Source organism: Nicotiana tabacum, chromosome 23 (genome assembly GCF_000715075.1).
Source record: "Nicotiana tabacum cultivar K326 chromosome 23, ASM71507v2, whole genome shotgun sequence".
Classification (NCBI taxonomy): Eukaryota; Viridiplantae; Streptophyta; class Magnoliopsida; order Solanales; family Solanaceae; genus Nicotiana; species Nicotiana tabacum.
The window spans coordinates 92375757-92447395 of NC_134102.1; the positions used below are offsets into that span (position 1 = coordinate 92375757).

The window sequence follows — 71639 nt, forward strand, 5'->3', positions numbered from 1 at the left end:
GGACAGAAAAAATATAAATACTCTGGAGGAGACTTTGCTGGTTGCGGATCGTAGAATAGAATACAGCTCACCTAAGTCCCCGCAATAATCGCACCTCCGTGCCCACAAGGCCACTAGACATATATGTACCTACACAAAAATGTGCAGCAAGTGTAGTATGAGTACGTAAATCAACGCGTACCCAGTAAGTATCCCGCCTAACCCCGAAGAAGTAGTGACGAGGGGTCGACTCCGACACTTACTAAGGGCTAACAATAAAATACTGATATTATAATTATGCGTGGATTGTATAGAATAGTTGTAAACTCAATAACATGAAGTAAGTAAACAATTCTTTTGTTAATAGGAACTTTCCAAATTTATTTTCGTCATTTAACAATTTATATCTCAAGCCAAAGAAGCAATATCAATTATAATTGATTCCAAATATTTATCATGCGCAAATTATGTTGAGGTCGTAAGGCCCAATCAAACATAATATTTAAATTGTGCATTGTCAAGGGTCGAACGGCATGAACCATAGATGTATCTATCTGTTATCGAGGCGTTCGGCCTGCTCCACAAAAGAGAAAACACATTAAACAACCAATTCAAGATTTATTAAGGGGCAAATATTCCAAGAATTTACAAAATTTCATTTAACGGTCAAGTAAATGAAATTTAACCTTTTTACAAGTCCTCTATCGAGTTTCTAAATATTTTAAATGATTAAATTAACAAGTAGGGCATAGACATCACAAGTACAACATGATATGGATTCTAGACTATCCGGACAGAAACATAATAGTAGCTACGCACGGACTCTCGTCACCTCGTGCGTACGTAGCCCCCACAAATAGAAGCACAATATATTTGATTCACCTATGGGGTTAATTCCCTCTTACAAGGTTAGAAAGGAGACTTACCTCGCTCCGAAAATCTATAACCGGCTCCAAAGCCCTTCCAACAACTCAAACTGATGCCCATCGCTACAAAACTAGCCAATAAAGGTGTAAGTCCATAAATATATACTGTAATACTCATTATAAATCAATTTACAATAATTTTCAACTCCGCTCGAAAAGTCGATAAAAATCACCCTCGGGCCCACGTGCTCGGATTTCAAATATTTTTGAAGACAAACACTAACCATAGCACTACGAACTCAATTATATAATTTATTCACAATTTCATGCCCAAATTCGTGATCAAAATCCAAGAATACCAATTTTTAGATTTTTCTTCAAAATCCCAAAATTCTACTAATTTTCATGTTTGAATCCTTATACAAACCATGTATTTAACTTTCAATGGATGGGAATAACTTACCTTGGCATAGATGATGAAACCCCCCACTTGAAGCTCTCCAAAATCACGAAGCTCTCCAAAAATCGCCCAACCAAGAAAGAATGGAAGAAAATGCGCCAAAACCCCGTTCTTAAAGAACCCTCACTGCCAGCCACGATTTCCGCTTCTGCTGTCCAATAGCCGCTCCTGCGGCTCTGCACCTGCAAAAATTCCATCGCAGGTGCGTTTGAAGCTCGGCTCAATAGTCCTCGCAACTGCGCCCCATGCAGCGCATCTGCGCTTCCGCTTCCATGATCCTCATGCGTATCTGCACTCGCGCACCTACGTGTTTGTGCCCGCTTCTGCGGCCCTAGGCCTTTTGGCCATCCTCCGCTTATGTGACCCCCATGGACGCTTCTGCGGCTCTGCACCTGTGGCCCTAACGTCGCAGGTGCGGTTACACCTGAAGAAAGCAGCCTCAACATTTCCCCCAAACACAACTCGATCCGTTAACCGTCCGGAATCCACCCGAGGCCCCCAGGGCCCTAACCAAATATACCAACAAGTCCTAAAACATCATACGAACTTAGTCGAGCCTTTAAATCACATCAAACAATGCTAAAACATGAATCACCCTCCAATTCAAACTTAATGAACTTTGAAACTTCAAACTTCTACAATCGATGCTGAAACCTATCAAATCACGTCCGATTGACCTCAAATTTCGCACGCAAGTCACATTCGACATTATGGACCTACTCCAACTTCCGGAATCAGAATCTGACCCCAGTATCCAAAAACATCCACTCCCGGTCAAACTTCTCAAAACCTTCAAATTTCTAACTTTCGCCAAATGACCCCAAAATGACCTACGAACCTCCAAATCCACATCCGGATGCGCTCCCTATAACAGAATCACCTTATAGAGCTATTCCCAAATTTAGAATCCCAAACGGACATCAATAACATTGAAATACACTCCAACCCAAATTTATGAAATTCTTCCAAAATGTCAACCTTCCACAATAGGCGCCGAAATGCTCCCGGGTTATCCAACCCCGATCCGGACAGTCGCCCAAGTCCAAAATCATCATACGAACATGTTGGAACCTTCCAATCCTGATTCTGAGGTCGTTTATGCAAAAATCAAAACTTAGTCAATTCTTCCAACTTAAAGCTTCCGAAATTAGAATATTTCTTTCCAAATCAACTCCGAACTTCCCGAAATTCAATTCTGACCACATGCATAAGTCATAACACCTAAAGTGAAGCTGCTCATGGCCTCAAACCACCAAACGACATGCTAGAGCTCAAAACGATCGGTCGGGTCGTTACAGTTTCATCAAAGATTTCTCTAAGGTGGTGAACACGTTGTGCAAGCTTCTTGAGAAGGATGCTAAGTTAAACTTTAATGATGATTGCATGAGGGCTTTTGAATTTATAAAGTTTATGTTGTCAACTACTCCCATCATCACTGCTCCAAATTGGAGTGTCCCTTTTGAACTCATGTGTGATGCAAGTGACGTAGCGGTTGGGGCAGGTTTGGGGAAATGTATCAACAAAAAATTTCACCCAGTCTACTATGCTAGTAAGACCATGAATAGTACCCAATTCAACTATACCGTTACGAAGAAAGAGCTCATTGCCATTGTGTTTGCAAATATGAAGTTATGCCCATACTTGATAGGTGCAAAAGTCATCGTCCACACAGATCATGCGGCGCTTCGGTATCTTTGAGCAAGAAGGACTCCGAAGCTCGGTTGTAAGAGTTTGATATTGACATCTAAGATAGAAAAGGGAGTGAAAACCAAGTGGTGGATCACTTGTCTCGTTTGGAGGATGAGGGAGGCCGCATGATGGCCTTGAAATTAATGACTCCTTCCCCATGAGCAACTCTTGGCTATTTTAATGAAAGAGGTTCCATGGTTCGCTGATCTAGCAAATTTTCTTGTGTGTGGATTCATTCTGGATGAGTTCTCTTCAAACCAAAGAAAGAATCTCAAACAGGATTGTCAAGATTATTATTGGATGAACTATACCTTTTCCGAATTTGTACGGATGGGGTGATTAGAAGATGTGTATCGGAAGAAGAGCAAGGTAAAATTCTTGGGGCTTGTCATTCTTCGCCATATGGTGATCATCATGGTGGAGCAAGAACGCGGCCAAAATGCTTAGTTGTGGCTTCTATTGGCCCACTCTTTACAAGGATGCGGGTGAGCTAGTGAAAAGATGTGATGAATGTCAACGGGCCGGTAGAATCTCAAAAAAGAATGAAATGCCTCTCACAACCATTTTGGAGATTCATACTTTCGATGTGTGGGATATTGGCTTCATGTCCCTTTTGTGAGTTCTTGTGGAAATACCTACATCTTGGTCGCAGTTGATTATGTGTCCAAATGGGTTGAAGCCATTGCTTTACCTAACAATGAGGCGAGAAGTGTGGTGGCTTTCTTGAAAAAGAATATTTTCACAATGTTTGGTACTCCACGTGCTATTATAAGCGATGGGGGGTCACATTTTTGCAACAACACTTTCGACACTTTGCTTAGCAAGTATGGTGTTACTCACAAAGTCACGACTCCTTATCACCCACAAGCTAGTGGGCAAGTGGAAGTCTCCAACCGGGTGATAAAGAGTATCTTGTCCAAAACAGTGAATGCTAATCGAACGGAATGGTCCAAGAAGCTTGATGATGCATTATGGGCTTATCGGACGGCTTACAAAACACCTATCGGAATATCGCCATACCGGTTGGTGTTCGGAAAAGCTTGTCATCTTCTGGTGGAACTAGAGCACAAGGCCATGTGGGCTCTAAAGAAGTTGAATCTTGATTGGGATGTAACCTCTAACTTGAGAGTTGCACATTTAAATGAATTGGATGAGTTCTGGTACTATGCTTATGCAAGTACATCATTGTGCAAAGAAAAGATGAAATATCTTCATGACAAATATATTTGGAACAAAGAGTTTGAGGTAGGCTATCTTTTATTGTTGTTTAATACAAGGTTGAGGATCTTTCCCGAGGAAACTAACGTCTAAATGAAGTGGTCCTTTTGAATTTGTGGGTGTGACACCTTTTGGTGCATTAGACTTGAAGAACAAAAACAATGAAGAATTCTGAGTCAATGGTCACCAGGTAAAGCACTATTTGGGGAAGGTTGGAGAAAGCCACGTCGCGGTGGTTATTTATTTCAATTGATGGTATTCTGAGTCGTGCTGCGACGTTAAATCATGCGCTTCTTGGGAGGCAGCCCATGTTTCTTTTCTTTTCTTTTTTCTCTTTTGTGGTTAGGTGTTATTTTCATTCTAACTTGATTTGAAGTGTGCTACAGGGCTGAGTGTGACTTACAGGAATTATGAACAAAAATCTGGCTAAGTGTTGCAAGAATTGTGGACCGCGGTTGATTTGTGCGGACCGCACATTTTGGGTATTGCAGCAAAAGAACATTGCGGCCGCACAATTAGCTTCGGGACCGCACAAATGAGAGGTTAAAAATGTCAACTCTCTGGAGTTTAGTCTGTCATAGAAAAGGCTGATGTGTGACTGCACATGAAATCTGCGTAAGCAACATGAAATCTGCGACCACACACAAAATTGTGCGGACCGCAGATGAAATGATGGGAGGATGTCTTCAGGTAACAGAGTGCGGACCGCACATGAAAATGTGCGGCCGCACTTGCCATTCTTTCCCTTAGCAAACCAAATCATATAAATAGAGGATTAGGGCCACCGTTACATTTTTTCACTCTCTGAACAAAAGAATAGTGCCCTTATGAAACTTCTTGGTGATTTCATCTGTCCACACACACAACATCTTTGATCAGTCACTCAGTATACTCATTCATCTGGTATGCTTTGATTTCTTGTTAATCTTTTTCTTTTAATTTATAGATTTTTAGTTCTTTTTAGTCCATTTGTCAGTATTCAATTGTGGATCCATGTGTCGGTAAATCTGTAATGTATTAACTAATAAATGCTCTATGGGGAATAGGTCAACATATTTTCATGCCTCTATGATGTTGCCATGTCAAATTGTGCATGAAATTGAAAAAAACTAGATAGAAAAAACTGAACTATTCGTAATTTTTGAATTCTGCGGCCGCACCTGAAATTGTGCGGTTCGTATAAATTGATTTTAGGGCAAAATTAGTGAAGAAGGGATCTGTGGCCGCAAGATAAAATGTGCGGGCCGCTGAATTCCTACCGCGGCCATAGAATATCATTTTTACTATCATCAGAGAGTCTATACTATTTGACTCCAATGTGTGGTCATATGTCTAATTGTGCGGACCGCAGAAATCATGTTGCGGCCGCACATCAGCCATTTCTCTACCATTAGAGAGTTGGCATCTTTTGGGTTTCAGAGGTGCGGCTGCAAGTGAAATTGTGCGGACCGCACTTCACTTTTGCGGCCGCACAACAAAATTGTGCGGTCCACAAGTCCTCATCTGCGGCCGCGAGAAATATTGTGTGGATCGCAGATCATTTCCCTGCAAGCATGTTCTAACTATGTACCCTCACTGTGTCTTCTAGTTTATAGCTTACTTGCATATCTCCCATGTATGTCTAAACATAGAATTGCAACTAACAATCACCTTTGCTTGATACAGATAATGATTCGATCTAGAGGATGTGGCGACATATCTAAAGGAAGAGGTGAACCTTCTCGGGGTCGAGGCAAGAGTGCCTTACCCCTTGGCCAACAAAAGACAATTACAAAGAAAGCTATAGCCGGCAGAGGGAGAGGTGCAGATCTCTCTGAGATGAACTCATATGTCCTATCTAGGGAAGCATCAGAGGGCAACTCAGCCTCTGTTCAGGAGCAGTCAACCGTAAAGTCAAGGATGCAAGGGAGATACCAACTCAGGGACGAGCTGTTCTCATATCATAACATTTATGAGGAATCAGAGAGTGCTAGTCAGGATTCAGAGCCATCGGCTATACCAGTCCCTGAGGCACAGGATACACCAGTTCAAAATATCCCCGATGATGGTAGATGGGGAGATGCTACAACTGACGGTCTTGAAAGATCGAAGAAGGAAGAGGTTTGGGAGAACCGATTTGTTAGCTTGGCTGCCTTCACCAGCTTTCGTACATGGTGTCTAGCGAGGTCGCTAATACTTGAGCGACAGTTTCTATTAAAAGATTTAGAGAGGTATAATCCAGCCATTTTGAGGCAGTTCAGGGAACGGAAGTGGTGGATGTGGTTCACTGAGAGTGTAGTAGATGCCAAAGAGAACCTTGTCCGAGAATTCTACGCCAATGTGGCAAATATCAAAAAAGGGACAAAGGTGACCAAAGTGCATAACCTCAAAGTGAGGTATGATAGGCATACACTTAACACGTACTTGGGCTTCGAAGATATTGAGCCGAAGGAGTATTTGGAGAAGTATGCACTGAGAGACGCAATCCGACCTTGGTTAGCGGAGATTCTAGCAGTACCAGGGCCACCACCACCATGGATTTTCGCTTGGGTTCCTATGCACCGGAGCACTCTGAGTTTCAAGGCGAAGGGGTGGCAAACCTTTGTCTGCAGCAGACTGGACCCGAGCCAAAATGATACTCACCTTCCGATTCCTCGGGCAGTTTTGGTTGCTTCTTTTATGGCATGGTACCCTATCAATGTGGGTGTCATGATGTCGGCTAACATCTCAGTGATTGCTCGGCAAGATGACTCGTCGTACCCGTATCCCAACACTATTACAGAATATCTCACGGATGCAAGGGTAGAGTCGAGAGATTATGACACAAAGGTGAAGTCGAAGAAGCCTTTTACTTGGTATTCCCTAATGGATGCGAACAATCCGAAGAAGAAAGTTCAGCCTCCTACCACCGCACGCCAGTATGATGAGTCAGTTATGGTAGCTCCTAAGGCAGTTGATGTTCCATCCACTTCAGTCGAGCCTTCCTCCAGTGCCGCAGCTATGCCTCCACCTTCCTCTGCAGGCCCTACTGTAGCTCCTACCACATCTCCCACCTCGGTTTTGAAGCCAGTGCTTGTGCCTCCTCATCCACTATCTGCATTACAAGTCTTCCGGACATTGGCGAGTCTCAATAATTGGATGCAGACAATCATTATAAAGTTGACTGACTTGTCCAATACTATTGCAGCACAGTCCACCTCACAAGCATCACAGATTCCCTCTGACATTGAGGAGACATTGAAGAAAATTTTGGAGAACCAGAAGGCTATTATGGACACCTTGGTGCAACATGGGTTAGTGATTGAAGAGCTGGAAAAGGAAGTAAAGAAGATGAGGAAGTCCCAGGCCAGCAAGAAGTCAGTGGACAAGCTCTGGAGATAGGTGACCAGGCTTGCTACAACCAGAGATCTCCCCTTTGACATGATACTTGACCCACACCACTTAGTCCCAGATCCTACAACACCATCTGCACCGGTGGCACCAGCTAGCCAGTCTGAAGAGCCAGACCTTATTGCCGACACTGCTGAGGAAGTGCGTCAGATGTTCGCCAACCCAGCCACACCTAGAGTTGAGGATGATGAGATTCAGTTGGCTGATCCTGAGGGCGATAACATTGTTAGGGACACAGAGATGTCCAAGGAGCCATAGGGAGTTTTCTTTACTCTTCCCTCTTTTACTCTTATTTTGCTAAGCATTGGGGACAATGCTTACTTTTATTCGGGGGGGGGAGGAGTTTATTTGATACATTTGGTACTTTGATACATTTGGCCAGTAATAATTTGATGATATTCTCTCTTTTCTTATTTGTATGTATATACCTTCTCTCTCTCTTACTATATAGATTCATTTTATCCTTAGTAGTTTTGTTCATTAGATTTTTTATCTTTGTTTTTGCTTATTAGCTTCTTTTTATATTTTAGTAGTGTATTAGCTTTTGTTTTTCTTAGTAGCTTCTTTTTATATATTAGTAGATAATACGCCTTTGGTTTTCTTAATGCCACGGTTCTTTTCAAAGGTTGTTTTAGTGTGAATCGGGTGACTCGTCCCAACGATGAAGGTGTGACAACCTTCTTAAGGGAATGAGTCCATTTTTGGTGTTTAGATAATAATAGTAGTAGTAATGAATAAAAAGACCTAATCAAGTCATGCTCAAATTGTCAACCATGCTTCAATTAGCACCAACACACTTAACTACGTGCTTATGGTTAGAGACATATTTTTTGAAAGAAATAACTATAGTTAGTGACTTTTTGTTAACTTTAGCAATCATCGAGTGGTTTAATTGGATCATAGTGATTTTTAAACTTGAATGTGGTCGTAGTGGGCCCTCAACCCTGTCCTCTTTTATAATCTGGTTGCGTGAGGGGTGAAATGAATTGTTGCTAGTCCAAGTATTCGTGCGAAGGGTCTAAAACTTGCCCCAAATATGTTTCAAGGCGAAATCCTAAGTGTTGTTGGGTTTGAGATGTGATTATAGGATCTCCTTGGCCTGTTTGAGTTTTTCTATTGCCAACTAATGTCATTATCCCTAGTCAACCCATTTCAGCCTCTAGCCTTTCTCATTTGATAATCATGTTACAAGTTTTTACCTGTTTTGTCGTGACCCTCTTGGCACACAGGCTTTCCTTAACACTCTTATGAAACAAATTGCTTAAAACGTAAGTTTTGGGGGTGAGATGAGGAACTTAAAAAAAGTATCAAGGCACAAAAAGAGAAAAGAAATGATCTCTATAAGAAGAGAAGGCAAGAAAAGAAAAGAACAAAAAGAAAAATGCAACAAGTGAATAAGTGGAAGGGTTGAATGGATTCAAAAAAAGGTAATGATCCCAAACATGGAGAAATCAAAAAAGGGAGAAAAAGAATGAAATGATCAAGAAAGAGTGATGCTAAGTCTCTCTAGTTCCCAATGAAAAGAAAGTGGCCTCTAAGAATTAGCAAAGTGTGAGCCGAGAAATGAAAGACGGAGTGCTTAAGGAAAGGTGTAACCACTTACCCATACGGTATTCTATCATAACCCAAAAGCTTTCATTACATCCCGAAAGAAGTCCTACTTGATTTCAAACCAAGTGAGCTTACATTAGTGGCGATCTATATGAGGGGCAAGCCTATGGTACTTGAAGCCGTACTTGTGACATTCTCTTAAGAGAGATGAGTGAAACTTTCATAAATCTTTGGATTGATTGCTAAATTTCTTAAGTGAGCTTGGAAAATAGAAAGTAGAGGAGGAAGAGTTTGGAGTCCACCATAGCCTACATGATAGAGCAAGGGTCCTTGATGAGTATAGTCAATTCTTGAAGCTCAATTGTCACATTAGAACTATATGTGCATGAATGTTTAACTTGTCGCCTTGTTAATAATGCATGAGTAGTGTGGGTAATTATTGGTCCCAATTGATGTGTGAATGGCTCACCTTTGACTCGCTGAAATGACCCTTAACTTTTGGAGGCGGGAACTAATTTGTTTGCTTGAGGACAAGTAAAAACTTAAGTTTGGGGGAGTTGATAAGTGAGGATTTTGACTGCTTATTAGCACCTTTTAGCTTTTGTTTTGTTCCGAAAGTATTAAATTGTGCTTCCGAAACTAATGAAATTGTGCAAATTGCAAGAATGCTAGAAGTTCGGTCTCCGGAGATGAAATCCGACTAAAAAGGAGTGTTCTGAAGCACAAGTAAATAAAAAGTGCAGAAGCATAAATGTGTAGTCCGCAGAAGAAATTGCGGACCGCAGAATTCCATATGTGGCCGCAAACCAAGAAGAAAAACCCAATAAGACTTTCAGCAATATGCGGACCGAACATGAATTGTGCGGCAGCAGAACTGGGCTTTTACTAACAAAGATGCAAAGTTCAGAGAATATACAAGAAGAGCAAGTCTTGGAGCCTTTGTGAGGTGCGGACCGTACAAGAATTGTGCAGCCGCAGAAGTTCTGCAAGCTGAATATATATGCGGACTGCACATGGAATTGTGCGGCCACAGAACCTCCCGAGGGATATTTTTGTCTATGATTTTTTGCCCCGTATAAATAGACGAGTTTCACAAAATTAGGTCAAGTTTGAACACTAAAAGTTGTTGTAGCCGTTTCTTTTTACTACTTTAGGAAGTTTTACATTATTTTGGTGTATTAACATTAGATTTCATCATTTTAATCTTTAATTATGGGTTTAATTAGCTTATCTTCTTTATTCTCTTCAATACCCATTATGAGTAGCTAGATTTTTACTAGGGTTGTAATCCAACCCTAGTGTGTAAACCTTATGGGTGATTAATTTTAATGCTTGTTTATGATTGGGTATTAATTATTTAGCTTAGTTCATGGTTCAATTTTAGAATTAATGGTTGCAAATATTGATTCATGCCTATTTGACTTAGTCTCTACTTGAGAAAGAGAGACCTAGTCTAGGATAACTTGGCTAATAAGTAATTGGGTTAATTGAGAGGCTGATTAGCCTAATTAAAGGGTTCAAACTAGAGATAGTAAGAACCCGACTTGAGCTCATATCAACTATTTTGTTTGATACCCATTTGGACTTAAGAAAGTCAAATTGGGTAAAATTACTCTCTGACTGAGAGGTATTGAGTGGGTAACGTGGAGTTGAGAGTTATAATACACCCAATCAACAAAACAAGTATTAACATCTTTATCCTATTAGGCAAACACCTAGGTCATGGTCACAACCCCAGGCCTTTAAACTATTTGGAAAAATATCAAAAATATTTATCTCTAGTTTACTTCCCTTAGCTTACAATCATTAGAGTTATAGTAGAAGTAGAAATCAAAACTCTATTGTGGAAGTGCAAATTTAGGTAGTCCATTCACTTGCTTCAAATATATACTCTTGACACCCCTTATAAATCCTAGTGGATTCGACCCCGACTCATAGTTGAGTAATTATTATTGCATACGACCGTATCATATCTCTTGTTGAGATGTGTTGTGGACGTCATCAATCTTATAGTTATTCGACTTGATATTAGCTATGCATTACAGAGTTTTAGCCAATTTATGCAACTACCTAGGAAGTCACATATAGATGCTGCAATTAGAGTAGTCAGATACTTGAAATCTGCACCAGGAATGGGTGTGTTGATGAAGCGAGGACCTGTTGATACGTCGACTGGCTTTGTGACTCTGACCGGGCAGCATGACAATAATAAGGAGGTCTGTTAATGGTTATACAGTCAAACTTGGTGAATCATTGATTTCATGGAAATCAAAGAAGCAACACGTTGTTTTAAGGAGCAGTGTTGAACTAGAATATCACAACATGGCTTCATCAGTTTTTGAGATAGTGTGGTTACTGGGACTGTTTTCAGAGTTGGGAGTTTTTATTGTTAAACCAGTGACATTATTCTGCGATAGTAAGGCAACAATGCAAATAGTCGCAAATCTCATTTTTCACGAGCTCACCAAACACATCGAGATATATTGCCATTTTATTCGAGAACGCATTAAAAAAGGTCTATTGACTACTCAGTATGTCTCAATTAAAGATCAACAAACAGATCTTCTCACCAAAGGTTTAACATCAGGACACCATCATTTTTTGCTTGGCAAGCTGGGTGTGTTGAACATTCCCCACCCTCTAGCTTGAGGGGGAGTATAGGAAGTTAGTGAGTTCATTATAATTTATTGGGGTCAAAATATAATTACTAGAAGTTTGAGGTCCTTATTATTATTTTAGTTTCTCTCTTAACCACTTTGTATATATGTGGGCGGTTATGGTTGTTAATAATAGAAAGAGAAAATTTCCAAAACACTTGTCTTCTTCACGCTTGCAGCTGACCTCCATGGATGAATTCTAACAACCTTGTATGCGGAGAAAAGTATATAAAGAGAAAGGCTTCTAAGCTTTATTATTTGGTCTTTAAGACATATAATTTCACCATCAAAGGTTATGGTGGGGTGAATAGGATACATTTACCTTTAACTAGAAGCTTTGAGTTCGAACCTCTGAAATAAAATATTTTTACTAAAGAGCGCTTTACACTTTAATAGGCCTTAGGCGGTGTTAATTCAAATTATTAGGGATGTAGGTTTTGGAGATATATATATGGAGAAGTGCACAAACAACTAATTTTAGGACCCGGTTTAAGCAAAATCGAAGTTCATAAAATTTTGTAAGTTTAACTGCGTCAAAAAACTTCAAACTCGTGAGTTTGAAGTTAAAATCTTTTAGGCATATGAAGTTGGGCTTACGAAAGCCTAACTTAAAATAAGTTGGCATATTAGAGCAAAATTCATTTGTAGCTACTCGACCAGAACTTATATTACCCGATAACCATAAAATGACCTCATACAAGTCATAACCTAAAAACAATAATAAGGGCTATTTTTCTTTCTGCTCCTCCGGTCCCTCACCGCACATTACTGGAAATCAAAGCTGAAATCTTCTGTAATTATTTTCAACTCGTTGTAAGTGATTCGAGTTAGCATAATTTCCGGTAAGATTGGCTCTAAATCCAGAAAAACCTCAGCCTTGCTGGACTCATATCTCCTCTTTTTGATAAGGACAAAGCAGGTACTGATACTTAAAATTATCCCAAAGAAAGCTGCAAGAGTAGATCCTATTATCACTCCGAGAGGTCTTGATTTTTCTCTTTCAGAAATGATTGGAGGCTGATTCTGTGCCTTTGCGGAATTCTGTGCCTTTGAGGAATTCTGCTCCTTAAGAAATACTCTTTTTTTCCCCTCAAGGCGTGATGTGAAATTGCAGAGAAAAAATCAGGTATTAACTTAAACCTTGCATAGCTAGTGAACTTAGTTTAATTCATAAATATTTTTTTTTAAAAAAATATATACTAAATAGACTGTCACTATATAAAATATATACAAAATAGACTGTTACTATACAAAAAATATACTAAATAGACTGTCACTATACAAAAAATATACAAAATAAACTAACTATATAAAAAATATACTAAATAGACTGTCACTATATAAAATATATACAAAATAGACTGTCACTATACAAAAAATATATAAAATAGATATTTCGGGCTATTAGATGTAATATGTTTGGGTCGAAGGGTCATTTCGTGTAAGTGAAAAAAAACATGGGCTATTAAAATTTAGAGGGGCTATAAATGATAGTTTTCTCTATTACTTTTGTAAGGTTGTTATTGAATTTGCCAAAGCCTAACTTCAAACAATTTGGCATATTTCTTGTGCAAATTTATCTGAAATTTGGTTTAGCAATCCCAAGTCTGAAGTTTGAATTTGAAATACAAACTAAACTTCAGACCCCCGTCTATGCACCTTTTAATAAGTTCCACTGCATTTTTTTTTCCTTCGATTAGGATAAAATTAGTAATAGAAAAATTCCATCGTTGAATTGAAATTAGTTAATCTCCATCCCTGAACATCTCTATATATTAATGAATATGTGAACTTGAACCGTGCTTTTCTTAAAACATGGAGAATTTGAGGACTTGCAGCAAATCATCCCAAGTACCAATATGGATGCAAAACATATTCTAATGGTCAATCTTCATACTTAATTATGCTATTAGAGATACTTGATGCTATTTAACGAAATATTTCTAGTACCAATACGGATTTGACATTGTAATGTCAAATTAAACCTACTTCTCTTAAGATGGGGCAAGGATCTATAACATCAAACTTTGGTTTTATATTTATAACAATAAAGGAGGAGAAGAATAGGTTTTTGTATGAAGTTTGTCAATTGTCAACACTTATAAATTAAATAATTTGAAAATTTTAGATAGATTTTTGTCAGAAATTTGCACTACAAGTTAAATAATAGCAGTGTAAAAATTAGCTATCAAGTACAATTCCGATTAAATTTTTTGTAGTGAAATGGAATATTTTGAGGAAAACTCGGCCAAGAGTTCTAAATTGTTATTTTTGAGCAGTCAACCAGACACACCACTTATTATCCCGTTTGTTCGAGATCAAAATTGCAGCAAAATAAAAGCTTAGAGGACTATTTATGCTGAGAGTTATATTTTAAAAGGATGAAATTAGACTAATTCTTAAATTTGAGGGACTATTTGGTCAAAAACTCACCAAACGACCATAATGGTTATGTGGACAAAAATCCCGTCCTAGGGAGGAAAAGTCTTGAACAATGTACCGGAAAGTAAAGAAATTTTTTTGTATTACTTCTTGGTTTTCAATTCACAAAATCTACTGTTGATTGAATCAAGAACAAACTAGGGGGAGGGGTAATAAATCTATATGGAGAGAATAATTGGGGAGAAGTACAAGTTAGGTAGGAAGATTGGAAGCGGCTCTTTTGGCGTTATATATCTGGGTCTGCCCCTTCTTCTCTTTTTCTTTCTTTTTTTTTTTTTTTGGAAATTAAGTCTGCTATTATATTTTATAGAATCTGATGGTCTTTTATGGTTTTCTGCTAAATTTTCAGCTACCCACATCGAAACCTTTGAGATTGTTGCTGTTAAAATTGTAAGCTTTCTTGCCTAGATTTTATCTCTCCCTCTCTTTATTTGGTTTAAGAAGTTGTTTGGCAGTTGCTGTTGTTATTCATCTAGCTATGTTAATCATGTACTACAACTTTAAAATTTCATTGTTGATTGTTAAGTGTACCTTGTATTTTGATCAATTAACATTTTCATTATAAAACACCAAAATGATGTGAAATTTATTATACAAAGTGAGCATGTGGCTTAACACCATTTTAGAAGATCCTCATGCTCTTTCTTAAGTTGTCCACTGTTAAAATGACATCCCATAATTTTCTCTAAAAAAATGATATCCATATTGTACACTGCTTTGTGATTTCCAAACTTTTCTCCTTCCCTTTTACGCCCCCTCCATGCCAACTCCAACCAATATGATTAAATTGTAAAGGATTTCGTCTCTGCCACTTAGATATAATCTTATCTCCTCCCTCCCCCCACTGAATAATCGTGCATTTTAGTGGAGAAATTCCTCAACCTCGTCGCATTCCCAACATTAGATGCCCTCCTAAAACTTATATCTCATGGTCCACCGACCATCAGAATTCAAGTAATTGGCTTCTGTAACTTCTATGACATTCACCTGACCATCACCAAATCATATACCTACGAATAACATTCTCCTATGCTATCCCTTGTACCATACATCTTTTGAGAGATGTACTCTAGTATCATTATCCTCATTACAGCCAATGCATCTCGAGTACTTTTCCATTCCCTCTATAATTCACTTCACTAGCTCACTCAATAAGAGTTTCACCCTCTGCTAGTCGTCCAGCATCTAATAATCATCTGAGGAGTTATGCATAACCATTTTCCTAGTAGTGCCATCTTGAAGGTGGGCAACCTTCAGATGGTGTATCCCTCACTGAATGGAAATAAAGAACTTCCTCCATTCCAAATAATATTTGTTCTTTTATCTATTTGCAACATTTGCTTCCATAAAGCATTCTCCTCTTGTGCAAATCTTTCATCGTCATCATCATTGTTAGTGTACTTAGTTGTTTGGACAGATGTGGTTTACTCCTCTGAGCTCTAGTTCCAATTTAGTCCCAAGTTCCAATATCATGGGGTTTCTTTCTGTAGTGGGATTTGGTATGCTCATTTGTCTATGGCTGCTTTGAGTTAATAGTTGAGTCACTTCTTTTGCATTATGTAATTAGCTACTCGTTCTGTCATCTGTATGTAAATTTTAAATAGAAGCCATCCTTGTGCTCACAAAAACACTTTCAAGACTAAAGTGATAGTCTTCCTAAGGATTATATTTGATTTGTGTTCCTCCATATGTAAACACGTAATACTGATTGACCAATGTAGTTTGTAGATTAATTTGAATCCCATAATTATCCTACCTCTTCCATTTCTATAGCATGATGTATTTCCTGGTTTAATCCCAACAAATAATCTTCTTTAGAATGGATTATTCAAAAAAATACTTACATAAGATGCCCAAACATCAATGACATGGATGGAGGATGTGAGGATATCTAGTTTTAAGCAACATTTGAGTTAGAAATCTTAGTTGTGGTTGCTAGAAAGGCTGAATCAGTCATTTGACTCTGCTCTCTGTGATTGCAGGAAAATAGGCAGACAAGACATCCTCAGTTGCTTTATGAGGCAAAGCTGTACACTATACTTCAGGGAGGAAGTATGTCTTCCTTTATCTTTATGTTTAATGTTTGTTATCTTTGTTATTCATTATTAGTTATTACTTGTTTGTTTTGATTTCAGGTGGTATTCCTAATATAAAATGGCGTGGGGTCGATGGGAATGATAGCGTCCTCATTATTGACCTGCTTGGTCCCAGTCTTGAAGACCTCGTTGTACACTGTGGGAGGAAATTCTCACTGAAAACTGTCCTAATGTTGGCTGATCAGATGGTAATCAAAATATTACATACCTCTGTTTCTCTTTGTTATTGCCTTTGTCCCATGACGTCTATCATGGAATTATGAATAATGGAGTTCATAACTACTGGGGATTCTTTTCTGTGACAACCCAGATCACGAGAATAGAGTATTTGCATTCAAAAGGATTTCTACACAGAGACATAAAACCAGATAACTTTCTCATGGGTCTTGGCAGGAAGGCAAATCAGGTGATGATCTTGTTAGATAAGCTTCACGGTCATGTCATTTAACCAATCATTGGTTTTCCTCTAATATTCTGTTTTACCTTTGGCTTTGTATTCTTGTTGTCCCTATTGATGGAGCAGGTGTACATTATTGATTTTGGACTTGCAAAAAGATATCGTGACCCCGCCACAAACCGTCATATTCCTTACAGGTGTGCCTATATTTGGTTTTATGCAACTTCCCTCTGGAAGCATATGACATTCGCTGTTCAGTATATTCCTTTTTGCCCTGCTCTTTCAGTAACAGAACTTCATTTTAAGTGAAAATTTGATCACTACACTTGCATTTTATTGATTGTTATTATTTTGTTTATGTGATACTTGGTTCTTTGCTATCATTAAGGAGTTGATGATTGAAAACTGTGTATTGCTTGAAATTTGTCAAAATTGAAAAGGCATATCCTATTTATTTATAGAAGAATCCCAGTAGGCTTCACGGCCTAAGAAAGAAACCACTTTTGCTGGTTTTCTGTTTCTTCCCCAGTTTAAATTATTTTTGTCTTTCCAATTACTTGAACAGTGGTTCTTGCCACTTCTTGGTGCTGAGTTACTCTTCTGCCTCCTGTACTGTTACAGAGAGAACAAAAACTTGACAGGGACAGCAAGGTATGCCAGTTGCAATACACATTTGGGGATAGGTAAAATTCTGTTGTATCTTGGTTTCTTATCTCTGAGATTGGACATTGTACTAAAATATCCCCTTTTCAAAATCTTTAGAGCAAAGCCGGAGGGATGATCTGGAATCTCTTGGCTACGTTCTTTTATACTTCTTGAGAGGCAGGTGTGGCCACTTTTCCTCAATGCTATTTCTCATTTACTATTGTTGATTTTTCTTTGGTTTGTTTTTTGTTCTTTTCTGTTATTGAGAAAATTAATGGCTTGACTTTCTCATGTAGCCTTCCATGGCAGGGTCTAAAAGCTGATACCAAGAAGCAAAAATATGACAAGATCCGCGAGAAAAAAGTATCAACACCAATTGAGGTATGTTTTAGGAAGTTGGATGGCTAGATTCTTTTTTTTTTTTTTAAACATATATACTCCCTCCGTTTCAGTTTAAATGACACATTTTTCTTATTAGTCCGTTCCAAAAAGAATGATACGTTTCTATATTTAGAAACAATTTAATTTTAAACTTTTCATTTTACCCACTTTATCCTTAATGCGAAGCTTTTACAGCCACACAAAATATCATGGCCCCACAAAGCTTTTACCCTTAAGTTTTTAGGACCACATGTTTCAAAAGTCTTCTGTTTTTTCTTAAACTTTGTGCCAAGTCAAACTACATCATCTAAATTGAAACGGAAGGAGTATAATATAAAGGTGACATCCCGGCCAACTTGCTTGCGCGTTGGCTGATTCACAGAGTGCCTACTACATCCCTCCAGTATAGGTACTGTGTAACTTGCCTATCAAGACTTAAGTAAGTGGAAAGAATTGACGTCGCCTCTGTTTGGACACCTTGGTTGCCAAGAATGTCACTTCAGCTCTTTGACCTGTAAACCATCCCTTTGGGGGCGGATGACTAGATTCTTCTTCTTTTTGCTTTGAGTTGGTGCATTTTTAATGGGTTAGACTAGAAGGGGCCTAAATAGATTGTTTTATAACTTTAGATTAACTCTCATCCAATCTTGAGCCGAGGGTCCGGAAACAGCTTCTCTACGGGTAAGCTCTGCGTACACACTACCCTCTCCAGACCCCACTTGTGGGATTACACTGGGTTTGAGGTTGTTGTTGTTGTATTAATTCTCATCCAAAATGAGAATTTGGAAATGACCTGTACTATGGCCATTTGAAATCTAAAGCTTCCTTGAGTATCAACTGGCATATTCCAAGCTTGGGCTTTGTCCGTGCTGAATCAAAACCAGAAAAATAAATGATAATCTATCTTACTTGGACTCTTCAAAAATGCCGCCGGATGCGTGTCAGGTCCTCCCTAAGTAGTGCATTTTTGGAGGATCCGACACGGGCGAGGCAAAATTTTTGGAGACTCCGAGCAACACATATGATGATGTATTTCAAACTATTATTGTGGTAATGGCTAATGGGTGCTACAATTAAAACATTATTAGGTTAAGACATACACAGTGACTTTCATTTCATTGCGTTTTATGGATAATCAACTGACGTTCAATTTTCTCGCTATAGGTTTTATGCAAATCTCTTCCAGTGGAGTTTGCTTCATACTTGCATTATTGTCACTCTTTAACATTTGACCAGCGCCCTGATTATGGATTCCTGAAGCGCTTGTTTCGTGACTTATTTACACGTGAAGGTACCGATTTTAAATTCAGATTCTAGCACAAGCAAAATGAACTTGTATTGTTGCTGCATTTCTTACTGTACTCTGACTTCTGGATATGATATTTTCGGGTCTCACATGAGAACCAAAAACAAAGATAGAAATCTGAAAAATGTGTGTGTAATTAGGACATATAAGATTAGGAACGTCAAAAACATCATTAATTCTGTGTCCATAATTATAGAGGGTTAACCTAAGGTGTCTAGCTTAATTGGATTATCTGCCCAGAAAGAGGTATTCAGTACTTTTATAAGTTTCTTGCAAATAGGCTTGATCTTTCTTAGGCAGAGTTCCCAACATACCTGCATTCTTGCAGGATTTAGAGTTATTTTATTGAAGTTTTTTTCTGAATATTGGATTGTGGTGACTACTGTTCTCTATCCCATCAGGGTATAAATTGGATTATGTGTTTGATTGGACCATCTTGAAATATCAGCAGACGCAGAGCTCAAGGTCGCAGCTAGAACTACCAGTTAGTACTTTCATCACTTTGTTTGTCGGCCAAAGTGCTGTTTTCATTGGCTTTAAATATTTTTTTCTCGTGTATGAAGACATCTGGTATTATATATCATCTTTATAAAAAATAAATTTGATTTTATGTTCTTTTCTCTGTCATTTGGAAATTGCAGAGCCTGCATCCACTTTCTGTAACGACGGGCACTGGAGCATTGCCAAAGGTTTTAAATAAGCAAGGTAACTTGTCTTCCGGCTGCAAATTAGCTCTTTGATCTGCTGATTTCGATCTCCAAATATGACAGCCGTTTCTGTAGAATAGCGAAAGCAATTTGTAGTATTGTGATTCTGTCAATTTTTGGAGCTGCTGTATAGACAGAACTTATTAGGGTGGGTGTGTGTGTGTGAAGTAATTCCTCTTTTTGCAATCTGCAGGAAGTTTGATTTTGAACTTTCCAGATGACTCCATTTTATCAGATTAAAACCTCGGATCTAGCTGTTTGAATTATCACAATTCATATGAACTTTCCTTAAGTATGACTACTTTTGCTCCATTTAGCTGACCTTAACCTTGTTATAGTTTTGGCAATCATCGATTCCCTTTAATATCTGCCATATAGAGAAGAGAGGAGTAAATCTCAAATTATATTTTTTGTTTGAGAGTTTACTGATATTTAACTGGTTTTAATCTTCATTTAGGATTTAATAATGCCACGCACTTAGCTGACGCTACAAAGCAGAAGGTATCCGGTAATTTTGCTCGTGGTGATGGATCAGCAACCTATCTGAAACCCGATAATCGTACTGGAAAAAATGTAAGTTCAATGTAAGCTGGAGATTCTTGTTGATTTTATCTATCCGATTTTAATTATATCAAACTTCAATATAGAGTGGCATTTTACCATCAAAAGATTCTTCTTGTTTCATTTAGTGGTCTTGTTTGCTGTATATGCATGCTGCATACTATTGCTCTATTTTTTTTTTTATTTGTTACAGATAACAACCGATGCTTCTGTTCCTTCTACATCGTTGGCTGATGCTTTCAAGAGATTCACAAAACACGAAGATTCAATTGAATCTGGAAATGTAGGTCATGCACACAGTGGAAAAACTGGTGCTTCAAGCAGCAAGCTGCATTTCTTAAGCAGGATTTCTTCAGCCAAGTGAACTGGTAGGGGAATCTCAAATTGTTTCTCTTTCTTTTAAGTTGCATCATACACAGCTGCATTTTTCCTTTTACAGGCCATGGATTAATAAGGCTATTCTTTCTCCTTTCTTTGGAAAAAAATAGGGATGATAGTTATTTGACGCGGCTAGAAGTGCAGAAGTCATCTAATGTCTACTTCGTGAAGTTGAATTCACTTGAGCCCTGTGTACCACTAATGTACCTATCTCGAGGTGACTATGAAGTATAAAGCATTGGATGTTGCTGAAAGATGGCCTATCAAAGCTTGGTTGTCTTTTTTATTTTTCTTTGTCTTGAATAATGGGACATTAAGCCAGCTACAGTTCACTATTAAATGATGTGTAAAGTGTTTCTTTCATTCATTTTCTAATTGCGTATAAAAGTGACATTCAAATGTTTGTTTGCTTTATGGCACTCTTATCTGAATTTTATTTCTTTAGTTTCTTTGCAAAAGCATGGATGTTTACGTGAATCAGTTTTAAACCTCGGTGCTCAAGTCCCTGAAAGTTCGAATCCAGTATAGAGTATTTCAGGTATATCAAACATATTTTGGTTGGTGTTCAGGTTCTCACTCTCTTTGTTAGTTGTGTATATGTAGCTTATTTGCTTAATTTTCATGAATTTCAGACATCTATATGTCATGAATTTTGATGATGAAGCCTGCCTTTGGTGTTGAAGTTCCAATGGGGCGTCATCGTGGCTCTTAATAAATCAACCTTGCCTTTGTTTATAATCCTATACTTGCTTCGGAGATGATGGAACTTCTATCAGCTGAAGTAGCAGGTAATCAATCCGGAATTAGAGCCTTAGCTTTTCTGCTCCTTTATGTTTATCTAATCTTATCTAAAAACAGTCTTCATACCACTTCATGGTGGCCATTTTCGCTTCAAATAAGGCTTTTCATGTATTTAGCTCAATAATATCTTATTTCTCTCTCTGTATTTCTGCTCTTTCAAGTAGTGCATGGGACAAAGAAGTTATCGTAGTTTTGGTAATGTTCTGTCAAGAGGCTAGTTTGTTGAACTTTTTGGCAGAACACTAATTAGATACACCAATAAGTTTGGACCGAGAAGTTTCAATCTTTTCCATTAGCTTCATGTTACATTATTTGACACGTATCATACCCCAGTCGTAATTTTTTGTTTGTTGGTTATTTTGGTTGGTTGGGGGGGTTTATTTGTATCTTCATTTTCATCTTCATCTTCAGCACCAGATGATATTCAACAATGGTGAAATTCAGAGAAAAAAGAACACGGAATATTATTATTAGCGTTGCAAGACAAGATCCTAAGTCGGACAGGTGGTATTCTGGATTGAAACTCACAAAGACCAATCACAAGTCTGAAAATTTTGTGCTGAATTTAAATGAATAGAACACAAGTTTGTTCGTCTAGTTCTTGATGTGGTACAAGGCTTGTGAACCTCAGGGAACTGGTTTATTCAATGTTCAAGTGCTCTTTTACCTGCAAATACAGTGTAGCGGTGTAGGTCTAGAGTTATGTTGCTGAACATACCAAAACTAATCGTCCGTCCACCACTAATTGGGAATCTTTACTGCATAGCTTCCCATCTGCTGTTTTCTCTCAAACGCGCCATCACTATAAAGGTTACAATTTAAGTATTCAAAATGAAGTTATTATGAAATGTAAAATGGGTAAAAATTTATCCTTATTTTGTTCTTACGCCAAGCTAACTGTACTCTGGCAAGTACCGCAAAAACCTGTTGTCTTTTCCACATTCAGACTGATAATTGAAATACTTAGCATTCACTGTTACAATTGGAAGAAATTAATTGGCGCTTCATATTTTTTGATACATATATATATGACTTATTCTTCTTTCAAGGAACTTAGACATCTAGAATTTCTATGTATTTAGATTTACCCCCGAGTAAAGAAGAATACAATGCATTTTAATCCTTTGTAGCGTGCTACTTGCATCTTCAAAACATCTTGCATTCCTCTCCTCCACCAAATGTTTGAAACTATATTTATCTCAATGAATTCTTAAACTGATACTTGTATAATAAAAGCTAATTTTACAAGAACCTATTCAAACTGTGACAAGGACAGTGGAATCACATATTGAATTCTTCTACTGCAAACGCCAAATACAAGGGAAACATGCAAAGGGTAAAAATGGTGAAGGCTGATCTGCCATCTACCGTCTGTTATTAGAAGAGAAAATATACAACGTAAAGGAGGATTGTAGTCAAGTTGGAAAATGAGAACGAAACCTCCTAAATCCTAATGTTATTTTTAGATATTTAGAGCGCAAGAAATTACATGCGAGTGTCAAAATGAGTAATATATACAGTTGCATGCAAGTACCCTCTAAGGTATAAAAGTATATTCGTTATAACAAGAGTTGAGGACCTTTGATGCAATAGCCAAAATTTTAAAAGGCAATACATTTTTAATAATCACCAAATTCTCCATCTTCCACACGTAAAATATTTCTACTAAACCAAAATTTCCAAATTTTGGTGATTTCGTAAGCAAATGGTCCTTCCTAAATTTATGTTAAAGTGATAATGAAGGAGTTGGGACCTTGAAAGGACTTAGTGCTCCATTTGCTATCTCTTAAGACATGATTAGACACATAGCAATGATTAAAGGGTCAATTAAAAAGAGATGCTTTCTCTTCTTTCTTTTTTTCCTACTTTGTTGATTGCGTTGGAGTCATAAAACCCCATTTTAAGGTAGATACTTATCTATTTTCTTTCTCTCCTCTTTCTTCCGTGCGGGAAAGCGGGTGTTTAATCATCATTGCTTTTGCTAATGCTTAGATAACTAACCATAAGAAGTGTTATATTTCCCGAGTTAGCAAGCTATGTCCAGGGTCTAATATTTAAATGGAGAAGGGTGCAAAAGCGAGCTAATTATCTACCGAGTTTCATAGCATGCACTATTAACCTCGGGGGTGCTTATGTTATAAAAGTAGTGTGCCCCAATTTTTAGTGAAAGTTACTTTACAAAGTATGAGAAAACATGAATAAAGGATGATAAAAACTTACCTGTATATGTGTTTATGCAAATCAATGCATGCAAAATAGGTCTTTCATCCACACATTTATCATTTAATCATGATTAAGCGCTACGTCTTCACTATAATTTTTAATTGCTAAGGTTAAATTTCTCGATTTGGTGTAAATAGTGTTTTAGGCTGCGGAAAAGCTTTTTGTACCTTAACACATTATTTTCTTTGTTTTTTTCTTTTGACTGCAAAAGACAATACCTTCCCCAATAGAAAGTGGTCAACAACTGAAATATAAGCAAAGGTCCTCATGTAGTTTTTCTTTTATTTCGTTTCCTCACCCCAACCAAGAAAACAAAGAAAATTGATTAATCAAATAAATAATAATGGACAATATTATTCAAATTAACTGGATATAAAAAGTAGTTAAAATCAGTTGGTTAACCATGCCGCTTAGCGCTTGTTTCATGTCAAAACAATTTCTTTAGACATAAAAAAGGATACATCACAGTTAAATTAATTAAAATAAAATCATTTTGGGTAAAGTATTATTTCGTTTTTTGTTCTTAAAATTCTTACATATCGCAACAGAGGCCGATGATTCATTCTAGTCGTTGTATCGTTCGTTTTCACAGTTGATGGAAAACCAAAAGTAAGGGGAAAAAAGCCACTTTGAACAAATGGATAAGGCATTCAATTCCATATATACTTCACCATTTGGCTTAAATGTTTAAGAAAAGTAAATGCCCTTTGATCATTTGTGCTGCTGCTGCACACCATAATTTCAGCAGTTTTTTGGACTTGAAAAATAGTATCGTAACTGTGAAACATCATATTTGTATAAGTTTATATCATCTTCTGCTGTAGTTTTTATTACAGCTCTGAAAATATATGCATGTAATGGAGGGTCCCTATTCTTTAATTTTCATGATGAAGCCCGCCGTTCAAGAACTAATCTTTATGTATAAAGAAGAAATAAGAGTAGAAAGACAGAGACAAAGACAAGTTGAAAATAAAGTTTAAGTGAACTTTTAAACTGGGACCTGTCAATATCCAATGTTAGAATACAGTCTTCCACTTCATTCCTTCTTTTTGAAGGGACTTTTGAATTTTTTACTCACAAGTTACTGAGTCCTACACTGTTATATATCACACTGTTTCCTTCCTCTTTTTTCCATTGTGCTTCACCTTGCATACTATGTTAACTTTCTTTGGTATCAACAGATAGATATAGGCAAAAGTAAGTGTTATTGAAGTTAAAAACATTCAAAAGTTTCACGTAGAACAAAGTTTTTACTTGTTAGTAACTCACTGATCTTCTCCTTTTCAATGGTTGTAATGGAGACAGTGAGATCTTGTGGTGTTAAATGCAAGTCAAATAAGTTGGAAGGGATAAATGAAGACAGTGCAGCAAATTGGCAACCATTGGCATTCCCTCCGCCAGAAACTCCTACTGAGTCTATGGAGTTCCTTGCAAGATCATGGAGTTTGTCAGCTATGGAACTCTCTAAAGCGCTTTCTCACACAAAACCAACAAGTTGTCTAGACGAGAAGATGTCATTCTCTTCGTTGCAAAGTCAACTTGGAAAAACATCGATTATGAAGGAACCTGTAAGCCTCTCTTAGTTAAAGCTTGTGCTTTTGTTCATTTACTTCCAGTTATGGAAATGCTTTACTTTCATTTATTGCTTACAAGTTTCTCTTGTTGTCTTTATATTGCAGCAAGAACAACCACCATCTAACTCAGATAGCCCTCCAGTTTCTCCAAAGGGAAGTGACAATACAAAGGTAAACCAAAGAGAGAAGCAAGAAGGGGAAGGGGGTTCCTATCTATTCTTGCACATGCATGCATGCAACTAAATCTTTTGGATATTTACATCCTTCTTTGAAATTATACAAGGATAACTACACCATTATACTTCATAAAAACAATTTATCATGTTCCGTTATTCGTATTTCTCAAGAGCACAAAAGGCATGTAAGGGTAGTAACTAGTAAAGTGTATGAAATGCACATGCACTAAAAGAAAGAGGAAATTGACTGTCCTATGAAAACCTGCACTTGAAGAGTTGAATTATAATTAGGCTAGAGGATTAACAGTAGTGGTGTACCATTTTAACTGAATTATATTGAACACAATTACACAAACTAGGCAGTACAACAATGAGTCATGCATTTGGTCGAAAGAATAACCATGAAGTCATCATTATTTTGTGAATCTAATTAAGTACATGGACTCTAGGTTGATGGAATTACACTTTCTTTCTTGGTCCTAAAATTACCCTTATCTCTCTCTGTCTTTCACTTTGAATAACCATAATCAGAACTAACTGTATTGATGTGTGCAGGAATTGTTTTTATTACATCAGGCACTCAATCCAGATTTCCTCTCTAGTCAACATTTGATGAAAGCTGGGGTATACATTTATTTTGGAAATATTTTACTAATGCATCTGAACCCACATGACCAAAACTGGCATAATGCAGCTCTACAGGACCGTGATGCGTGGTAAGACAATGGGTAGATGGCTAAAAGATCAAAAAGAAAAGAAAAAACAAGAGCTTAGAACTCACAGTGCCCAAGTGCACGCAGCAGTTTCAGTAGCAGGGGTTGCAGCTGCAGTGGCCGCTCTTGCAACCGCATCAGTAACTTCTCCAGAGAAGTCCACAACCCAACACAAAACATCTTCAAAGATGTCGACTGTAATTGCCTCTGCAGCAGCTTTAGTTGCATCTCACTGTATTGAAATTGCAGAGGACATGGGTGCTGAACAGGAACAAATCTTATTGGCTGTAAATTCAGCTATTAATGCAAGAACTAGTGGAGACATCATGACCTTAACTGCTGGAGCTGCTACAGGTATCAATCCAACTGGTCAACCGTTATAGAGATGCAAACAATTCTCGTCAACTGTTTCATACTATAAGGAAGCTTAAACAGGTAACACTAATCTATCTCATTGGCATTCACCGTTACAGCATTGAGAGGTGCTGCGATTCTAAGGGCGAGGCTACAGAAAGGAAATGGAGCTGCAGCTGTTGTTCTAGCTGACGAGCATGTCGAAGGTAACAAAGAATCAACTGTTACAGCAGCTCTGAGCTTTGTTGCCAAAGGGGGAGAACTACTCAAACGTACAAGAAAAGGTACTATGAATTGAGGAACTACACTTACCTTGCAAGAGATACTGCAGTTTTGCCAATAATATTTCTGTTCATGCAGGAGATCTCCATTGGAAACAAGTCTCTTTCAGCATAAATTCTGATTGGCAGGTAATATATGAGAGTACTATTAGACAAATGAACTGAGTTTCAGATCAATGGTAATGTTATATCTGCTCAACTTACATTCTAAAATCCTCAAATAAGTTGTTAGACGGAGAGCAACAAAGTTTACTTGTGCAGCTCACATGGTTGTTATCTCATTCTCCCCTATATCATCAAAACAATAAAAAGCGTATATGATTCATGGTAGCAGGTCATAGCTAAAATGAAAAGCAAGCACATGGCAGGAACATTCACAAAGAAAAAGAAATGTAAGCCCAAAGAAACACTCACTCTAGTATCAAATTGTCTATGTGTTCCTTTATACTTTCATCTAAATTGCTGCTTGATGCGTGCTCAGCTGAGGTCTCTGGAGTCTATTGTGACATAGCAGCATGGCTTGGACGAGACGAGGAAGGTGACGAGCAGAAGTGCTACTTCGGGATACAAACTGCAGACAGGATGATTGAATTCGAATGCAGAAACAAAGGGGAGAAACAAATGTGGGTGGATGGAATTCAACAAATGTTGTGCTGCCGCATGACCATGACATGACTTTGGATGAACATTTCAAAAGAGAATCGATGTAGTAGCTTTTAGTGTGACTTTCAAACTCTAAAATAAGGCATCAAACCAGAGAAGTAATGGATTTATTTCAGCTGTTACATCTATATACAGGGATAAATTACATATTGAAAAAGGCACTGCAATGATCTATCCTTGGTTAATGATGGAATAGATGATCTGAATGATATCACTGGACAAATTGTGACTATTTCTTCAGAAGCATAGTGCGGGATTGAGATGTTTGAGGTGATACTGTATATGTTCACTCTAATTCCTTCATAAAATCAGCATTATCAACAAAAACCTGCAAGATGAAAAAATTATAGAACTAAGATGGAAAGCAAATAAGGAAAAACCTTTTATCCTTCCTATTCTGATACCTACCACAAGTGGAAGAACTAGTGCTCTAACTGAAGCTGAACATATTATTCCAACTCAGACACATGGTTTGAATTAGTCTTCCCTAACTAGATTACACATGACATCATTTCACAAGCCAGAAACCTTACATCAATCGCCAACCTTATAGTGGTGTATTCTTTTGCCATTTACTGATACATCTTGTGTCTCAATTGAACAGACCTAGATATTATCCAATATACTTCAGCTTTACGATTGCAGAAATAACGTTTTGGTCATCAAATTAAATTTGGAATCCAATCCAGAAATAACATCAGTTTTTCCTAAATTCAACAGGTGCTGCATACAGCGATTCTACACCAAAAACTTAGTCGGTGAAATTAACATATCAATTTAGGAAATAGAGTGCCGTCTGCTCTTCACATATTGAAAGAAATAATGTATCTACTGCAGATTTGAAACACCACTTATCTCTCTCACTCAGTGTCTCCCTGTATGGTTAGAAGTGACTAGAGTTATTGCTTATTCTACGGTAGTCCTAGCCAATGGAGTGAGGGTCTGCGAAGAGAAGTTTTCAGTGATTGATCTTTGTATAACTTTGGTTTTGTCCTTTCTTCAAATAAAGCTAGAAGATATTCTAATGATTTCAAGGGATATAACTGTCTTCAAATTTAAACTAGATACTTTTAAACTAGTAGTCTGACAAAATAAAGCATGGGATGTCTAGAAACAAGTATAGGTGCATTCTCTAATGCTGGAAAGGAAACTACCAGTTCATACCAAAGATAATCATAACTGTTGAAGACTTACTGTCTTCCAACCATCAGGATCAAGGCATGCCATGATCTTGGTGTTGATGCCCGGCAACGGTCCAGGTTCAAGCACAATTTCCCCTCCATACAGTTTTATAGCTTCTGCAGTCTTGTAGACATCATTTGTTCCGACTGCAATCTGCAAAGATATATAACGTCACTTACAAGCTGAGACCTACAGAATTTTTGCAAGTCTTGGAAAGAACCGATGATCAATTAACTTCAAATTAGTTTGTTAAATTTTACTTGTCTTACACAATATACTGAACAGTAATAAGTTCACCTAATTTGTAACAATATATTACAAAGAATGGCGTTACCTGAGCATAACCATTTCCTTTATCATAGCTTTTGACACCATAGTTATATGTCAATTCCAGAACAGCATTTTTGTCTTCAGGTCCATAACCCATGACGGCTATTGTGTTCTGAGAACATGTGTTAATTAATAAACAGAAGAGAGACAAAATCATAGATAAGCATTAGGAAATGTCCAAGTAAAAAAAAACAATATATGATGTATAGGGAGCATTATTTTAATAAAATCTAAAGGAGAATATAAGAAGAGACACCATCCTAGTGTAAAGACCCAATCTAGCATGACAGGAATTGTGTACCACCTTGAACTTAAAGTATGTTTGAAAAACCAATGGACAGAGAATCAAGAGCAAAAGGAAACACAAACGACAAGTTGTTTTATTAAAGATGTTGCAGCCATAAACCAAATAAATAAACTTTTACATGAGGTGGTTCACACAATTTAACATATGAAAGAATTAGAGTACTCAACCAAAAACATAAAACAACAATTAGAGTGACCTTATGATCTTTACAAACCCCTTTGGAAGCCCTTTAATAGCCAATGTGAGACAATATATAACTCAGTGCACTTTCCAACAACAAGAGGATTGCATAAGCATACGAACAGGAAAACGTACAACTATAACCACAATAGGACAATATTTCGCAAAATAACCTATAAACTCACTTTGTTATACGGATTATCTCTTTTACGAAGAAGCTCCATGCCAAATGCCTTGAAAAATTAATCACAATGAGGATTTAGTATTTATTGCAATCTAAGAGGACAAGTATGTAAAGAGCAGTTTAAGTTTTGAAGACATAGAACTTTCATCTAGCAAATGTTGCAGTTTACCTTCTTATAGAAATTAATGGACTGGTCAAGATCTCCTACACGAAGCATTACTTGACGGAAAGGTTCAGGAGTAGGCTTTCTCTGTAAAAGCTCAAAATTGTAGCCATCAGGATCTTCCACGAGGGCAATTATAGTTCCTCCAACCTCTGATTGGACCAGGTTCCAGGTCCCTCCTTTAGCTTTTACTAGGTCTACCGTTTTAGCAACCTATATGGAAAATTCGAAAATTATGTCCCGGTAAATATATGTGAACTTCTATAAATAATTATAGGGAGAAAAAAAGAAGACAAAGAATTACTATTAGAAGAGCTTTTCTAAAGGTGTCTAACTGAAATGCTGGTACTTTTCATGGCAAGATGTATGAAAGTCACCAGCAAGTAATGAGCAGTAGAGTAACTTTTAAAACCAAGACCAATCCAACAAGGACAAAGGTAAAAACTAATCAATTCAAAGGCAACTGCACTAAAAACCTGTAAAGCTCGTGATCGCAGTTTACTTGATTGCATGATATCAAAGAAGTATAAATTGAACTGATTGAATTTTTCATCTTATGAACAACTTACATCCTCAACTGAAATTCCAAAATGACCAAAACCAGTTCCAATGTCATACTTGTCAACTCCATAGTCTGAAAGCAAAAGGGAAGTACAATGACTGCAACACCCTAAAATATAATAGCCGACTGTCGAACAAAGTATAGTGGCAACTGCAAACTATGAGGAGCCTTACTGTAAGTAAGTTCAACAGCGAAATTTGTTTCTTCAGGTCCATAACCAAGAAAAGCATTTGAATAACCCTCCTCTGGTATGTCTCGTTTTCTTAACAGCTTCATTCCCAAGCATTCAGTATAGAACCTGTATCACAAGAACGTCTCTGATAACTAGTTGGGAATATGAAACATAGTACTGAAGCTTCAAGTTTTTCTTTTCTGTTAAAAAGTAAACATACTTGATCGTCTTGTCCAAATTCCCAACACGATAAACAGCATGGAGCATTCTTCTTTTGTCCTTCTTGATCCACTCTGATGCATTTTCATCACTTAGGGCAATATTTGACTGCGCCAGTTCAGCGTTAGTTCCACTTTCAATCACTTTCCCTTCGGCGCTAACGGATTCAGGTGCTTTTCCATTGAATAACTGTGACTGAGTGATAGCTGAAAAAATAATGAACTTCAGTTAAGTCCTTTACTAATTCTTCAGTTTTTTATTTCTACTTAAACTAAAGTTATGGTTACATCTAGTAGCTCAACTGCTGTAATGTCCCTTGGTCAGAGTTTCTTAAGCAGCGAATGTGACAAAGAATTTTATGTTCATTAACCGATGCCTCCTACCTTGATTTGGGGTATGGTCTAAACTGTACAATAGGCTTTATGTGAGCTTGGTTTTTGCTCTACTAGTTCTATTCCCATATTCTTCCACTACCCCTCGCTCGACATCATATATCATGTGATTATTAGTTGATCAGTTACAGCTACTTAGAATAATTCATCAATTCAATGAAATGTGAATTATTAGTAGCTCAGTTGGCTACTTAAACTTTTCACCTTGTTGGTGAGGGTTCGATTCCCTACCTTGTAATCCCCTCTCCTATTTCCCCTTCCCCTACCTCCAATTTTTTTCTAAAAAAGAAATGCAATGATATATGCTACATCTTTGATGTTCTAAGAGTTGAAAGATCTTCAAGAAAACCCATTAGTCAAAATAATTTTTAATTCAGGTGATATTAACAAAGTGTAATCTTAGGTTTATGAGCTCGGCATTAAAAAACCTTTAAAGCTAAATCTAGCTTTGAGCAGTAAGACACTAAGACCCTTTCTTTCATTTCTTTTTTTCATTTGGGATTTAGATATTCAAGTAAATTTGTCTGTTTTCTTTTTCTCATATCATCTTTTTCTTATAGTCAGTTTGTTATTTGAATTGAAGTTGGATGAGATAAGAATAAAAGGCCATTCTTTTTTCAGTTAGTTATCCAATAATGTAGAAAAATCACGTAGCAATAATTTATTCATAAGAACTGCATAAGAAGAATGAAATGCAAGAACCTGTACTGAATTGAAATAAAGCAATACGACGAGATGAACTGTAAGCACAAGGCACAAAGACACTGCACCCATTACTTGAAGAAGTAGAAGAAGGAAAAATGGAGTTCAATGGCTGTTGAATTTTAGGAGAAAATATTTGTAAAGCCATTTGTTTGTCTGGAATCAACTGTAACACCTCTGTCCTCTCTATCTATCAACCTTTATCCTAACTTTATTTGGCTGATTTATACGTATGGGTGTGGATAAAAGAGGAGAAAACTTGAATGGTCCCTTAATTATGGCTGAAGGAATTATTTGTTGAGATTAGTGCAAATGGTATTACATCTGTTGGGTAGTAGTATTTTAGTTAGTATTAGTTCATTCTTTGTATTGGGCCTCGAAGCCCACTTTGTAATTTTTTCAGATGTATAGTAGTTTAGACTTTAGAGGTTAATTGAGTTTAATAGTTTGGGCCAGACGGGTCCATATATATAGAGAGGCGCATGTATGTTGTAGACCGGATGATTATTTTCATTCTTACAAGTAATAAGGAAGCCCCAATTTCTATCTAAGTTCTTTTAATCTTAACCATGGAATCTTCAATCTCTCTCTCAAATCTTAGTATTAACATGGTATCAGAGCTAAGATCCAGAGAGGGCTCGTGATTTTCTCTCGTTCGATGTTACCCTCGAGGTTTTTCGTTGAAGTTTTCGTTCCCGATTCTCTTCCTGTGGTTGACCATTTTTTGATGGAATTTTCTAGATTTTTCGTCAAATTTTGCATTTTATTGCTGATTCCTCTCACGTTCTGCATTATTTCATCGAACACACTGGGTTTCCTCAGCTGATTTTGGTTTTCGTCAAATTCAAGCCAAAGCTAGGGTTTGGTGGTCATCCTTTCATCTACGGCTTACCAAGTTTTCTTCAATAAACAAGGACGTTGTTCCTTCTAGTTCGTGAAGGAAATTGGTAACTTTCCTTATCTATAGATTGCATGCATAATATCTGTTGATATTCATTTCCTTATATTTTGAGAAATGCCAAAAGACAATTCCTCTTCCCCTATCCTGACTACTTGTAGACCTGCATCTTCTCGTTCTGCCTTCCATGAGGATGACTATACCTATCCTTGTCATCCTCTGTATGTCCATCCTTCTGATGTACTATGAACCTCTTTAGTCTCGGTGCCATTTGATGGTACTGGGTATGGGAGTTGGAGACGCACTATTTTAGTAGCCCTCTCTGTCAGAAACAAACTCGACTTTGTCAATGGAGTCTCTGTTAAACCTCCTGATACTTCTCCCCTGGCAAGACAGTGGCAGAGATGCAATGATTTGGTGGTTTCATGGTTAACCAATTCCTTGTCTAAGGACATAGCTCGTAGTGTTGAGTATTCTGAGCTTGCCCAGGACATTTGGGGAGGAGTTGGAAGAGAGATATGGTCAGGATGATGCTGCCAGAATTTTTGAACTCAAAAAGGAGTTAGCCCATATCTCACAAGGGTCTCTTGACATTGCATCCTATTTCAGTAAAATCAAGCAACTCTGGGATGAGCTTGCTGCTTTATTAGTCACTAGAGTTAGGACTTGTAACAATTATGGTGCTAAGTCTGATTATTAGAAGGAAGAGGATGTCCAAAAGGTCTACCAGTTTCTGATGGGTTTAAATGATACCTACATACAAACCAGGATCAACATTTTCATGATTAAACCATTTCCCTCTGTTAGCATTGTTTACATCATCTTACTCTCAGATGAGAAACAGAGACAACTTTCCATTTCTCCTCAGTTTCTTCCTAGCTCTGCTTCATTTAATGCTGGTGTATCCAAACAAGTCTGCCTTTGTCAAATTTGATTCCTCTAAACCCCCAACCTGTAAGTACTGCAAGAAACCAGGTCATACCATTGACAAATGCTATAAGTTACATAGGTATCTCCCAACTTTAAGTTTACTAAGGAGACTGCTCCAAGGAAAATTGTTGCACATGTTGAGTTGGAGCATGGTTCCTCTGCCAATGCTGTTGTTCCTGGTATGGGGTCTCAGTTTGATACTTCTTCTGAGGTTGTCTCTGACTTAGTGGTGCCTGGTCTCACTAAGGATCAATATTCACAAATGATGATGTTGCTTTAACAAACTCACATCTCTAATTCATTGTCCACTCCAAATCTCATGGCTTCTGCCAATTTTGCTTGTAAGCTGCTCTCTGAGAGTGGTTTGCTCAAATCTTGTATGCTTTCTCAAGTAGATAGTTTTATTTGGATCATAGATTCTGGAGCCTTTGATCACATGACCTCCCACAAAGACTTACTTTTCAACTTACAACCCTTACCAATCCTTTGTCTTGTATCCTTACCTAATGGTTATAAGGTCAAAGTTCACCTTGTAGTATCTTTGACTTTATTTCCTAGTTCTCCCTCCGCTTGCCTATCTCAGTAGGAAATTGGAACAGTCTCCGATTTCAAAGAAAAAGCTGAGGCGAGAGCTATACCTTCTGGATCTGGTGCCAAAGGCCTACCCTTCCACTTTACAGGAAGTTCTAAAGGAAGAAGTCGAAAAGGAAAAGAAAGTCACCTTTCCTGCCAACCTCCTGGCTTTATTCTTATACTGATCGAGCTGCACTATTTTCTATTCTAATAGATTCCACTTCGCTTGCTTGCACGACTTCCTCTTTCATCGAGTCAAGTAATTCGCTATCGGAAATTGATCCGCAAACTTCGACCCTTATTTCTTTCTTCATATTGTAAAGGGGAGCAAAGCCCGTTTTTTGGCAAGATACTTGACGGCGTCGACGAGTTTTTCCAGCATGAGTTCGTCCCGCACTCCTCCCTGCTCACGGGCAACTTCGCTAACTTCATAATTCATAATGTACTCTATGTCCCTTCTTTCCAATACAATTTAATTTCTGTACATAAGTTGTTAGATCAATTCAATGGGATTGTTCTGTTTACCAGAACTCTTTGTGCTATACATGCCCCTTCACTGAAGATGCCTCCGGTTCTTGGTAAACTGGATCACAATCTCTACAAGCTCCTTCTACCCCTTGTTTCTTCTTCAGTCATTCCCACTTCTTCTGCTTCTTCTCTTGTTATACATGATGTCTATGTTTTTGCTTATGAGATTAGTGCAAATGTAACTATTTGTTGGTTCTGATAAGAGACATGTACATACTGATGCAAATTTGAACAATTTTAATAAGATGGATGTGGTTTGGTGACGAGCGCAAAATACACACTTAAACTCTGCTCGCTAATCAAATATAGTATAGTATAATATCGTATTCACAGAGATTGGATTTAAACAGTATTCTCGTAGTTTCTAGCTTGATTGCTATCAAAGATGATCAACAGTTGAGATTTATAAGATGTCTAACTAAAATTAACTAAGAATCTAAAGCTATTGACTAATGACAATCGAAACAAGGAATAAGCAAATAAGGTTATCAATGGGAGAATATAGGGTTTTGATAGGATAGGTGCAAGATAATTATTTGGGATCTAACTCTAGATAATTCACTTCTAATGTTCAAGCGAGTCTCTCGAATTCACTCAATTAGTTCAAACGTTAGGCAAAACTCCTCTCTCGATTAAGTCTTAACCTCACAAGATGAACCAATTTAAGCACGTGAAGATATGCAAGAATGCGTCGTGGATTGGTCTTTAGGAAAACCTCTTTCGATTATTCTCCTAACTAGGTTTAATCAATGATTCAACTAGCCTCTTTCGATTACCTAGAAGAATCTATGAACTCAACCAACAATATAATGCAAAGATATCACAAGTTATGCCTCTCTCGATTACATGAACTAGTGAGTATAGAAGTAATAATTAATTCATCCAAAAATGATTTGATAAATAAAACTAGAGTTATAATCTACAAACAATCATCAATATACCAAATCCATCAAACCCTAAAGAGAACTACTCCATAGGTATGGAGCAATTCATCACAAATAAAATTGAAGTATAGGAAAACATAAATTTAATCCAAATTCGGGTCTTGAGTGAGGAAGGAATGATCATAATTTAAGTGGTATTTTTCCCTCGTTACTCCTTAGCCTCCTTAGATCGAATATCTGTCGAAAGTCCAGAAAATAATATTTTCCCATGTATTTATACCAAGTAGGGTCGGGCCCAGATGAAATCACCTTCTCCTAGCCGAAATAGGATTTTCACTCTGTAAAAATTACACAGGCGCGCCACATGGGGCGACGCGCCATGCGAGGCATTAGTGGGGATTTCCAGAGAGCTAACAATTTGACAGGCAGCAGGATTTGGGCAGCCGCGGTGTCCCACGCGCCGCGCCGCGCCATGCACCGCGGCAGTCAAATTTTGATTTTTGACGTCCAGACTTGGTCCTCGACCCCCGAACACGATCCCGGCTTAATCCTTTGGGCTTTTACTCAGACTTCAAAGCTCCAAATCGCTCCAATTCATTCCATAACATCTACATAGCTCTGAATCACTCCTACAAGGCATAAAACACACAATAAGTGCAAAACACTATCAATTAAAGCTCAAACACAAGTAAAGTACAATGAATTAGAGTGCAATAAGTGACTAAAATACGAGATTATAGCCTACCATCAACACCCCACACTTAAACCATTGCTCGTCCTCGAGCAATCGAACTACACTTCATATAGACACGACCTTTTTCAACAACTCTTATAACTTATCATACCAAGAATATTTAAAACAGATTAAGCACAATACCGTAACATCCTCGCCTCAAGATTTGAATCAAAAGCATCATCTATTTTTATAACCCGCTCACTTACTCTAACACAGAGGTCAACGACATTACCTTTCCTTCATGAATCAAGTGCCCTCACACAACAATAGAGAGTAGTTCCACACACAATAAAATTTAAGAACAATTAGGAACTCAAGATAGAAAGAATTCACTCACTCTCAGAAACAACATTCATATGCCGTAAAGACGTACCGTTGGCTTACCCGTAGTGTACTACTCTACTAATTGAGCTCATTCAGTCAAGGATCACGTAGGACTTTAATTGATTGTAATGTAGGCTGCAGGATGTGTAGGATACATTTGGATATAAGAGGGACTACACCTCCCTAATCACTTTAATACATACAATTAACCATTCGAAACCCCACACTTATGTCAAACCAAACTCCACCTTCACATCAATATATATTAACTCCTTACTTCTTTAAGCACAATTACATCAAGAGTTACCACTATCAAGGAATATTTTTCACAATCATACACTTAATTTTTTTTCTTCACTTAATTTTTTTTCTTTCTTTTTCAATTCAAGTGGCTCTTATTTTTTTTTCAAAACATTGCACCTTTCTCCTTATTTCAATAGCTCCACTCAAAAGCCAACTCAACCACCCCATACTTCAACTTTTACAAAGTTCATGACAAATTCAAGTGCTCACGAGAGGTAAAAGGTTCAAATAGATGGTCAATTCAAACAATTGTGTAAGGCTTGTAATGTGATTTCCAAAGAAACACGATTACAGGCTCAACGGGGTTAACTAAGATACATAACAATTAGGTGGGCAAAAGCATATAACTGGCTCAACAAAGAAATGCCTAAATCACCTCCAAGACTGAATACAACTATTATTTCGCTTTGGAAACACACGGGGCAAGTTCTAGACATCAAATGCAATGCACAGAATACACAAAACCTCACACACACATGGCACATAACTCACTCAGGATCGGAATCATCAAGACACTCTAGTTAAAGCAGTTAAGCAAAGTTAAGATCATACAATTTAAGGTACTTATACAAGAGTCAAAAACTGAGCCTAAGCATCAAAACTAAAGCACTCACTATTCTCAAGGTATAATAAAGTCATGAGATATTTCCTTCAATTCAAATTATATCACAACATTTCCTACTCCTAAAAAAAATAAAAACTAACTCACCTGGTTCAAACAAAACCCTTGGAAAAGAACCGCGACACAAAAAAAAACCAAGGGGGAATTATTACACTACCTACAAATAAAAATCTTTTTTTGCCTTTTTCTTTCGACTTTAATCCAGAAACCTGTCGATGATATCCATCATTGGGAAAAATCGAAAGTTTTAAAATTTTTTATGTTTTTTTCAATTTTTTTTCTATCTCTAACTACTACAACTAACAAAAAGACAATTAATATACATACATACATATAAATATCCCCCACCCCATACTTTAAGTTGTGGCATGTCCCCATGACACACAATTAAAAAGCATAAGGTAGAGAGACTTCCTTGAACATCTAGTTAGGGTTTGAGTCGAAGACAGGCTCCATTTCCCATGCCCGAACTAATGCACATATCCATGTAGACTACTTCTTCTCAGCCTTTTTGGGGTACACCCCACACTTATCTTTCTCACTCACCGCAACCTTCTCTTTCGGGCCCTTCACTTTCCATTCAACACTCGCAGCAGGTTTGTCCTTTTGTGCCCCCTTTGCTACATTCATCTCAAAAGTCACAGTTTCCTCACCCACTTTAAGCATGAGTTATCTCTCGTGTATATCTAATATCGCTCTACCCGATGCTAAGAATGGCCTTCCTAGGATAAGGGGGCCTCCTTGTTTTCCTCCATTTTAACCACTATAAAATCCACAGGAAACACAAACTTATCCACCCGAACTAACATATCTTCCACTATCCCCTCGGGTATTAGAGTCGTTTGGTCTGCCACCTGCAAAGATATTGGTGCAGACTTTCTGATCTCCTTATCTAGTTTCCTGTAAATAAATAGAGGCATTAAATTAATTAAGGCACCAGAATCACATAATGATTTATCAAAATGAATAGTTCCTATAGAGCAAGGTATAGTAAAACTCCCTGGATCTCCACACTTTTGTGGGATTTTATTTTGTAATATCGCACTGATATGCTCTATGAGCTTGACCACTGAGGTCTCTTCTATATTCCTCTTCTTTGTAAGGATCTCCTTCAAGAATTTGGCATAAGCATGCATTTGTGAGAGCACTTCTGTGAATGGTAAGTTCACATGAACATGTTTCAGCATATCTAGAAATCTCTCAAACTACTTATCCAGCTTTTTGATGGTAGGCTATAATCCTGTATTTTAGTCGCTTATTGCACTCTAATTCATTGTATTTTACTTATGTTGAGCTTTAATTAGTAGTGCTTTGCACTTATTATGTGTTTTATGCCGTGTAGGAGTGATTCCGAGTTATTTAGATATTGCGGAGAAAATTCGAGCTAAATGGAGCTTTGAAGTCTGAGTAGAAGCCCAAAGGATTAAATCGGGATCGCGCTCGGGGGTAGAGTACCAAGTCCGGATGTCAAAAACTGAAAAAATGAATTACTCTATAAAAACCTATGCCCAGAAATGGATTTGCAACTCGTTCTGGAATTCCTCACAAGCGCGTCGCATGGTGCGGCGCGGTAGTGCAAAATTCTTAGAGTATCTTCCCATTTCCGCTAAAAAGGGTATTTTCGTCCGGGGTTATTTGGGGGATAGCTAAATACACGGGAAAACACCATTACCAGGACTTTTGACATACCTTACACCTAAGGAAGCTAAGAGGGAGGAGGAGAAGCAAGAGCACAAGGATTTCATTCTTCCTTCCTCCTTCAAGATTCGGGTTTGGATTGTATTTATGTTTTCCTATACTTTTATTTCATTTGTGAAGAACTTCTCCATGTATATGGAGTAGATCTAATTGGGTTTTGATGGATTTGGTATATTGATGATTGTTTGTGGATTATAACTCTATTTTTATGTATTTGAATCGTTTTGAATGATTTAATTGTTGCATCTATGTTCACTTGTTCTTGTAATCGAGAGAGGCATAAGTTGTTATATATTTGCACTATATTATTGGTTGAGTTCATAGATTCTTCTAAGTAATCAAAAGAGGCTAGTTGAATCCTTGATTAAACCTAGTTAGGAGGATAATCGAGAGAGGTTCTCCTAAAGACCCATCCATTACGCATTCTTGCATATCTTCACAGAGCTTAAATTGGTTCATATTGTGAGGTTGAAACTTAATCGAGATAGGAGTTTCTACTAAACATTTGTACTGATAATTAAGTGAATTCGAGAGACTCACTCGAACATTAAAAGTGAATTATCTAGAGTTAAATCCCAAATAATTATCTTGCACTTATTCTGTCAAACCCTATTTTCTCCCATTGATAACTTTCTTACTTACCTTTGTTGTGATTGTCATTAGTCAATACCTGTAGATTTTAGATTATTAATTATATAAATCTCAACTATTGATCCTCCTAGATAGCAATCGAGCTATGAACTACGAGAATACTATTTAAATCTAATCTCTGTGGATACGATAATTATACTATACTATCTTTGACTAGCAAGCACAATTTAAGCATGTGTTTTGCGCTCGTCAAATGGCACCGTTGTCGGGGATTGGCAATCAATAGTGTTTGAAATAGTTTGTAATGCTAAATCAGGAATTTATTTTTATTTTTACTTTGATTTTGTTCTTCATGAGTTTTTCCTCCGTGTGCAGGGCAACATGTTAAGTCCGTAGTGTATGACACGATCTTGTTGTAAAGAAGTAATACCTTATAACCCAGAATTGGAAAAACACCTGCAGCAACTGAGAAAGGAGAAAGAGTTCACCGTAAGGTTCTTGGTCCAAGCTTTAACCCAAGAACACATGGCTAATAACGATGACGATGAGGTAGAGACAACTGCAAGGATAGTTGCTGAGGCATCCCATAGAGCTGCTGAGGTAACTGTCGAAGACAATAGGGGTCGAAGATTTAATCTAAATCGACCCTTGATTGAAGACCAGTTTGAGAATACGGTACCAAGGCTTGGTAGAGCATTGGGTGACTACGCCAAACCAGTCTACAATCAAGGATTATCAAGTGTTAGACCACCTCCTATTGTAGCCAAAACTTTCAAGTTGAAGCAAGGTTTGCTTAAAACCATCCAAAACAATTGCATTTTCAGAGGAAAGATGAACGAAGATCCAAACACGCATCTGATGGACTTCGAGGAGATTATGAACACCTTTTAATACAATGGGGTGTCACAAGATGTAGTGTATTTAAGGGCATTCCCCTTTTCACTTAAAGATGATGCAAAGCAGTGGCTTCGAAGCTTGCCAAATGGATCAATTAGAACATGGGAGGAAATGACCAGAAAATTTCTTGATAAATATTTCTCCTCACCTAAATTAGAAGAGAAATCCATAACTTCTGCCAGAAAGAGAGAAACTGTTTTTGAAGCATGAGAGAGGTTTAAGGAGATTGTTAGGAGGTGTCAACATAGCAGAATTAAACTCTGGATGCAACTCCAGGATTTTTGGGATGGATTAACACCGACCTCGCGTAGAACATTGAGCAATGCAGTTGGAGGCCCCTTTATGAAGAAGACTCCAGAGGAGATAGTTACAATTCTTGATGAATTATCCGAAGATGCTAATCAGTGGCTCTCTGATAGTGTGGAAAGAAGAAAATCAACTGGTGTTCACCAAGTTGATGCTACTACATCTGTGCAAGTACAACTTGATGTTATGTCTAAAGAAATACGAAAGCTAACTGTAGCTTCGATGAAAAATGTACACCACGCAACTTATGATCTATATGGAAGAGGACACCCTACTCATGAGTGTCAAGCCTCAACTGAGGAAGTAAATGCTGTAGGAAACTATAATTTTAATGCAATGGGTCAGAGGCATCCCGATTTTTCATGGAGTTACCTGGGGGTATTACAAATGCATGGAAACAAAACAACCCCAGATTCAAGGAACAATGAGCTCCAGGTTTTCAAAATCAGCATAGGCAGCAGTATCAACCTCCACAGTCGAATCAACCCAGCATAGAAGATCTTATGAAGACCTTCATTATCAAGACGGATAAAAGGCTTGATGCCTATGATGCAGCTATCAAAGAATTGGGTACATCTTTTCGAAGCCTGGAAAGACAGGTTGGGCACTTAGCTATTCTAATGTCTGAGAGAGCCCAGGAACACGTCCGACTGATACAGAAAGAAATCCCAAAGAAATAGTGAATGTTGTAACTTTGAGAAGTGGGCAAGTATTGAAAGATCTCACCCCAATCCATAAAGATATGAGACATGAAAAGGAAAGCGGGGAGCAGCTGAAAAGTGGTGTCAAAAAGAAGAAGGAAGAAAACTCGAAATGGAGGAACCTAAGGCGAGCAAGCATATACCTGCACTTCCTTTTCCCCAAAAGCTAAATAGAGAAAAGCTGGACAAGCAGTTCGAGAGATTTCTAGATGTTCTTAAACAAGTTCATGTAAACCTACCGTTCACAGAAGTGCTCTCACAAATGCCGACTTATGCCAAGTTCTTGAAGGGATCCTGACAAAGAAGAGGAAAATAGAAGAGACCTCAGTGGTCAAACTCACAGAGCATTGCAGTGCAATATTGCAAAACAAACTCCCACTAAAGTGTGTAGATCCATGGAGTTTTACCATACCTTGCTCTTTAGGCACTACTAATTTTGATAAGTCTCTATGTGATTCTGGTGCCTCAATTAATTTAATGCCTCTATATATTTACAGGAAACTGGAGAAGGAGATTGGAGAGATATGATCTGCACCAATATCCTTGCAGCTGTCAGACCAAACAACTCTAATACCCTAGGGAATAGTTGAAGATGTCTTAGTTCGGGTAGATAAGTTTGTATTTCCTGTAGATTTCATTGTGGTAAATATGGAAGAAAACAAAGATGTCCCCCTCATTCTAGGAAGATCATTCCTAGCAACGGATAGAGCAATATTAGATATACATGAGAGAAAACTCATGCTTAGAGTGGGCGAGGAGACTGTGACTTTTGAGATGGATGTAGAAACGGGGGTAAAAAGGGAGAAGCTAGCTGCTAGTGTTGTGTGGAAAGTGAAGGGTGAGAAAGAGAAGGCTGTAGTGAGTGAGAAAGAAAAGTGTGGGGTGTAGAAGCCCAAGGGATTAATCCGGGATCGCATTCGGGGGTAGAGTACCAAGTCCGGATGTCAAAAACTGAAAAAACGAATTACTCTATAAAAAACTATGCCTAGAAACGGATTTGCAACACGTTCTGGAATTCCTCATAACGCGTCGCATGGTGCGGCGCGGTAGTGCAAAATTCTTAGAGTATCTTTCCATTTCTGCTAAAAAGGGCATTTGCATCCAGGGTTATTTGGGGGATAGTTAAATACATGAGAAAATACCATTACTAAGACTTTTGACATACCTTAGACCTAAGGAAGCTAAGGAGGAGGAGGAGAAGCAAGAGAACAAGGATTTCATTCTTCCTTCCTCACTCAAGATCCGGGTTTGGATTGTATTTATGTTTTTCTATACTTTTATTTTATTTGTGAAGAACTTCTCCATGTCTATGGAGTAGATCCAACTGGGTTTTGATGGATTTGGTGTATTGATAATTGTTTGTGAATTATAACTCTAGTTTTATGTATTTGAATCGTATTGGATGATTTAATTATTGCATCTATGTTCACTTGTTCTTGTAATCGAGAGAGGCACAAGTTGTGATATATTTGCACTATATTATTGGTTGAGTTCATAGATTCTTCTAAGTAATCAAAAGAAACTAGTCGAATCCTTAATTAAACCTAGTTAGGAGGATAATCGAGAGAGGTTCTCCTAAAGACCAATCCATTACGCATTCTTGCATATCTTCACAGAGCTAAATTGGTTCATATTGTGAGGTTGAAGCTTAATCGAGAGAGGAGTTTCTACTAAACATTTGTACTGATAATTAAGTGAATTCGAGAGACTCACTTGAACATTAGAAGTGAATTATCTAGAGTAAAATCTCAAATAATTATCTTGCACTTATTCTGTCAAACCCTATTTTCTTCTATTGATAACTTCCTTACTTACCTTTGTTACGATTGTCATTAGTTAATAGCTGTGGATTTTAGATTATTAATTATATAAATCTCAATTGTTGATCCTTCTGGATAGCAAACGAGCTATGAACTATGAGAATACTGTTTAAATCTAATCCCTGAGGACACGATAATTATACTATACTATCTTTGACTAGCGAGCACAATTTAAGGGTGTGTTTTGCGCTCGTCACTTTTCTCTATATAGCTTTTGAGGGAAAGGTAGCACCGACATATGCTTTCTCTCATCATGTTCCTCCCTTCTCAATTTTTCTTCCTTTTTCTGTTTCTCAGTATTCATTGGGCCTTTCTTCTTCTTGTCATCATCACTTTTCAGCTGCTCCCCACATTCTTTTTCAAGTCTCACATCTTTTTGGATCGAGGTGGGATCTTTCAACACTTGCCCACTTCTCAAGGTTACAACATTCATTGTTTTCTTGGGATTTCTCTCAGTATCAGCAGGGAGAGTGCCTGGAACACTCTCAGATAATATTATTGCAATCTGTCCCACTTGCTTCTCTAAATTTTGAATTGCTGCCCCTTGTACTTCAAATCTTTCATCAATTTTCACAATGAAGGCCTTCATGAGATCTTTTAGACTAGGTTGATTGGGCTGTTGAGGCTAAAACTGCTGCCTCGGTTGATTCATAAAACTAGGAGCTCCTTTTCCTGAAATCTAGGGTTGTTTTGTTGCCATGCATATGTGGTACCCCCAGGTGAATTCCATGAAAAACCGGGGCGCTTCTGACCCATTGCATTAAAATTATAATTTCCCACATCATTCACTTCCTCAATTGAGTTTTGATATTAATAAGTAGGGTGTCCTCTTTCACATATATCACACGCTGCATGAGGCTCACTTTGTATTGTAGCCAAGGTCAGCTTCCTTATTTCTTTGGCCATAGCATCAAGTTGTACCTGCACAAATGTATTAGCATCAACTTGGTGAACACCAGTTGATCTTCTTCTTTCAGCACTCTTAGAGGGCCACCAATTTGCATCTTCAGATAACTCATCAAGAATTGTAACTATCTCCTCTGGAGTCTTCTTCATCAAAGGGCCTCCAACTGCATTGCTCAATGTTCTACGTGAGGCCGGTGTCAATCCATCCCAAAAGTCCTAGAGCTGCATCCAGAGTTCAATTCCACTATGTTGACACTTTCTAACAATCTCCTTAAACCTCTCCCATGCTTTAAAAACAGTTTCAGTCTCTTTCTGGAAAAAGTTATGGATTTCTCTCCTAAACTTGCCTGTCTTAGCTGAGGAGAAATATTTATCAAGGAATTTTCTAGTCATCTCCTCCCTTATTCTAATAGATCCCGTGGGTAAGCTTCGAAGACACTCATTTGCATCATCTTTGAGTGTAAAGGGGAATGCCCTTAAGTACACTGCATCTTGTGACACACTATTATCTTGAAAGGTGGTCATAATCTCCTCAAAATCCATTAGATGTGTATTTGGATCTTCGTTCATCTTCCCTCTGAAGACACAACAATTCTGAAGGGTTTGAAGCAACCCTTGCTTCAACCCGAAATTGTTAGCTGCAATTGGAGGTGGTCTCATACATGATAAGCATTGATTGTAGACCGGTCTAGCATCATCGCCCAATGATCTCCCAGGCATGAGAGCTATATTTCTGAACTGGTCTGCAGCCAATGGTTGATTTTGAGCAATTCTCCGACCCCTCTCTTCCTTATAGATAATTTGTGCATCTCTAATAGCTGCTTCCTCAGCATCCCATGCAGCTTTTTCTCATTGTTGGGCTGCCTCTCTTGCAGCCAAATCTATATTATCATAACTGTTTCCAGCCATAAGTTCTTTGGTAAGGATTGCCCAACCTTTTCTAACGTCTCAGTGAGATTTCTTTCCTTCCTCAGATGTCGTAGTTGTTTTGCTATCTCTGGCTTGTATGGTATCACTTCTTTCGCAGAAGCTCGAGTCATGCACCAATCTAAACCAATAATCTGTGCACAGTCAACACCACCAAACTTAAAAAGGAACAAATAAAATTAAAAAAAGAAAAAAAAATTCTTGAATTAGCACTACAAACTATTTCAAACATTATTGATTGCCAATCCCCGGAAACGACGCCAAAAATTGATGAGCGCAAAACACATACTTAAACTCTGCTCGCTAATCAAATATAGTATAGTATAATATCGTATCCACAGGGATTGGATTTAAACAGTATTCTCGTAGTTTCTAGCTTGATTGCTATCCAAGATGATCAACAGTTGAGATTTATAAGATGTCTAACTAAAATTAAATAAGAATCTAAAGCTATTGAATAATGATAATAGAAACAAGGAATAAGCAAAGAAGGTTATCAATGGGAGAATATAGGGTTTTGATAGGATAGGTACAAGATAATTATTTGGGATCTAACTCTAGATAATTCACTTCTAATGTTCAAGTGAGTCTCTCGAATTCACTCAATTATTAGTTCAAATGTTAGGCAAAACTCTCTTGATTAAGTCTTAACCTCACAAGATGAACAAATTTAAGCACGTGAAGATATGCAAAAATGCGTAGTGGATTGGTATCTCGGAAAACCTCTTTCGATTATTCTCCTACCTAGGTTTAATCAATGATTCAACTAGCCTCTTTTGATTACTTAGCAGAATCTATGAACTCAACCAACAATATAATGCAAAGATATCAAAAGTTATGCCTCTCTCGATTACATGAACTAGTGAGTATAGAAGCAACAATTAATTCATCCAAAAATGATTTGATACATAAAACTAGAATTATAATCCACAAACAATCATCAATACCAACAAACCCTAAAGAGAACTACTCCATAAGTATGGAGAAATTCATCACAAATAAAATTAAAGTATAGGAAAACATAAATTCAATGCAAACTTGGGTCTTGAGTGAGGAAGGAATGATGAAATCCTTGTGCTTGTGTTCTTCCAACTCCTCCTTGATGGTAGTCTATAATATCGTATTTTAGTCTCTTATTGCACTATAATTTACTGCACTTTATTCATGTTTGAGCCTTAATTGATAGTGTTTTACACTTATTGTGTGTTTATGCTTTGTAGGAGTGATTCCGAACTATGTAGATGTTATGGAGCTAATTCGAGTGATTTGGAGCTTTGAAGTCTGAGTAAAAGCCCAAGGGATTAAGCCAGGATTGTGTTCGGGGGTTGAGGACCAAGTCTGGATGTCAAAACGCACGAATAAATTCGTACACTAAGAAATCCCTATTGCTGCAGTGCGTGGGGTGCCGCGCGTGTGTATTTTTCTGTTGCCTAATAGATTTTAACTCTCTGGATTTCTCCACTAATGCCCCACATGGCGCGTTGCCCCATGTGGCATGTTTGTATATTTTTTACAGAGTTATTTTCCTATTTCAGCTAGAAAAAGGTGGTTTCTTTTGGGCCCGAACCTACTTGGTATAAATACATGGAAAAATATTATTTTCTGGACTTTTGACACATTGGAGACCTAAGGAGGCTAAGGAGGAGTTGGAGAAGCAAAAGCAGAAGGGGTTCGTCATTCAATCCTCACTCAAGACCCGAGTTTGGATCATTTAATCTTTTTCTTTACTTTAAACATATTTGTGATGAATTGTTCCATATCTATGGAGTAGTTCCCTTTAGGGTTTGATAGAAATGGTGTATTGATGATTGTTTGTGGATTATAACTCTAGTTTTATGTATTGAAGCGTTTTGGGTGATTTAATTATTGCATCTATATTCACTAGTTCATGTAATCGAGAGAGGCATAACTTGTGATATCTTTGTATTATATTATTGGTTGAGTTCATTAATTCTTCTAAGTAATCGAAAGAGGCTAGTTGAATCATTGATTAAACCTAGTTAGGAGAATAATCGAAAGAGGTTTTCTTAAAGACCAATCCACTACGCATTCTTGCATATCTTCACGTGCTTAATTTGGCTCATCTTGTGAGGTTAAAACTTAATCGAGAGAGGAGTTTTTGCTGAACGTTTGAACTAATAATTGAGTGAATTCGAGAGACTAGCTTGAACATTAGAAGTGAGTTATCTAGAGTTAGATCTCGAACAATTATCTTGCACCTTCCTATCAAAACCCTATCTTCTCCCATTGATAACCTTCTTTTTCCTTGGTTCGATAATCATTAGTCAATAACTGTAGATTCTTAGTTAATTTTAGTTATTGATCATATAAATCTCGATTGTTGATTCTCCTAGATAGCAATTAAGCTAGAAACTACGAAAATACTGTTTAACTCCAATCTTTGTGGATACGATATTATACTATACTATCTTTGACTAGCGAGCATAATTTAAGTGGTGTTTTGCCCTCGTCAAATTTTGGCGCCGTTGCCGGAGATTGACAATCAATAGTGTTTGAAATAGTTTGTAGTGCTAATTCAGGTATTTTTTTTTTATTTTTTTTTATTTTTTCCTTTTTACGTTTGGTGTTCTTTGACTTTGCGCAGGTTACAGGTTCAAAGTGGTGCATGACTAGAACTTCTACGAAGGAAGTGCTACCATACGAGCCAGAAATTGAGAAACAACTATGACAACTGAAGAAGGAAAGAAATCTCACAGAGACAACAGAAAAGGTTTGGCAATCCTCAACCAAAGAACTTATGGCTGGAAACGGTGAAGATAATGTGGATTTGGTTGCAAGAGAAGCAGCCCAACGAAGAGAACAAGCTGCACAAGATGCCGAGGAAGAAGCTATTAGAGATGGGCAAAACATTTATGAAGAAGAGAGCGATTTCAGACTTAATCAACATCAACCCTTGCCTGGGAGACCACTTGGTGATTATGCTAGACCGGTCTACAATTAAGGATTATCCAGTGTTAGACCACCTCTAATTGCAACAAACAACTTTGAATTGAAGCAGGGGTTGCTTCAAACTCTTCAAAACTGCTGTGTCTTCAGAGGGAAGATGAACGAAAATCCAAACACACGTCTAATGGACTTCGAGGAGATTATAAACACATTTCAATACAATGGTGTATCACAGGATGCAGTTTACTTAAGGTCATTCCCCTTCACACTCAAAGATTATGCAAAGCGGTGGCTTCAAAGCTTACCTAATGGATCGATTCAAACATGGGATGAGATGACCAGAAATTTTTTGATAAATATTTCTCATCAGCTAAAACATGCAAGTTTAGAAGAGAAATCCATAACTTCTGCCACAAAGAGAATGAAACTATTTTTGAAGCATGTGAGAGGTTTAAGTAGATTGTTCGAAAGTATCAACATAGTTGAATTGAACTCTTGATGCAACTCCAGGACTTTTGGGATGGATTGACACCGGCCTCATGTAAAAAATTGAGCAATGCAGCTGGAGGCCCATTGATGAAGAAGACTCCGGAGGAGATAATCACAATTCTTGATGAGTTATCTGAAGATGCTAATCAATGGACCTCTGAAAATGCAGAAAGAAGAAGATCAACTGGTGTTCACCAGGTTAGTGCTAACACATCTGTGCAGGTACAACTTAATGCTATGGCTAAGGAAATAAGGAAGCTGACCTTAGCCTCGATACAAAATGAGCCTTATGCAGCTTCTGATATATGTGGAAAAGGACACCCTACTTATGAGTGTCAAGCCTCAAGTGAGGAGGTGAATACTGTGGGAAACTACAATTTTAATGCAATGGATCAGAGGCACCCCGATTTTTCATGGAGTTCACCTGGGGGTACCGCAAATGCATGGCAACAAAATAACTCTAGACCCCAGGGACAAGGAGCTCTAGCATTCCAAAATCAGCAGAGGCAACAATTTCAGTCTCAACGGCCCATTCAGTCTGGCATAGAAGATCTCATGAATTTTTTCATTTTAAAAACTGATGAGAGACTTGAAACTCATAGCACAACTATACGGGAACATGGAGCAACTATCAAAGAATTAGGCACTGGTTTTCGAATCTTAGAGAGGCAAGTGGGACAAATTGCAATAATATTATCTGAGAGAGTCCCAGGTACTCTGCCAGCTGATACTGAGAGAAATCCCAAAGAAATAGTGAATGTTGTGAACTTGAGAAGCGGACAAGTGTTGAAAGATACCACTCCAATCCAAAAAGAGGTAGTACTTGAAAATGAAAATAAGGAGCAATTAGAGAATGATATTGATAAGAAGAAGAAAGGTAAGAAGGGAGCTGACAAAAAAAGGAGGAAACTTCGAGAAGGGATGAATCTAATGAGAGCGAGCATATGCATGCTCTACCTTTTCCTCAAAATCTATATAGAGAAAAGTTGGACAAGCATTTTGAGAGATTTCTATATATGCTGAAACAGGTTAATGTAAATTTTCCATTCACAGAAGTGCTCTCCCAAATGCCAGCTTATGCTAAATTCTTGAAGGAGATCCTGACAAAGAAGAGAAAGATAGAAGATACATCAGTGGTCAAGCTCACAGAGCATTGCAATGCGATATTGCAAAACAAACTCTCACAAATATGTGGAGATCTAGGGAGTTTTACTATACCTTGCTCTTTAGGCTCTATTAATTTTGATAAATCTTTATGTGATTTTGGTGCCTCAATTAACTTAATGCCTCTATCTATTTATAGGAAACTGGAGAAGGAGATTGGAAGGATAAGGTCAGTGCCAATATCTTTGCAGCCGGCAGACCAAACAACTCTGATACCCAAGGGGATAGTGGAAGATGTCTTAGTTCATGTAAATAAGTTCGTATTTCCTGTAGACTTTATAGTGGTGAATATGGAGGAGAACAAGGAGGTCCCCCCTCATCCTAGGAAGACCATTCTTAGTAATGGGTAGAGTAATATTAGATATGCACGAGAGAAAGCTCATGCTTAGAGTGGGTGAGGAGACTGTGACTTTCGAGATGAATGTAGAAATGGGGGTGAAAAAGGAGAAGCCAGCTACAGATGTTGAGTGGAAAGTGAAGGGCTCAAAAGAGAAGGCTGCGGCGAGTGAAAAAGATAAGTATAGGGTGCACCCAAAAATACTGAAAAGAAGTTATCGGCATGGATGTGCGTATTAGTTCGAAGGCGAGGAATGGAGCCCGACTTCGACTCAGACCCCGACTAGATGTTCAGGGAAGTTTCCTTTACCTTATGCTTTTTAATTGTGTGTTATGGGGACATGCTACAACTTAAAGTGTGGGGTGAGAGATATGTTGTATGTTGTATATTGTATGTATATGTGTTAGTTTAGTTTTTGTTTTAGTAGTTAGAGATAAAAAATTTGAAAAACCATAAAAATTGAAGATTTTTTGATTTTTCCTGATGATAGATATCATTCAATGAGTTTCTTGAGGGATAAAAGTCGAAAGAAAAAGACAAAAAATGATTTTCTTTTGTTAGGTGGTGTATTAATTCCCCCTTGGTTTTTCTTTGTGACGCGGTTCTTTTCCAAGAGTTTTATTTGAACCGGGTGTAGTTAGTTTTTATTTTTTTAGGAGTAGAAAACCTTGTGCTATGAATTGAATGGAAAGGAATATCTCTTAACTTTATTATACCTTGAGAATAGTGAGTGCTTTAGTGTGACGCTTAGGCTCTATTTTTGACTCTTGTATAAGTACCTTAAATTGTATGACCCTAACTTTGCTTAACTGTTTTGATAGGAGTGTCTTGATGAGTCCAATCCTGAGTGAGTTATGTGTCATATGTGTGTGAGTTTTATGTTATTCTGTGCATTGAATTTGATGTCTAGAACTTGCCCCGTGTGTTTGCAAAGCGAAATAGTAGTTTTATTCAGTCTTGAAAGTGATACAAACATTTCTTTGTTGAGTCAATGATATGCTTTTACCCACATGATTGTTATGTATCGTAGTTAACCCCTTTGAGCCTGTAATCACGTTCCTTTGGCAACCACATTACAAGCCTTACCCAATTATTTGAATTGACCATCTATTAGAACCTTTTACCTCTTGTGAACACTTGAATTATTATGAACTTTGTAAAAGTTGAAGTGTGGGGTGGTTGGTTTGGCTTTTGAGTGGAACTATTGAAATAAGGAGAAAGGTGCAATATTTTGAAAAAGTAAGAGTCACTTGAATTAGAAAATAAAATAAAAGAAAAAGAAAAATAGTTGTATTGTTGTAAAAAAATATTCTTTGATAGTGGTGACCCTTGATGTACTTGTGTTTAAAGAAGTAAGAAGTTAATGTATATTGATGCGAAGGTGGAGTTATGGTTTGACATAAGTGTGAGGTTTTGAATTGTTAATTATATGTATTAAAAGTGCTTAGGAAGGTGTAGTCACTCTTATATCTAAATGTATCCTACCCATCCCGCGGCCTACTTTACAACCAGTTAAAGTCCTACTTGATCCTTGACTGAATGAGCTCAATTAGTAGAGTAGTATACTACGGGAAAGCCTATGGTGAATCTTTTTTGTCATATGAAAGTTGTTTCTGAGAGTGAGTGAATTCTTTTTATCTTGAGTTCCTAATTATTCTTAATTACATTGTGTGTGGAACTACTCTCTATTGTTGTGTGAGGGTATTTAATTCATGAAGGAAAGGTAATGTCGTTGACCTCTGTGTTAGAGTAAGTGAGCGGGTTATAAATAATGCGTAGTGATTTTGTCGAATCTTGAGGCTAGGATGTTACGGTATTGTACTTAATCTGTTTTAAATATTCTTGGTATGATGAGTTATGAGAGTTGTTTAAAAAGGTCGTGTCTATATGAAGTGTAGTTTGATTGCTCGAGGACGAGCAATGGTTTAAGTGTGGGGTGTTGATGGTAGGCTATAATATCGTATTTTAGTCGCTTATTGCACTCTAATTTACTGCACTTTATTGATGTTTGAGCTTTAATTGATAGTGTTTTGTACTTATTGTGTGTTTATGCTTTGTAGGAGTGATTCCGAGCTATGTAGATGTTATGGAGCTAATTTGAGTGATTTGGAGCTTTGACGTCTGAGTAAAAGCCCAAGGGATTAAGCCGGGATCGTGTTTGGGGGTCGAGGACCAAGTTTGGATGTCAAAATGCACGAATAAATTCGTACTCTGAGAAATCCCCACTGCTGCGGCGTGTGGGGCACCACACGTGTCTATTTTTCTGCTGCCTGATAGATTTCAACTCTCTGGATTTCTCCACTAATGCCCCTTGTGGCGCGTTTGTATATTTTTTACAGAGTTATTTTCCTATTTCAGCTAGAAAAATGTGGTTTTGTCTGGACCCGACCCTACTTGGTATAAATACATGGAAAAATGTTATTTTCTGGACATTTGACACATTGGAGACCTAAGGAGGCTAAGGAGGAGTTGGAGAAGCAAAAGCAGAAGGAGTTCGTCATTCAATCCTCACTCAAGACCCGAGTTTGGATTGTTTTATGTTTTTCTTTACTTTAAACATATTTGTGATGAATTGCTCCATATCTATGGAGTAGTTCCCTTTAGGGTTTGATAGAAATGGTGTATTGATGATTGTTTGTGGATTATAACTCTAGTTTTATGTATTGAAGCGTTTTGGGTGATTTAATTGTTGCATCTATATTCACTAATTCATGTAATCGAGAGAGGCATAACTTGTGATATCTTTGTATTATATTGTTGGTTGAGTTCATTAATTCTTCTAAGTAATCGAAAGAGGCTAGTTGAATTATTGATTAAACCTAGTTAGGAGAATAATCTAAAGAGGTTTTTCTAAAGACCAATCCACTATGCATTCTTGCATATCTTCACGTGCTTAATTTGGCTCATCTTGTGAGGTTAAAACTTAATCGAGAGAGGAGTTTTTGCTGAACGTTTGAACTAATAATTGAGTGAATTCGAGAGACTAGCTTGAATATTAGAAGTGAATTATCTAGAGTTAGATCTCAAACAATTATCTTGCACCTTCCTATCAAAACCCTATCTTCTCCCATTGATAACCTTCTTTTTCCTTGGTTCGATAATCATTAGTCAATAGCTTTAGATTCTTAGTTAATTTTAGTTATTGATCATATAAATCTCGATTGTTGATTCTCCTAGATAGCAATTAAGCTAGAAACTACGAAAATACTGTTTAACTCCAATCCTTGTGGATACGATATTATACTATACTATCTTTGACTAGTGATCATAATTTAAGTGGTATTTTTCCCTCGTTACTCCTTAGCCTCCTTAGATCGAATATCTGTCGAAAGTCCAGAAAATAATATTTTCCCATGTATTTATACCAAGTAGGGTCGGGCCCAGATGAAATCACCTTCTCCTAGCCGAAATAGGATTTTCACTCTGTAAAAATTACACAGGCGCGCCACATGGGGCGACGCGCCATGCGAGGCATTAGTGGGGATTTCCAGAGAGCTAACAATTTGACAGGCAGCAGGATTTGGGCAGCCGCGGTGTCCCACGCGCCGCGCCGCGCCATGCACCGCGGCAGTGGGGCTTACTCATAGTACGACTCAAACTTCGATTTTTGACGTCCAGACTTGGTCCTCGAGCCCCGAACACGATCCCAACTTAATCCCTTGGGCATTTACTCAAACTTTAAAGCTCCAAATCGCTCGAATTCATTCTATAACATCTATATAGCTCGGAATCACTCCTACAAGGCATAAAATACATAATAAGTGCAAAAATCTATCAATTAAAGCTCAAACACAAGTAAAGTGCTGTGAATTAAAGTGCAATAAGCGACTAAAATACGACATTATAGCCTACCATCATTTGACACTATAGACTTGGGCAAATTCCATTTTCTATAATGAAACATATTCCTACACTTTCCCTACACTTTTCTCCCAAACAGTCCTTTTCTTGCCCAATTTGTCCCTTAGCAAGGCAAACTAGACTGCCATTTCCTGATAGCAGCATACAGACTACAAAGCCTTTTCAGTTAATATACATTGATACCTGGGGTCCTTACTATTCCCCCACTTATAATGGGCCAAAGTATTTTTTGATCATTGTAGATGATTTCTCCATAGCCACTTGGACCCACTTAATGGGTGCCAAGTGTAATACATTTGATCTCTTAAAGGCTTTCATAGCCATGACTGAAACACACTTCCAATTAAAGGTTCAAACTGTAAGAAGTGATAATGCTCTAGAGTTTGGGCTCAAGCATTGTTGGTTCTACACAATTCTCTGAAAAAGAAATCATGCATCAAACATCATGCCCTCACACCCCATAATAGAATGGGGTTGTAGAAAGAAAGTACATACATCTCTTAGAAACTGCTAGGGCCCTTCTCTTTCAGTCTGGACTCCCCATTAAATTCTGGGGAGACTTCATGCTCACTTCCACCTATTTGATAAATAGGTTCCCTTCCAGTTTGTTAAAAGATAAAAGTCCCTATGAAATCCTCTACAACAAACTTTCTATTTACTCCAATCTTAGAGCTTTGGATGTCTATGTTATTCTACTGTTCCAAAGTCTCATAGAGACAAACTTCAACCAAGGGCAATCCCTTGTATCTTCTTAGGATATCCCTTTGCTAAGAAGGGATAAAAATTGTATGATTTGAAACACAAAACTTATTTTATTTCCAGAGATGTTATTTTTTCATGAACACATATTTCCCTTTATTCAAACAAAATCAAAGCATTCTCCTATGTGTAATATACCTCTTTCTACTTGTTTTAACCATTCTTCCCACCCCGATTATTCTGAGCCTACATCATCATACCATACTTCTCCTGATTTATCCCCATCTACTACTGTTTCCTGCCAAGAATTTAGCCCCTCTCCTTCTGTTTTCCCCAGTTCTACCTTGTCTTCCTATTCTCCTTCCTTGCCACCTCAGTCCACCTCTTTCCCTATTTCTAGTGAAGCAGTTCCTGTAGTCAGAAGGTATTCCAAACCTCATAATCCTCCTTCCTATCTCTAAAACTATGTTTGCCACCTTCCTTCCCAAGGACCTAAATCTGCTAACTCCACTTCTGTTTCTACTTTTACTGAAAATAATATTTTTGAGCCTAACACTAACTCACAAGCAACATCCAGTCCTGAGTGGAAGGATGCAATGAAAAAGGAATTTGAGGCCTTGGAGGCTAATGACACTTGGGACATTGTTAAGCTACCCTTAGGTAAGAAGTCTATTGGTTGTAAGTGGGTATATAAAGTCAAATACAAAGATGATGGGACCATAAAAAGATTCAAGGCTAGATTTGTAGTTAGGGGGATACTCAGGTTGAAGGGATAGATTTTCATGATACTTGTTCACCTATTGTAAAGATGTCTACTGTTAAAACTTTAATTGTTGTGGCTGTCAAAAAGAAATGGCCTTTATTTCAATTAGATGTCAACAATGCTTTTCTACATGGGTATTTGGATGAGGAAGTCTTTATGAAACTTCCACCTGGGTTATCTGTTTCTTATTCTTCTTTTTCTTCTTTGTCTACTTCAGCTCCTCTAGTTTGCAAGCTCGAAAAATCCTTATATGGGCTAAGGAAAGCTTCTAGATAATTGTATGCCAAATTGTCAAATGCTTTGTATTCTAGGGGCTATGTGCATTCCTTGAATGATTACTCTCTCTTTACTTGGAGTTCTGGAGAGTCTTTTGTCATTTTGGTGGTGTATGTGGATGATATAATCATCACTGGGACTGATCTAGCTGAAGTATTTGTTGTGAAAGCCTTTTTCTATGACCAGTTTAAAATTAAGGATTTAGGCAACCTCAATTACTTCTTGGGGATTGAAGTGCTGCACACTGAATCTGGGGTTTTACTTCATCAAAAGAAATTCATTCATAATCTTCTCAAGGAGTTCCATTCTTCTGATTGTTCATCTGTTGTATGCCTTCTTGAGATGCATGAAAAGCTAAAGGCTACTGAAGGTGATGTGTTGCCTAACCCTGAGAGATACATATATTCGATTGGGAAGCTGAACTTTCTTATTCACACCAAGCCTGGCATCTCCTTTGCAGTACAATACTTAAGTCAGTTTATGTAGCATCCATGCCTTCCTCACATGCAAGCAACTCTGCACTCAGTTAGATACCTTAAAGGTACCTCTGATTTTAGTATATTTCTAAATGATTCTCCTGATTTTTCTTTGAGTGTTTACTGTGACAGTGATTGGGGGGTCTGTCCAGGTAGCAGGAAGTCTGTGTCTGGATTTTGTATCTTGTTGGGAGGAAGTGTAATGAGCTGGAAATCAAAGAAACAGTCTGTAGTTTCTTTATCCTCTGCAGAGGTTGAGTACAGGTCGATGAGCAAAGCTACTGCTAAAATTACATGGGTTTTCCGGCTCCTTTATGATCTTGGTATTCATGTTTCTTCTCCAATTCAGCTTTTCTGTGATAATCAAGAATCTATACACATTGCCAAGAACCAGTCTTTCACAAGCGCACTAAGCATATCGAACTTGATTGCCAATTTGTCAAGAGCAAACTCACTGAATGATTGTTTCTGCTGTCTCATACCTCTAGTGCCACTCAATTTGCTGATATGTTCACTAAGCCCTTGACATGTGCTGTTCATCATGTCCATCTTCACAAGATGGGGTTATCTCATCCTCCAACTTGCCGGGGGGTTTTGAGATTAGTGTAAATATTATTACATAACATCTTGTGGTTAGTAGTATTTTAGTTAGTATTAGTTCATTCTTTGTATTGGGCCTCGAAGCCCACTTTGTATTTATTCAAATGTGTAGTAGTTTAGAAGTTAATTAAATTTAATAGTTTGGGCCAGACCGGTCCGTATATATAGAGAGGCACATGTATGTTGTAGACCGGACGATTATTTTCATTCTTACAAGTAATTAGAAAGCCCCAATTTTTCTCCGAGTTCTCTTAACCCTAACCATGGAATCTTCAATCTCTCTCAAATCTTAGTATTAACATTATTTTATCCCTATCTTATACTCTATGGTATAAAATACCCCTTAAAGTATCCAAAAGTGGACAAATTAGTCTTTGCTTCTAATAGAGTTTATATACTAACAGCAACTTAAAAAAAGTTAACGGCAATATACGTACAATTAGGGGTCATTTTGTTGGGAAATAAGTTATCCCACCCTTTCATAGGGATAAAAAGAACACTACAATTCGAGGATAACTAATTTCGGAATTAGTTATTTTATCTCAACCTAACATTGAATAGACTCATCTCAAATTTAATTACAAGATTAATTATTCATTATCCCTCGTACCAAACAAGACCTTAAGGGACAGAAGACGAAGAAAAGCCTTTTTTCTTAAACTTCTTCCATCATTGGTGTAAGCATTAAAAAATCCCTAATTTCTTCTTTATTTTGGTGCCAAAATGTTCTTCTAGAGGCAAAGACTTGGCAATCACATTCTTTAATCAACAGCAATATTTATCAAAAGGATTAGGGGAACAGAACAAAACCTTTGTTATATTGAGAATTTAATTTATATTGTTTGTTCAAGATTCCAAAAGGTTTAGAGAATTTTTGCTTTTTATCTTTATGTTGTTAGTAATAGAGCAGGCCGACACACTATTTTGTTTCTGATTTTGGGTACCATTTATTTTTTTATTTGATTTCTACATATGAAAACTCAATGTTGTTGGACTATGTTGCCTTTATATTCTGTTTCTGCTTGCGTTAGATTATGTTAGTATAAAATATTTTATTTATTAGATATAAGTTAAATGGTTCTATTCTAACTTTCCGATAATTTTAGTTTGGAATCCTTATAAAATGTGTTATTTTTTGGTTGACTTACAATGTCATGTTACGATTAAAGTATATCATAGGGGGTTTGATGAAACATAAGCCAACTAAACACAATGTTGGAGGTATGGTAGACTATTTTAACTATATGAAACCAATAGATCTTAATATATATGATGGAGTTGAGGAAGATGGCCGAGCTTTTTGGTTACGTCAATGATTCACTAACATTGTGGCACAAATGAGGAAAGTTTGTTAACATATTGAGACTAGTATCTAATGAAGTTTAAGCTTGTGCAATAGTCAATTCCCCATCCCAAAGAGAATGAAATATGCTTTAAACCATCTGGACTCTTGCTTTGAAATGTCAGAGATGGAATTTGACAATTAAGTTAAAAATATCAGCACTTTGAATATGCAAACATACTAGCAGAGTTACTGAAAAACTTGCTAAAATAGAAAACTCATTGTTTACCCTAAAAACGGATAACAATTAAATTTGTAAGTGGTTTTAAGGATATGTGGGTTAATTCAATACAAACGATAAATTACGTTAGATTAATTAGATAAAGGATGTAATAAATTGTCAAACCAATCAAGAGGAGTGATCGCGGACTTAGTAACTGCCTAATGAAATGTCTGCCTTCGATCCCGTGCTCACGTTACTGGTGATTTAATGAACAAAATAAGAACTTTGAATAACGGAGAAAATAAGAGTATATTGCCTTGGCGTGCCTGTTACAATATCGCTAATGAATAATCAGACCTCTCTTTATATAGTAGGAGAGTTTTACCCTAAGTACAATTCCATAAAAGATAAAAATCTTATGTTGAACTAATCACCGGTTCTCTGCCGATACGTGCCGAGATTCACGCCGTGACATCCGGCTGGTCACGGATATCACGATCTTTTGTTGGTCGTGCTCGATTATGTGGTAATGCTCTCAGAGGCCTTTGGGATTCGAACCTGGGGGTCATGGTCCCGATAATCCCGAGGTCAAGCATTTTGTCCTGATCCCGGCTCGAGGGGCTCTTTTCTTCGACTCCGGTTCCTTACCGTCATGTCTCCCGCTCCGTTTACTTCATCGGAAACCGAGGTATCCCATGAGTTCAGTTTTGCCCGTATACATCCCCCTCGTTTCTCGGAGAGTATGTTTACGAAAACGACGAGAAACAACATGTGCACTTCGATCCCTTCTTCAACACGCCGTGACAGAAACGATAAAGAATTCAGAACGTCCTGCCAGTCGCGTCATAATGACTTCAAGCGCGTGTCAACCATCAACAGGCCATCCCTGGACGCAAAATGGTGCTAAGGCTCTATAAATACTCCCCTCATTCGTTCATTTTTTACCTTTTGACCAAGTTTCTACCTTCGAATCTTCAGGATATTACTGCCCAACCTTTTTACCTCATTTCTTCAAGATTTCTCAGTAAATTGCAAGCTTTTACTTATTTTCTACCCAAACCAGTGCACTTAACTTTCTCAGCAAAGCTTTTACCTGTCATCTCCAACCTTTCTTCATATTTTTCAAACTTTTTCCAGATAATAATGGCAAAAACTTCCAAAACGGTTCCCCAAAACGTTGCTTCTTCTTCTTCGCAGCTGACCATCGAAGTTGACGAGGCCACTCCCGATGTGGTCATCCTCGAGAGAACCACTCCGGGCGTGGCTACCAATGAACCGGCTCCCAATCTTCCCTTGAAAATTTTCATCCCCGGGGGTGCTCGATCGCAGATACTTTTAAGGTTAAAAAGCCCTCGTTGGTGCAAGGCCGATGCGAGGTGGTATCTAGGTACATTTGCTCCATCACCGAAGAAGTCCTTCCTGCGGTTCGAAAGGAATGCAGCTGGGCCGATAAGGACATAGTAATCCCCGGGCCCGAGGAAGCCATCACTACCCATGTGGAGGGGTATCTGAGTGTTTACACTTATCTCTTCACACTGAGCGCGGTGGATCCAGTCATTCTGGACTTCTGTAGGAGGTATGAATTATGCCTCGGTTAGATCCACCCGTCGCTGTAGAGGATCATAATCCTCCTTCGATACTTCGTGAATAAAACCGACTCTTGTCGATTCACCATCGATCATCTACTCTACCTGTATAGTCCTCGAATCTTCCGATGGGGACTGATAAAGCTCGTACGCCGGGCTAGCAAAGCCCCATTCTCAAGCATAGATGAGGACCGGAACCGGGGCTGGCAGGGATGCTTCGTCCGGGTGAGGACCTGAGACTTGATCCCTTCCGAATTTAGGCCATTCCCCGAGAAGTGGAATGTGTCACGTAAGCATAACTTTCCTTTAAATGTCAATTTTACGTTCATCTCCTTTTTCCTTACCAGTCTTTACGGTGGTACAACTGTTGCTCGAGTCCCAAATGCCATTCCTCGGCTAAAGGAGTGGATCGAGGGTATAGTTCGCAAATGCCTTACTCGGAGTGCTCATGGCGCGAGCTCTCGAAGGGCCGTTGGGAGGTTCATTCTCACGGTAAGATCTCTTTTCTCGAATAAGTAACATTAGGCTCCCCCTTTTAGCATCACATTCTCATTTCCTTAATGTTCTTTTCGCAGGCCTGCCTAAGACCATTGAGCTTAGGCCTCCAGTAGGGATGTGGACTTGTCCTTTGATCCCTCCATCTCGGGACAACTTGGGGCTGCTGTAGGAGATAAGAAGAAAAGAAAGGCTCCGAGTTCCCCAAGCTCGGAGAAGAAGAAGCCAAGGAGAAGGTTGGCCCGCAAGCCAAAGGAGAGTTCTGGCTCTCGAGCACCCGACTTGGACTCGCTTTATCGGCTTAGGGATGAGCCCGAGGAGGATGATATTCATGTGACATGTAAACCAATCTCCCTCGAAGAGTGGGTGGATGTTGAACGGTAGATTCATGAGGTCGATCTCCCTCAGATTAGGGAGGTCGATGAAGAGACCAGGGCCGAGACTTCCCGGGATGCCAGCCATGCCCTGAAGGAGGCACCTGGTGTAATAGATATTTCACGATCGCCTTCTTATACCGAGTCCATGCTTGAAGAGGCTCGAGCGGTGAAGGAGCGATCCAACGAAGGGGCTCATGGTGCAGACGATCCCCTTTGTTCTTTTTCGAGGGTGTAGACTCGGCCGCTTTGGAAGATTTCACCGGGTTGGGCGACCTGGAGGTGCCGAGGAGGCAGACGTCTTCAGAAATCGGTGGGCTGAATTTGAGCCCAAAGTTGATCAACCAGTTTCCCGCCCCGAGCATGGATTCTGGCAGTAAGAGGTCAATTATCATCACTGTCCTAGAGGATGTACGGGTTCTTTCTGTCCCCGTTGGAGTGGCGAGATACCTCCAGTGCCTGGTAACCGAAGAAGATCAGGCGGAAATGAGTGAGATGTATGTGCCGTGCTTGTTTAACGAAGCACATCAGGCACTGAATCGGGTAAGGTATCGTTACGTTCTTCCATCTCCTGAGTTAGTTTTTGATATTTCTCACGTCTTCTGTTTTTTTATCTTTTTGAAGGCTTTGGTACTCCATCATGAAAGTTTCCTATGGTACCAGGCCGAGGTTAACCAGCTCGAGGCTGAGGCCAGGGAGCTTGCCGAGAAGAGCGACACGTATGAGCTTCTCAGTGAGCAACAAGAAGGTGTCGTCTAGAGTCTTCGGGGCGAGTTGGAGGCGGTTCAGAAGGAGCATGCCAACTTGGTGGAACAAGTAAAGCTTTTCAAAGTTAGCAATGATGACTTAGCCATAGCGACTAATGACCAAACATCGCAGGTCCAATAGAATATTGATCGGATCGACCAGCTCCTGGCTGAAATGAACGATGTCCAGGCCTTGACCGATGTCTGGAAAGGAAAAACGGATCGACTGGCTTCGGAGAAGGAGACCGCCCAGGAGCAACTGGCATCAGTAGAGGTCTAACTTCAAGTGGCGAAAGAGAAGGTCGATACACGGGCTCAGCTAATCGAGGACCTCCAAGCTCAACTGGGCTCGATTATTGCTGAACGGGATGCCCTTGGCAAGGACCTCGAAATAACGAGGTCTGAGTCAGAAATATCCAGGGCTGATGATGAAGAGACGGTGGCCAGTACAGGGCTGATGCTGAGGTGGCCGAGGCCCACCTGAAAGTTACCATTGAGTACGTGAATCGGATGTCTCAAAAGGAGACCCTCGAAGAGATTCATGCCCAAGGTTTTGACTTGTCAGCGGAGATCGAAGAGACTCGAGGTAGAGGCCAAGAAGCTGGCCGAGCCTGAGGGTGAAGAAGGCTCCGAGGGCTCCAGTAAACCCGAAGATGGAGAAGACCCCGACAGCTCTGATGATGAGGCGGGTTCCGGTAGAGGTCAGGCATAGGTGCCTTAGGAATTTTTGCCTTTGTTTTGCATTTTGTATTTTTATTTTGTTGAGGATGTTTCCATTGGCCTTTGTAAAGACATTTTGGGATGTGTATATACAAGGTTCTTTTTCCTCTTGGCAATTTCCAAGTCTATTACCTTCTGCATTCTTTTAACAATTGTAAAGATTTCAAATGCCTTAGCACGGGATAAAATGCAGTAATAAGTTGTTTATTCGGAGGTCCGAACAAGACTTATTTTTTATGTAAGTTTCGTTTGAAACTTGTAGGAGGTCGATATAACCGGAAGCTTTCCCAAAAAGTGTTTGTTCAGATTTTTTAGACTTTAAATTTGCCGAGGGTAACTTTTGAGTCAGTTTGAAATTTTGAAGGCCTTATGTTTTGATTACGGACTTCTGATGTCTCCGAGCCATTTCTAGAGTGGTTGTAGCCTTCTAAGTTCAGGTACTGCCTAATAGGCTTTGTACCTCTGGGCTTCGATAACCCGAGCCATCCGAGCTTTCCTTAGATAACAGTCCCCGAGTAGGGGTGGTCGTAGCCTTTTAAGTGTAGGCACTACCTAATAGGCTTTTATGCCTCCGAGCTTCGATATCCCGAGTTGTCCGAGCTTGCCATGGACGACAGTCCCGAGTAGGGTTAGTCGTAGACTTTTAAGTTTAGGCACTGCCTAATAGGCTTTTTTGCCTCCAAGCTTCACTAACTCGAGCCGTTTGAGTTTGCATTGGACGGCAGTCCCTGAGTAGGGGTGGTCTATTAGATCTGGATAGAGACTGCCTTTAGGCTCGATATCCTTAAGGAACAAAATGTAATAGTCTTAAGGGACAAAATATGTATCTGCAATGTAGAAACTTTCATTCATTCCTTTGCATAATATATAGGATTGTAAGTGTGTACAAGCTTCGTGTTATGGCTTAGGTGATCTACGCAAGCATGATTTATTTGACCGTTTGGCCCTTACAATTAGTCCTATTCACCGAGCCCAGACTTTCTAAGCACAAAGTTTCCTTCCTTCCTAGAATCATTACCCGAGGGTGATGTCCCCCAATATTCGAGATCAATCATTGAGAGGGCTTAGATACTGTTGATATGACCATCGACTCGTGTTCCTATCCGTCCTTTGATTCTAAGTTAGCATGACCCACTGTTGCCTCATTAAAACCTTGTTGGAAAACCCATTTGGGACAAAACTGGTTCAAGGAAAAAGGAGTGCAATGCGTGCTTTCAGGCCTACCAACTACACCTTCCTATGGCTGTTGCCTGCAAGTGTTAGTCGCATTCGCAATATATGTAATAATAATAAAAAAGAATGAATGGGGTCGTACCTTAGCAGTAGTATCATTTTAGGTGGGTTATGTTCCAATTGTTCGGTAGCAGCTCACCATTTTCCGCTTCGAGTTTGTATGAACCTTTATCGGTAATCTCAATATTTTGATATGAACCTTCCCAATTCGGTCTCAGCTTCCCTTCATTAGGTTTTTGGGTGTTCAGTATCACCTTTCTTAACACCAAGTTCCCGATATTAAAGTGTCGGAGATTGGCTCTCCGGTTGTAATACCTTTAGATCCGTTGTTTTTGGGCGGCCAACCGGACGAGAACGGCCTCATGCCTTTCATCCAATAGTTCCAGGCTCGTGCTCATGGCCTCACCATTTGACTCTTCGGTCATATATCGGAACTTGTAACTTGGTTCTCCTACCTTGATCGGTATTAGCGCTTCGGCACCATAGACCAACGAAAATGGGGTGGCCCCGGTACTAGACTTTGAAGTCATACGGTGTGCCCACAGGACTTCGGGCAAAATTGCCTTCCATTTTCCTTTGGCATCGGTCAATCTGTTCTTAAGGTTTTGGAGTATGGTCTTGTTTGAAGACTCCGCCTACCCGTTCCCACTAGGGTGATAGGGTGTTGACAGGATCCTTTTGATCTTATGATCCTCAAAAAATTTGCTTACCCTATTGTCGATGAACTGTTTCCCGTTGTCGCATACGATCTCGGCCGGTATTTTAAACCGACATATTATGTGGTCCTAAATAAAATCAATGACTTCTTTTTCTCTGACTTTCTCGAATGCTTGAGCTTCAGCCCATTTAGAAAAATAGCCAGTCATAAGTAATATAAATTGAGCCTTAACGGGTGCCCATGGCAGGGGACCGACGATGTCCATTCCTCATTTCATGAATGGCCAGGGTGAAAAGACCGAATGCACTAGCTCCCCGGGTTAATGGATCATCGGTGCGTGCCTCTAACAGTCGTCGCATTTACGTACGAACTCCTTCGCATCTTTCTCCATGTCGATCTAGTAATAGCCAAATCTAATTATCTTACAAACCAACGATTTGGCCCCCGAGTGGTTCCCGCAGGTGCCTTCATGAAGTTCTCTCAAAACGTATTCGGTGTCTCCCGATCCTTAGACATATGGCGAGTGGGCCATCAAACGTTCTTTTGAATAGGGTGTTATCTTTAGACAGACTGAACCTGGCCGCCTTCGTGCGTAGAGCTCTCAATTCTTTAGGATCCAAGGGCAGCTTTCCGATCTTCAGGTAATCTATATACTTGTTTCTCTAGTCCCAAGTTAAGCTTGTCGAGTTTATCTCGGCGTGGCCTTCTTCCACTACCAATTTCATGAGTTGTACGACCGTTCCCGAGCTAAATTCATCGTCATCAACCGACGACCCCAAGTTAGCTAGAGCATCGACTTCGTTGTTTTGATCTCGGGGTATATGTTTTAGGGTCCACTCCATGAATCGATGCAGTGTTACATGTAGCTTATCCAGGTATCTTCGCATTCATTCCTCTTTCACTTCGAACGTCCCATTGACTTGATTCACCACAAGGAGGGAATCACATTTGGCCTCGATCACCTCGGCCCTTAGGCTTTTAGCCAGTTTGATACCTGTAGTCATTGCCTCATACTCGGCCTCATTGTTGGTCAATTTCACAATTCTAATAGATTTCCTAATTACGTTACCTGTGGGTGGCTTTAACACTATGACAAGTCCGGACATTTTTGCGTTCGATGCACCATCCGTAAAGAAGGTCCAGATCACCGAGGAGGTCCTCGAGGTTAAAAACAATTCCTTTTTGAATTCGGGTATTAAGGCCGGCATGAAATCGGCCATGGAGTCTGCCAAAATTTGACATTTGATTGCGGTTCGTGGTCGGTATTCAATATCGTACCCACTAATTTCCACGACCCATTTGGCCAATCGTCCCGAGAGCTCGGGTTTGTGCATTATGTTCCTTAATGGGTAAGTGGTCACGACACATATGGGATGGCATTGAAAATATGGCTTTAACTTCCTAGAGGCACTTAGCAAAGCGAGCGCCAATTTCTCTAGGTGAGGATACCTCATTTCGGCCTCACCTGGAGTCCTGCTAACATAATATATAGGGAATTACATACCTTCTTCTTCCCTGACTAAGACTCGACTCACAAGAGTCCTTAGGGCATGCCTTGTTCAAGTCTTTGTAGTCTACACACATTCTTAATTTATTTCCATTTTTAGGCACTACCACTATGTTTACTAACTAGTCCGGGTACTTAACATCCCGAATGGAATCTATTTTAAGAAGTTTAGATACCTCGTCTTGGATGAATGCGTGCTTGACTTCGGACTGAGGCCTCCTCTTCTGTTTAACCGGGTGAAACCTCGGATCTAAGCTCAACTTGTGAGTAGTTATTTACGGCGGGATCCCTGTCATGTCAAGATGGGACCAAGCGAATAAATCCACGTTAGCTATAAGAAATTTAATGAGTTTTTTCCTGAGCTCGGGAATAAGCCCCATGCCCAGGTATACCTTCCGATCGGGCAGGTGCTCGATCAATATGACTTAGTCCAACTCCTCAACCGTCAACTTGGTGGCATCAGAATCGTCAGGGGCTATGAAAGACCTGGGGACTCCGTAATCGTCCTCCTCGCCTATCCCCTGCTTTTCTGGTTTGGTCGGGGCTGGTACCGGTGATTGCTATTTGGCTTCTTCCTTGGTGACCGAACTCGGGTTCTTCGAGGTTGAGAGTGTAGATATCGGGACCTCCTCATCGACTGCGAACATCACTTTTGCAGCCGATTGCTCTCCGTAAACCATTTTGATCCCTCCCGGTGTGGGGAATTTCAACGCCTCATGTAGCGTTGAGGGTACTGCCCTCATGTTGTGAATCCAAGGCCTCCCAAATAGAGCGTTGTATCTCACATCTCCTTCGATCACGTAGAACTTTGTTTCTTGAATGGTTCCGGCAGTGTTTACCGATAGGGTTATCTCCCCTTTAGTGGTCTCACATGCCATGTTAAATCCATTTAAAACTCAAACAGTAGGCACACTTTGGTCTTGTAGACCCAGCTGTTCCACGACCCTCTATCTGATGATATTGGCCGAGCTACCTGGATCAATAAATACACACTTAACTCGAGATTTATTTATGAGTACAGATATAACCAATGCATTATTGTGTGGTTGCACGATGCCTTCATCATCCTCATTGTTGAAAGATACGGTTCCCTGTGGTACATAATCTCGAGTCTATTTTTCTCTTGTAATGGACACTTTAGTGCGCTTTAACATCGACCCCTGGGGGTCGTTAACCTCACCAATGATCATGTTAATGACATGCTGAGGTTCCTCTTGTTCGATCTGCTTGTTGGAGTCCCTATTTCTGAAGTGATTTTTGGCTCGATCACTTAGAAACTCTCGGTGGTGTCCGTTGTTGAATACCCGAGCTATTTTCTCTCTCAGTTTTTGGCAGTCTTCGATTCTGTGGCCGTGAGTGCCATGATATTTACACATTAGGTTGAGGTCCCTTTGGGCAGGATGTGATTGCAATGGTCGAGGCCACTTAGTATCTTTGATGCGTCTGATGGCTGATACGATAGCGGTATCGTCGACGTTGAAGTTGTACTCCGATAACCTTGGTGCTTTCTTAGACCCGATGGGTCTGTCAAAACTGTTTTTGCTCATGAGTCCCCAGTTATTCTGACCTCGGTCGCTCCTTCTTTCACTTCTCACAGTGTTGCGTCCGGACCCATTACCCCTTCGATCTCCATGGTATGGTTGATACCGGTCTCTATTCGATCTTGGTTCACGATCAATGTCTCTTTTGGATCTGTCACCAGCTCTGACGGGATAACGGAACCGTAAGGGGCCTCGAGTTGGTCGTCTTCGACCCTGATTTTTGATTGGTACCAGTTATTGACATCGGCCCAAGTTACTGCCGAGTATTCTATTAGATTTTGCTTCAACTGTTGTGAAGCCAATGAGCTTCAAGGATTGAGTCCTTAAGTGAAGGCCTGAACGGCCCAATCATCTGCGACCGGAGGCAGATCCATCCGTTCCATTTGAAACCTCGATACAAATTCCCTGAGCATCTCGTTATCTCTTTGCTTTACCTTGAAAATGTCTGATTTCCTGGTCACGACCTTGATGGCCCCGGCGTGCGCTTTTACAAAGGCATCTACAAGCATAGCAAACGAGTCAATAGAATTAAGGAAAAAGTTGTGATACCATATCATAGCTCCTTTCGACAAGGTCTCTCCGAACGTTTTCAGCAGAACGGATTCGATTTCATCATCTTCCAAGTCATTTCCTTTGATGGCACATGTATAAGAGGTCACATGTTCGTTGGGATCGGTTGTCCCATTATACTTCGGAATTTCGGGCATACGGAACTTCTTTGGAATCGGCTTTGGAGCTGCGCTCGGAGGGAAAGGCTTTTGGACAAAGTTTTTGGAATCCAGGCCCTTCAGTATCGGTGGGGCTCCCGGGATTTGGTCGACCCTGGAGTTATAGGTCTCCACTTTTTTGTTGTTGGCTTCGATTTTCTTTTCTCCCGATTCCACCCATTTTGTCAGTTTCTCAAGCATCTTTATGATCTCGGGATTGGTCCCGGGTTCTGCTTCACTTGGCCTTTCTGTGGACGGTTTATTTCTACGGGCATTTTCCCGGGACGGTTCAAGCTCAACTCTGCCGGGGGCTCAGCTTTGGTTCTGCAACTAGGCTATCGCTGCCTGTTGAGCCTATAACATTTCAAAGATCACGCGCAAGTTGATCTCATTACCTTCGTCGTCGTGTGTATTTTGGGCTATCGAACAGGCTCCCACGCGAATGCTGTTTTCGAGGTCAATTGGCAAGTTTGCTTCTATAGCCACGTGTGAGTGAGCATCGATCAGATCAGCGATTGTGACTCTATTAGGGTCAGCAGGGGGTACCTCGTTGCTGGGTACCACGTTATTGTTTTCGCCATGGTGGCCGGACTCAGCATCCACGTTCAAATGGGCTATTGGGAGTTCGACATTTTTAATCTGACCTGAAATTAAAAGCTCAAAGAACAAGTGTAAAATAGAGTGTGTTATCAAAATTTGTATAAAATTGCCACTATTATCCTTAGCCCTACGGTGGGCGTCAAACTGTTTACCCTAAAAAATAGATAATAATTAAATTTATATGTGGTTTTAAGGATACGCGGATTAATTCAATACAAATAATAAATTGCATTAGATTAAACAGATAAAGGACGTAATAAATTATCAAACCAATTAAGAGGAGTGATCCCGGACTCAGTAACAACTTTAATGAAATGCCTGCCTTCGATCCCGGGCTCACGTTACTGGTGATTTGATGAACAAGAATAAGAACTTTGAATAACAGAGAAAATAAGAGTATATTGCCTTGGTGTGCCTGTTACAACATCGCTAATGAATAATCAGACCCCCATTTATATAGTAGGGGAGTTTTACCCTAAGTACAATTCCATAAAAGGTAAAACTCTTCTGTTGAACTAATCATCGGTTCTCTGCCGATACGTGCCGAGATTCACTCCGTGACATCCGGCTGGTCACGGATATCACGGTCTTTTGTTGGTCGTGCTCGATTATTCGATAATGCTTTCCGAGGCCTTTGGGATTCGAACCTGGGGGTCATGGTCCCGATACTCCCTAGGTCAGGCGTTTTGTCCGGACCCCTGCTCAAGGGGCTCTTTGCTTCGACTCTGATTCCTTACCGTCATGTCTCCCGCTCCGTTTACTTCATCGGAAATCGAGACATCCCATGGGTTCGGTTTTCCGTATACACTCGTCTAGCTGTAATGAGTTTGAGGATTCTAAAAAAGAAATTTCAAATTTCAACTCAACAAGTGTTAAACATGATCTTGGGAAACAAAGCTTTGAAGATGGTAGTGAGCTTGTTAGTGTTGAGACTAAGAAGGGAATTCAGATCGCGTGAATTCAGTTCGACACATCGAGCGTGTATAGCCCTTGAATTAAAGTGGCTACGGATGCACTTAACCCGAACATGAGACGGGAATCAGTGGACATGGGCTTAGGGAGAAACTTTATGGAAGAATTAAACTAAATAACAGCATAACCAACCGCTTAAATTAAAAATAACCGGTGAAGATATAATATATGCATAATTTATGTATAATTATGTATAATCAATATATAAACTATATATATGACCGAAAAAATTAAATAATAAAGATAGCCGACTATTTGTATAAAGATCCCAAGTTTATGGGATAGCATATTTATTGAAAGAATTGGACGCAACACGGGGGCCCCACGAAGTTACATGAAGTTAAGGAGGTAAAGCATCAAAAGACTTTTCAAATGAAAATCACACCAATTTTCAAATGATCAAAATGACTTTGGTGTTTAGTCATAACCACACCATGTGGTAGACAACCTTTCTGTTAATATTTTGTACTTACGGGAAAGAGCCTGGTTTTTGATGAATCTCTGAACTCCAGGGAAGATGGGTTATAATGATACAACCAAATGACAACACTTGCATTAATACTGACTACTTTTTATTTCATCTTAAGTGATGTTATTATTGTTCCGAGAGTTGAATGATATTTTATCATGATTCTTAAACATCTTAACAATTGATGCCCAAATTTAAGTACAAATTTTCAAATTTAATCTAGCTTGTACGTGAAATACTAGGAGTAGTATTTATTTTGGAATAAAAGAATGCTTCTTTTCAACTATAGCATTGCTCGATCAGCTGTTTAACAGAATTGGTTTAATTGTTATTGTTGTCCATTTAATTGTATATGTGAGCCACGATATATACACACTTACTTTCTTAAACTGTAAAATAGTAAATTGAAGTCTTACTCTCTTTTAGTTTGATATGGCTAAGTTTATACATCACGCATACAGCTTTAGAAACCTAGTAATAGTTCAACTTTGCTTTCTCTAGTTCACTATTTGTTTTAGGAAATAATTGATAATTTGGGGATTTTTGAATAGTGATTTTTTCAGCGTAAAATTTTTTAAGAGAAAGTAGCACGTAGTATGTCTGTGTATCTATATGCACCTACATATACACAGACGTACATTTTAGTATATACTACACACCCTTATTTGTTTCAACACGTTTAGATTATATATGTTCGCAGAGATTATATAAATAAAATGTTTCTCCACTTAGTACTATCATACTTGTTGAGCTGAGCATGTATTATGTTTTGATTGTTAACAAACCTTGTATGAGAACCAGGTTTCATGTTCCAGTTTTTGTGTGCTGCTAGACTGTTGTGCAGATAAGAAAGATGAAGGTCAAGTGAGCCAGATTTTCAGCAGGCCAGCGAAAGAAAGCAAGTCAGACATGAAAGGTCAGCATTCCCATACGAGTAGGGATTCCCAGAAGATCCTATCCGTGTCTTAAAAGGAATATACGTTTTGGTGGACTTCATGTATTAAAAATAATATGTATTTATGGAAAATACTCGTGGGAAAAAAGAAGGTTGCAAAATTGGAAACAATTAAGGAAACCAAGTCTAAATAGGAGAGATTTTTCTTAACTAAAATACTCTAGGTTCTGGAGCATTAATTGAAGAAGACTTTCGGCCAACCTTGCACCTATAAAAGATGACCTTTTGCCAAGAGTACTACTATTGAGAGAAATCGTGAGAATACTTCTAACAATAGCAAGCAAAGCAAAAAGGTACTTCTGAAGATTCAACTCAATCAATTGAAGAACAAATTCTTGAATATGAAGCTGCTTGAATTCTTTAATTGTTAGGTTGAGTCTAGTAGTATGAATTGTAACTTATTTACTTTCAAGGAAGTGTAAATAGTAGGTTATTATTGAAATATTATTTTGTAAGCTTTCTAGACTAGATTTAG

General features: G+C 38.7%; 3 protein-coding genes and 1 non-coding gene across 10 annotated transcripts; 3 read left to right on the forward strand and 1 right to left on the reverse strand.

Annotated features, from left to right (window-relative positions):
* Positions 1-14294: 14294 nt before the first annotated feature.
* Positions 14295-22177, forward strand: LOC107769362 (uncharacterized). 4 transcript variants are annotated; one of them, XR_001644377.2, is made up of 17 exons: positions 14295-14469; positions 14581-14621; positions 16214-16283; positions 16367-16515; positions 16638-16733; positions 16851-16921; positions 17346-17407; positions 17487-17550; positions 17666-17750; positions 18915-19041; positions 19458-19540; positions 19698-19761; positions 20221-20336; positions 20518-20692; positions 20813-20919; positions 21184-21240; positions 21335-22177. XR_001644377.2 is itself a non-coding variant. In XM_016588572.2 (15 exons), exons 1-14 carry the CDS (start codon positions 14394-14396, stop codon positions 20686-20688), a joined length of 1275 nt encoding a protein of 424 aa, XP_016444058.1. In that variant the 5' UTR covers positions 14295-14393; the 3' UTR covers positions 20689-20692; positions 20813-21116. The 4 variants fall into 4 exon arrangements, 2 of the variants coding, with proteins under 2 accessions (XP_016444058.1, XP_075102824.1); XR_012706111.1 differs by lacking the exons at positions 21184-21240; positions 21335-22177 and adding an exon at positions 19957-20055 and having other exon boundaries at positions 20813-21116; XM_016588572.2 differs by lacking the exons at positions 21184-21240; positions 21335-22177 and having other exon boundaries at positions 20813-21116.
* On the forward strand, positions 21352-27615 carry LOC107769363 (VAN3-binding protein). 3 transcript variants are annotated; one of them, XM_075246724.1, is made up of 9 exons: positions 21352-21490; positions 25032-25294; positions 25406-25471; positions 26032-26100; positions 26171-26543; positions 26663-26827; positions 26904-26953; positions 27156-27216; positions 27306-27615. In XM_075246724.1, the coding sequence occupies exons 1-9, from the start codon at positions 21460-21462 to the stop codon at positions 27497-27499; spliced, it is 1272 nt and encodes a 423-aa protein (XP_075102825.1). In that variant the 5' UTR covers positions 21352-21459; the 3' UTR covers positions 27500-27615. The 3 variants fall into 3 exon arrangements, with proteins under 3 accessions (XP_075102825.1, XP_016444059.1, XP_016444061.1); XM_016588573.2 differs by having other exon boundaries at positions 27159-27216; XM_016588575.2 differs by lacking the exon at positions 21352-21490 and adding an exon at positions 24785-24923.
* LOC107769364 (lactoylglutathione lyase GLX1) lies at positions 27462-32206 on the reverse strand. 2 transcript variants are annotated; one of them, XM_016588576.2, is made up of 9 exons: positions 31881-32206; positions 30788-30992; positions 30569-30693; positions 30403-30467; positions 29840-30046; positions 29672-29719; positions 29004-29111; positions 28682-28822; positions 27462-27815 (listed from the first exon to the last, which is right to left on the reverse strand). In XM_016588576.2, the coding sequence occupies exons 1-9, from the start codon at positions 32026-32028 to the stop codon at positions 27774-27776; spliced, it is 1089 nt and encodes a 362-aa protein (XP_016444062.2). In that variant the 5' UTR covers positions 32029-32206; the 3' UTR covers positions 27462-27773. The 2 variants fall into 2 exon arrangements, with proteins under 2 accessions (XP_016444062.2, XP_016444063.2); XM_016588577.2 differs by having other exon boundaries at positions 28652-28822; positions 31881-32200.
* A 12629-nt stretch (positions 32207-44835) lies between these two features.
* On the forward strand, positions 44836-44942 carry LOC142177762 (small nucleolar RNA R71). The gene has a single exon (XR_012706319.1). It is a non-coding gene; the product is annotated as a small nucleolar RNA R71 (small nucleolar RNA).
* Positions 44943-71639: the final 26697 nt, after the last annotated feature.

What these genes read in the sequence shown, in the direction of transcription:
- LOC107769362 (XM_016588572.2), top strand. Translation starts at nt 14,394, where the DNA reads ATGGAGAGAATAATTGGGGAGAAGTACAAGTTAGGTAGGAAGATTGGA. An exon ending in TTGGCAGGAAGGCAAATCAG is followed by an intron (nt 16,734 to 16,850) that starts GTGATGATCTTG and finishes TTGATGGAGCAG; the next exon opens with GTGTACATTATTGATTTTGG. An exon ending in AAGTATCAACACCAATTGAG is followed by an intron (nt 17,751 to 18,914) that starts GTATGTTTTAGG and finishes TTCTCGCTATAG; the next exon opens with GTTTTATGCAAATCTCTTCC.
- LOC107769363 (XM_075246724.1), top strand. Translation starts at nt 21,460, where the DNA reads ATGATGGAACTTCTATCAGCTGAAGTAGCAG. An exon ending in AGGGAAGTGACAATACAAAG is followed by an intron (nt 25,472 to 26,031) that starts GTAAACCAAAGA and finishes TGATGTGTGCAG; the next exon opens with GAATTGTTTTTATTACATCA. An exon ending in AACATTTGATGAAAGCTGGG is followed by an intron (nt 26,101 to 26,170) that starts GTATACATTTAT and finishes GGCATAATGCAG; the next exon opens with CTCTACAGGACCGTGATGCG.
- LOC107769364 (XM_016588576.2), bottom strand. Translation starts at nt 32,028, where the DNA reads ATGGCTTTACAAATATTTTCTCCTAAAATTCAACAGCCATTGAACTCC. An exon ending in TTTATTTCAATTCAGTACAG is followed by an intron (nt 30,993 to 31,880) that starts GTTCTTGCATTT and finishes TTATTTTTTCAG; the next exon opens with CTATCACTCAGTCACAGTTA. An exon ending in CGCTGTTGAACTTACTTACA is followed by an intron (nt 30,468 to 30,568) that starts GTAAGGCTCCTC and finishes TTTTGCTTTCAG; the next exon opens with ACTATGGAGTTGACAAGTAT.